General features: G+C 42.4%; 1 protein-coding gene and 1 long non-coding RNA gene across 3 annotated transcripts; one reads left to right on the forward strand and one right to left on the reverse strand.

Annotated features, from left to right (window-relative positions):
* Positions 1 to 4871: 4871 nt before the first annotated feature.
* Positions 4872 to 39495, reverse strand: LOC143840716 (uncharacterized). 2 transcript variants are annotated; one of them, XR_013232344.1, is made up of 7 exons: positions 39374 to 39495; positions 21400 to 21435; positions 14837 to 14992; positions 14381 to 14433; positions 14198 to 14255; positions 7840 to 8004; positions 4872 to 6144 (listed from the first exon to the last, which is right to left on the reverse strand). It is a non-coding gene; the product is annotated as an uncharacterized LOC143840716 (long non-coding RNA). The 2 variants fall into 2 exon arrangements; XR_013232345.1 differs by lacking the exon at positions 21400 to 21435 and having other exon boundaries at positions 39374 to 39474.
* A 148-nt stretch (positions 39496 to 39643) lies between these two features.
* On the forward strand, positions 39644 to 57315 carry LOC143840717 (uncharacterized). Its single transcript, XM_077344262.1, has 4 exons — positions 39644 to 39932; positions 50855 to 50918; positions 54262 to 54379; positions 57067 to 57315. Exons 1-3 carry the CDS (start codon positions 39746 to 39748, stop codon positions 54341 to 54343), a joined length of 333 nt encoding a protein of 110 aa, XP_077200377.1. The 5' UTR covers positions 39644 to 39745; the 3' UTR covers positions 54344 to 54379; positions 57067 to 57315.
* The last annotated feature ends 14774 nt before the right edge of the window (positions 57316 to 72089 follow it).

Raw genomic sequence — 72089 nt, forward strand, 5'->3', positions numbered from 1 at the left:
TGACACTTCTAATTCTAGCAACATTTTTGTCACCAAAAATTCCTGCTGCTGGAGACAGATAATATTCTTTGGAGAAAGCACTTGGTCCTCCCTTAATTGAAACAGTCTTTGAGAGAGAGAGAAAATGAAGAGGAAAGACTAAATTGTACGGTGCTGCATTACATCTGACTTCCTGGGATAATGCCGTATTACATTAATATACTACTAATGTAGCCGTATAGAGCTAATTCTTATTTATTCTCAAGGCCTGTGTTGCTAGGAAAGAGTCACCAATGGAAGCTTGCTGAGGTACTAGGCTTAATTTTCACTTTGAATTTGATCAATCTTAATATGATCTAAAGGTTGAGAGCTGATTAGATATGTTTCATTGCTATGACAAACATTTCTAATTTTAAAGAGGCATAGCTGTAAGAGGCATAGCTAAGAACAATGAAGCATTATAGAAAGGCAATCTTTGTGGTAAAGTGCTGAGAATACAGCTGTCAGTGCTGCAGCAAAGTAAGTTGTGTGTGTGTGTGTGTGTGTGTATGAGAGAGAGAGGTGGGACACCATAGCATTAAAACCATACCTTTGTCATGCCTGATGGTGCTTTCATACCATAAAAAATATCTGGCCAACCCCTGGGCTTATCTGCCCCACCCTGGTGACTGTAATGGCTGAAGAGACTCAAAGGACTAAAGCAGCTGTCCTAGGTTGGATCTAACCAACTTTTTGATTCATGAGGTAGAGAGGGAAAGGTTTCCTTCGGCCACCCAAAAAGGTTATACTGGGGATCATGTGAAGTGCATGGATCAAAAGCATATGCATTAGAGGCTAGAATAAGTAGAAACATTAGATATGAATAAAAAAGCTAGGATCTTCACTGGGGGGGGGGGACACACATGCCTTCTGAATGTATCAATCACGAAACTGATATAACAGTTACTGTTTTGTTTTGTTTTAAAGTCTTTATTTCTTGCTGCCTTGTAGCTGCAGCATTTTGTGCTTGGCGAGGCCTCCACTTGACTTCTTTGGAAGTTATAAAGATGCTGTCCAGCTGAGAACACACACTGGGTAGTTTAATGAGGACAGAACTCAGCAAGGGCACTTGAAAATCTCAGAAATGTTCTGTAGTGACAATATTTTACTGCAGACAGTTGCTTTCCAAGTGCATAATGAACTTTGTAGGCATTAGAATGCCAATATCCTATAGCATGCTAATGGAAATAGAGTTTGATGTTTGAGATTTAAGAAGAACACCACAAATAGGGCCAGCATTAGAAAGACATTTATGTAGGAACAGGATTTTGAACTCATCCAATTCCTTTCACTGCATTTCCCTCCCTAAGAATCAACCTTGTTTTATAATCCACATGGTGTCTAACCAAAGGAGCTTTGATTCTCCAAAGCTTATATACTGAAAAGATTGTTGGCAGGGTTAAAAGAATACAATTGATCTTAAGACAACAGGTATCAGTTTTTCTGGAGATAATGGCTGATTTGGTGGGTACACTGTGTAGTATTATATCCCATTGAGGTCCATCCCCTCCTGAAACCCATCCCCACAAAGTGTACTCCAAAATCTCCATGAATTTCCCAACCTGAAGCTTGCAGTCCTACATGTAGTTCTCTAAGACCGATTCCACATGGGCGGAAAAGGCTGAGAGGGCAATCATATGGAAGCTGGGCAAACCCCTGCTTCCACATGATGCAGCCACTGGGCGGGCCCCCTCTCGGGCCTGCCACAGATCAAGCCCCAGAAGCCCCGGGACAAGGGAACATGAAATTTTCTGAGTTTCCTTAGCCCATTGCAGGGGCCAACAGGGCCTTCCTGCCCTACGGTGGCCTAAAGGGGGCAAAGAATGCACTGGTTGGCTTCACAGTGTTTTGTTGCAGGGCAGGGCAGACCAGGGCAGAGTCTGCACTTACTTTGTTTATTCCATTGTCAATCCTGTTGAATTCAGATCGCTTTGAACTCGGGTCTTCCTCTCCCCCCCCCATTGAAACAGGAAAGTGTTCTGCACGTGGTTAGGGTAGTTCAGAAGGGAAGGGGGGAGCAAAACCTCTTTCTTTCTTTTCTTTAAGGGTGCTAGGGAGAGGAGCCAAGCAGGGAGCCTCTTTATTTTATCGGGGGGGGGGGGGGAGATGATCAAAAAAGGCAGAGAAGGGAGAAAAAATCCAGGACCGACAAAAGTTGAGAAAAAATAAGGGCTTCTCCTTTAAGGCAAGTTTGTCACATGACCACCTGTGGCCAATCATGGGTCTTCTACCACAGAGGAGAGCCCAGATTCAAAACAGCCTTTAAATATTGAGCATTAAAAGCACTCTAAGATATCGCACAATAAAGGTAGGGTCACACCGGATCAATCCTTCTTGCTGCAAAAGGAAATTTTAAATTGCCCCAAATCCAAACAGAAATCGCATTCTGTATAGAGGGCAGGGACTGAATCGATCTGGGGTTGGAATAAAAGCTCCATGCAGTTTACACCCAGGGCATTCATTTTTATTTTGCAGGAAGGTGGGATTGTGTTCCACCCTCCTACAAAATATCCACCCCCCCCCCCCATGCAGGTCTCCCTTGCATGGCAGAACTAATCCACCACTGTTTTGCTTTCAAGTTGATTACATCATATGAAGAAGAAGATAAGAAAAGCTGTACTCTTGCTGCTAAAACAACACTGGGATCTGATTGTAGTGCTGACCATAAACCGTCACATTGAAAACCAGCATAAAGCTCATGAAAAACACCCAGACGTTCATACCACCAAAATACAATCTAAACAACATTCCTGAAGAATGTAAAGACCATGAAAAACAGTTTTACATCTCAAAGTTCAAGTAAACAGGAACCAGAAAAACTATGGATTGAATATTCCATGACAATTCCTATTGTAATAACAAAACCAAAAGAAACCGTAATGGATGACTGATGAGACCCTAACATTGCTAAACAGAGATGAGAAACACTGTTTTTTTAACAGGTGTGGAATAGCTCTGAGAATCACCAGTTGCCATAGGCCAAAGGAACTAGTTTTGGAGGTGATAAACTTTAACAGCTTTGTCAGGTACCAACTGATGAGACACTAAGAATATTCATTTGAGAAAGAAGAATAGACAAGTATATATCCCTCAAAGCTTTCACAGTATAAGGAAAATAATCCTTGGGCTAACTTGAAAACCTTTGGTGAAGGGAAGACTGTGAACTACTGCAAGGTGAATCAGAATCTTTACTAAACCTAAAGCCATCCAGTAAGAGGCAAATAACTGCAAGCACAATTGTTTAATTGTTCATGTTTAAATATAGGCATGCATATTTTCAATTCCATGGGATTTACTCCTGAGCAAATATACAGTAGGCTGTGCCAGAAGGCCAAGTACATTTAAGCATTTTTGTACTTTTAAAAAGCAGGTTGTAAGACCCTACATTCATATTAGAACAAGGAAAAGGGTATTCATACCATCCCTTAAACCTATGCCATTTGCTCAACTGAAAATGGTCCTATGAAGCTGCTATTTGCCCTAATAGGACAATGTGTTTAAAATAATCTGGTAGCTAAACAGAAGCTGCTATTTCTGTATTATTGAACTAGTGTCTGAAAGTGGAAACTGTGGTCCAGAGGATGTGCATGAACAAATTGAAATACATACAATTTAAAAATGGAGGTGACAATGAGTGAGAAGTGTCAGTGTTTGGAATGGAGTTATTTGCTTGAAGCACTAGACTTGCCTTTATCCGAGTCCTGGGACTTGGGTTCTTCATCTCCTGGAAGGCATAGATAAAGATGCTTCTTTTTCTTATCTGCTGTTTTTTGGCTGACTTGTACATAAGATGCTGGAATCTGTGGTTAATTCTTATGAGTTGTCTTATGATGCTCCATTGTGCGTGTAATTTGTGTGTTGCTTTATCTCACTGTTTTGGAGAAGGAGCCATGACTCTATGATAGAGCACTGACTCAGCATACAGAAGGTCCAAGGATCAATTCATAGCACCTCTAAATTAGAAGAATCAGAGAGTAGGTGGTGTGAAAAGAATATTTGGTTTTTATATGCCACTTTTCTCGACCAGGAGTTTTAAAATGGTTTATAATCCCTTTCCCTTCCCCACAAATAGAAACCCTGTGAGGTAGGAGAGGCTGAGAGAGCCCTGATATATTTCTTGGTCAGAACAGCTCTATCAGTGCTATGATGTGCCCAAGGTCACCCAGTTTGTTGCATGTGGAGGAGGAGCAGAGAATCAAACTTGGCTTGCCAGATGATAAGCCACTGCTCTTAACCACTATACCAAGCTGGCTCTGAGATTTTGGAGAGCCGGTGCAGTGAGTTGACAATGCTGATGTTGCTGGACCAATGGTCCAGTTCAGTGTAAGGCTGCTTCATATGTACAAATGTATAGGTGCCATTATAAACCTTTCTATAATACAGACATCATATGTTGAACTGCAGTAACAGGTGCCAACCAGCAAAACAGGTAATGGGTATTCCTTCCTCCACCAGTCTTCAAAATACATCACATAGTAATTATGAGAATTAAATGTTTGGTGGAATCCTGTGCCCCTAAAAGAGGTCTGCCTCCAGTGATAGTAGCTTCACTTGATTGGAAAACATCAGACTCCTCCATCAGTAAAATGGAGTCATTTAATCAAATACAGTATATTTTACACTTCTGAAAGCCAAAATTCCAAATGAAGTCCCTAGGAGAGCTTGTTTTCGGTCCTGTATACCTGTACTGCAGATGGCAGGCAAAACAAAATCAATTTGGGCCATTCAACCATCACAGAAGATGCTCCAGGGCAATCATGCAAAAAGAAAATGTCACCTGTGTTGTAGAAGTACTCACTTTGGAATTTCCTACATACCAATATCAAACTAAGGGCGGAGCAAGTTGCCTCCAAATGAATATAGAGTCCCTTTGGGAACTAATCAGTGGCATGTATCAAGACAACATTCTTTGTATACTGGCATACCTGACCCTCTGTGGTAACATATAGCCCACTAAATAATGTGATTGTAACAACAGAGCCAGAAGCTCCACTAGGCAGTTTGCAAAAATGAAAACAGGGGGGCTAAAGTTACTCTCTTCCTGCCTGTTTTGGTCCCAGGCAGAAACAAGCCCGTGTATAAGGGGAAAGCAGAAAACTCCCATTGCACATTCTTCCCAATGAACCTAAGGATTTTGTAATATGTAGATAATCCCTTAATCATATACTTACTGAAAGTTATGGTCTTTGGACCATTAGGTTATCTTGATTAACATTGGAGGGAAAGGGCATTTCTTTTTTGGCCATGTTTCCCCCCATTGATGATTGCTTGCTTTCATGTTCAGAGCGGTCCTTTCATTCTTTCAAATGGAAAGAAATATCTCTTTCCCTGTGATCCTTAGCAAAAATTGCTATACTTCACAAGAATGATGTTGTAGGCAGCCAGCTCACATAATTCTACTAGTAGGACAGCCGTGCAGATGTCCGGGCAGAAATGGTAGGAGAACAGAAAAGGAAGGAATTGAGAATAGTGAAGAAATGTGGGAGGATCTGATTATCATTCATGAACATATGCTGGGAGCAGCTGTGGAAAGACTGTTGCCCTAGTAGTTGTTCCCTTTCTCAAAGACATTACCACCGATAGCAGATTGTGCCATGTCTACAATCACATGACTAACTTCTTAGGCTTATGAAGTATGTGTATTACATGTTTGATAACTGAATCCCTAATGTTATTAAGAAACAAATGCATGCACTACAAAAACATTATCCAAAATAACTCCATAGGTGGTTTCAGGAAGAAAAACTTCAATGAAAATAACATGGCTTTTTCATCTGCTTTGCTCCTATCCAAGTGTATTATTAATGCTCATGATATTTATGTGTTGACACCAGCACATATGGTAGGTGTTTGAAGTTTATTAAGACAGCTGCACAGCACTCTTTTTATTACTTCCAGCTCAAGGCCTAAGGATCACAAATCATTTATTTTTAATGTCATTTTAATTTATTACCAAGATGTCACCTGAACCTTTGAAACTGGAGTTAGAGTCCCATAAATCTCTCTGGGAAATGGCAAAGACCTGATGCCATCAGGGATGTGGAATCTTGTAAAATATTCAAAGTCCCAAAATCTGTCACTCCCCAGTTCCAGATGTGACAGGTGCGCCTTGAAACTAATAGCAATCTGGAAGAGAACAGCAAAAATTAACATGATGGCCATATGCTCTTTAACAATAAAACAATACAAATGAGGTTTCAGAAGAAGTATAGCCAAAGAATATGGCAATATAATGTTAAGGCCAGACCAAGAGACCAATGGAAAAATACGGGATAATGTGTTTGAGAATACCCTAACCAAGTTATTCTTACAATCTGCATATACTCTTAATAAGGGAAAATAGATTTCTTTCAAAGTTCTGATTCATTTTTTCAATATATAAAAAGTTGGAATGAAAAATGGATAGTTTCTACTAGGGAAAGTGCAACAAAAAGAAGTTTCCATTTTTTGCAGGAAACTTTGACGTTTTTAAAAATTCTTCCTTAAGTGCTCATAAGAAAATTGTGTTTAGCAGATATTGCTAAGAAGAGTATTGAAAAATAGCATGGGGAAAATGCTTTTATGCTAGAAAGTTTAGCTCTGAATGTTGCTAAAGTGAAACAAATAAAAACAAGAACAAATTAATGTAGGCCCAGTCTGTATAGCCTTCTTGTGTGAGACATGGAAATTTTAAGAAGAATCGTATGATTGTCTCCTATGAAAACTGCAATGTGCTAGATCAGTGGTTCTCAACCTGGGGGGTCGAACAATCCTTTCAGAGGGGTCAAGGCAGGGCAAGCAGCCTGGCTGGGGGGTGTCTTCTACACAACAGCCTTGCGGTGTAAATCGAGACAGAGCATTCATCTGTCTGGAGCAGCGAAAAGAGCGAGATCGACATGGTGGGACAAGAGGCAGAACTGAACTGAGAAGTGAGGAACCACTGTTCTAGATAGAAGTTATATTTATATAAGCCATTTTCAAATCACCTTTGTATTTTGTTTTAGTCACTGATTGTTAATTATCCCCCCCCCCCTCCATGATTTCAGGCAAACCTGTTTTACAACCAACTGCTAACAGAATTGATTTACCTGTTCATACAAACCTGCTTGCATTGGGTTAGCAAAGCATGGTTGAGCTGCTTTTTGAGATAAACTTGTTTCTTCTGTTTTCTGTCCCTCCATTGCTCTTATGAATCTCTGTGGTATGCAGTTTAAGATGCCCATAGCTCTTCTTACAATGTTGCTTTCCTCCACCTTTTTTTGCAGTATCATCTTCCATGGACTTAAAAATTATTCTGAGATGAGTGCTGTAGTGCTAAACCAATATAGCACTTCAGCACTATAGTGGCACCATTGAGATGCTCTGATTCTATGTAGTCAAGAATGTAAAAAAAAACAAAACCCGAAAACCTCTGAGGAAGATCACACAGAAAAAAAGGACAAGGTGAAAAGCAGCATGATTTCAAAAGAACATAGAGCTTCAGATATGATTCATTAACAGTAGTAAATGCCCTGCATAGAACCCCCAAACCCTGTATTCTCTGGTGTTAGAAGTGTAATATTTCATACAGCCAAATTCCCAAATTATTGATACACAAAGCTGTCAGTGTTTGGCTGTTTTTCTCCTTTCCCCTGTAGAATGTTTCAATCCTACTCTTCCTCCAAGGATGGTCAGGACAGTTGTCATAAATTTAGGAATCTTTTAGGTAAAAATGAGTAAGAGGACTGTGTGAATCTTAGTTTACTTCACCATACATAACATTTATTATGGAATAACATTATGGAATATTATGGAATAATAAATGAAAATGAAAACAACAGAAGGATGCACAACAATGCTCACCCACTGATGCTGGGTCTGGCCAGGTCTCCAAATAAGCCCTTTAAAGAAAGGCAGTCTGTTGTCTTATAATGTCTGAAGGAAGTATACAAGAGGTATACAAGAGGCAGGGTGAGATGAAGAAAATCTTGTAATCTGAAGATCATTTCCAAGCATAGTCATGTTGGTCTGCAAAAGAATGTTTTCACCAATAAACTTTTGAGAGTCAAAAGGCTCCTTCTGTCTGATAAAGGGAACTTTCACTCATGAAAGCTTATATCTTGTAATGAAGCAAGTCAACTTGAATAAACTCTTGTGAGTTATTCCATATAAAGTAGAAAAAAGGTCCTAAAGAAATAGACGATGGAAATTCAAATGGAGCAGAAGACATTGGAGAAAATTGGTGTGCCAGTTGTATCAGCCAATCAGGTAGACTCCTCCAACTTATTCTTGGTGTTCATTCTCAGCTCAGTCATCATCTTCCAAGAACTTTAGTCCATTTATTATCATATCATTTGTAATCTACCAGGATTTTCAGTCTTCGACTTTATCTTACTTTCTCACTTCCTACATACTTCCTTCTGTTCCAATACACACTTTGATGTGCATTTGATTTGCAAAACCCTTTTTAAAACCCCTGAATTGGCATTGATTCAAATTTTTGCTTTGAGTTTTTTATATGAAGCACAAAAACTTGAATAATTCAAAATGCAAATCACAAAAGTCAGATTATTGTGAGTTTTCGATTCCCATTAAAATCAATGGAAAATCTAGCCTGTTTATTTAGTACTCTTGTGTGGGCAGGGGTTGAGATAGATGCATGAGATTCACAGCATAGTTGCTGGAGCCATTCTTCAAAAGAACTCCCAAATTTCAAAAATATTGGACCAAGGAGTTGAATTTATGGACACCCAAAGTGTTCTCCAATGTTTCCTATGGTAGGGGGAAAGGGCAAATCAATATAATGTTCCAAAGAATCTCTGCAGTGAAGCTGAAGGAGGAGTTGTAAGGCCAGCCCAGTGTCAGGACCAGTGCAAGACTGCCCAGCAGAACCAGTGCCACTGTGGCAGTGCCAAAACCCAACAGGACTACATTCACATCAGAGAATCGTTGAAGTGCAAATGGAGGGAGAGGAGCAGAACCAGTGCAAGACTGCCCCCCGCCCTTTTAACCCAGCACTTTCAAACCATATAACAGCCTGGAATTCTTAGAGTGGGGTGAGGTACTGTTTTCAAGAGATCCTTTCCCATACATCACCCCCAACATTTCCAAATTGTACAACAGAGCCCAGGAATATCTTTTGTTTCCACAGTCCTTCAGCCTTGCCTAACTTACAAGTTTCTAGTTGTAAGAAGAGAGTGAAGTATATAAATAAAAAAGTAAGGAACTATATAAACATACATTACAACTCCTAGATCAATGCACGGCAGCAACATATAGTCAGTAAAAACTCTTTAACTTCCAGCCTTATCCCTGTGTACACTTGAAAAATGTGCACAAGGGGAAAGCACTGGACTTGTAGATATTTTTGAAATTGTGAAGCTGCTGGATCAGTGATTTGGGATTGCTCTCCAGCTCTTGCATTATGTATTCTGTTAACATGTACATTTTGTTAATTATGTGGAACTGCACTATTATTTTTGAAACTTAAAGTGAGGATCTTTTGTGTCTAGTTTTTAAAAATGGTAACAACATATTCTATGCAAACAGAAACCAGAAATCAAAGCTAATGCTACAAGCAAATCACACTCCCACTTATTCGACTGAAAGAAACAAAGCACTTGAAGAAATATTTTAAGCACCCATTTACCCAGCTTCTAAAAGCCTCTTTACAACCAAATGGAAACAAAAAATGGTACTTTGTACCAAATGTCTCTATTTTAGGGCTAATTTGATTCCATGTAGGCCTTTGACTTCCAAACATGATAATAAAGCAGGGGCTTCTCATTCATAAGCATAGCTTTCATATAGCAGATTCAAATGTTCAGAATCCCATACACATACATATACATGCAGATGAGAGGACATGCTGAACACTCAAAAGCTACGTTTAATCCCTTGTTAATTAGGTCTAGACTACTCTCAATGATTCCAGTGGAAGGCAGACCTGTCATTCCGGGGCCAGGCCTATTCTATTTTAGTAAATTATCATTAATATTAATCTTATTCTCAACAGCCTTTGCAACAACCCTGTAGGGCAGCACATTCATGTTAGCCATAGACGAGACCTCAGACTGTGAGGTTAGAGGACAGGTCCTGCAGGCAGAACGAAGGGAATACTTTAAGACGGGACTTTAAATAGAAGGGCCGATTCTTTCAGTAAAAGTGTACCAGCTGCTGGGATGTTTTCTTATGGGCCCCCGCTGAAAGGAATAGGAGCAGCTCGAGAACACAGCAATGCTCCACAAGTTTGTACACAAGTTCTCTCCAGAGTACTGCTGGCATAAAAGAAGATGTTATGAGCCTCCGCAAACACTGTCTCTGTCATTTTCACCCAAGAGGCAAAACCCAGATAGTTTTAGAACAGCTTTGGATTGCTTTTTAAAAATCTTTCAAAAAATAGTTTTCGAGTATATTTATGGCACCTTCCGTTCTGCCACAAAGCCTAATTCTGGCACATGTTATCTCTAATACTTGCTGACACCTGCACACATACTGCGGCAGGTCTGATGAATCTGTTTACACAGCTCAGCAGCACTCCTTTAATAACCAATTCGAGCTGGCTGACTTTTGGAGGCGAGAAATATACTGACTGTTTTTACAGAAATCTACTTCATATCGGAGATGAAGAGCAACTGCATGCGTATTTCCTCCCCCTCCCCTTTTAAAAACCTAGGAACAACCTGTGTTCAGGGCATGCAAATGATTGTACAGCAATGTTCTCATTTTAGAAAATCTCCAGCAATCAGCATGTACCTCCCAGTGCTGTCTTTACATCTGATTCCTTTGTCAGAACAGGAGTATCTTCAGCTATAAAAAGAAATTCCGAGTCCTTGTGACCTCCACTTAAATTGTTAGGCAAAGATGAATCAAAGTGAAGTATGCCCAGGAACACTGAGTTCTCTCAGGATGAAACCATTCCACTCAGAGAGCCTTTAGCAGTAATGTGAGAAGTATGAAGCCATTCAAGTAAGAAGGCCTTTTGAGTTTATGAAGAGTTGTTATTACTATAGTCTCAATTTACTGAATTTCAACAAGAGGCCTTAAAAAAAAAAGAAATACTATTCACTCTGCTTTCATTGCTATGAGCCCTTCCACCCAATTTCACAGAAAGTTAAATAAAATACTGATAGAGATAAGAAAAAGAGGCTGAAGATTCCGAGAGGGCAGAAGAGCAGATTGAAGGGTGCCAGATCCAGGTTGGAAAAATGCCTGCAGATCTGAGTAGGAAGCCTGTAGGGGACTTCTGAGGTGAAGGAATAAGCCTCTTGTGGTGCAGAGTGGTAAGGCAGCAGAAATGCTAGCTGAAGCTGTCTGTCCATGAGGCTGGGAGTTCAATCCCAGCAGCCGGCTCAAGGTTGACTCAGCCTTCTATACTTCCGAGGTCGGTAAAATGAGTACCCAGCTTGCTGGGGGGGTAAACGGTAATGACTGGGAAAGGCACTGGCAAACCACCCCGTATTGAGTCTGCCAAGAAAACGCTAGAGGGCGTCACCCCAAGGGTCAGACATGACTCAGTGCTTGCACAGGGGTTACCTTTACCTTTTTAGAGTGCTCAATGTGCCTAACTCAGCTCTGTCTACCTTCTTTTGTGTGCTGATGAGAAACAAAGTAACAGATGGGCCTCTTTATCTTTGCAAAACTAATATGAGTATATCATTGTAAGGAACTCCATTCTAGACAGGATAAAGTAGAGATAGTTTTCAAATTTATTTGTCACATTTATATGCTGCCTTCCCAGAAGGCTCAGAGTGGTGTACATGGGAGAACAGTAACACTACAGAGAAGTCATAAATCATTAAAGGTAAAGATAAAGGTATCCCCTGTGCAAGCACCGAGTCATGTCTGACCCTTGGGGTGACGCCCTCTAGCGTTTTCATGGCAGACTCAATACGGGGTGGTTTGCCAGTGCCTTCCCCAGTCATGACCGTTTACCCCCCAGCAAGCTGGGTACTCATTTTACCGACCTCGGAAGGATGGAAGGCTGAGTCAACCTTGAGCCGGCTGCTGGGATCGAACTCCCAGCCTCATGGGCAAAGCTTTCAGACGGCTGCCTTACCACTCTGCGCCACAAGAGGCTCTTTCATAAATCATTAAACATGGAAAAATGGAATAATGAAACAATGGAACAATAATGGGAGACAATAAATTAAAAACTGGAACTTGTTGGTGGGTCAGTGAGTGCTCGGAACAGGCATTAGCTTCAGTTTCATAGGAGGGAGTCTCTGGGTCCCAGTGGAAGAAGGTGGAGCTAGAGAACTTCAACCAAAATACTGGTGGAGGAGCTCCCTTCTGCAGGCTGTGTAGAACCTTTCTATATCTGTCAGGGCCCTGATCTCCTCATTCCACCAGGTGGGGGCCAGGACAGAGAAAACTCTGGCCCTGGTTGAGGTCAAGCAAACTTCCTTGCAGCCAGGGATCGCCAGGCAGTTGGAAGTGGTGGATCATATGGCTCTTTGAGGGGTATGGGCAGGAAAGCAGTCCCTTGGGTACCCTGAGCCCTCACCATGTATGGCCTTAAAGGTAATTACCAAAATCTTAAGTCTGATCTGGAATTCAGCTGGAAGCCAGGGCAGTTGTTGGACAATAGGCTGGATGTGGGACCTCCAAGGTATAGCTATGAGGACCCTGGATGCTGCATTCTGGATCAGCTGTAGTTTCTAGATCAAAGTTAAGGGCAAGCTTGCATAGAGTGAGTTACAGAAATCCAGTTTAGAAGTGACCGTTGTATGGATCACTGTGGCTCGGTGTTCCAGGTCCAAGTAGGGTGCTAGTAGTTTGGCTTGGCAAAGGTGATAGAATGCCAGCCACATGACTTTCATGACCTGAGCCTCCACTGAGAGGGAGGAATCAGGAATCACACCGAGGTTTCTGGTGGAGTGAGCCACTGCTAGTTGTACTCAGTGCAGGTTAGGGAGGTGGGCTTCCTCACCTGGACCCTTCTTACCTAGCCACAGGACCACCATATTTGAAGGGCTGAGCTTCATAGGACTCTGCTTGAGCCACCTTGTCATTTCTTCCAAGCAATTGGCTAATGTTTCTGGGGAAGAATCAGGGCAGTCATCCATCAGGAGGAGGACCTGGGTGTCATCCGCATATTGGTGACAACCCAGTCTGAACTTCTGTACCAGTTTGGCAAGAGGATGCATAGGACAGGAGAGGGAACCGCCCCCTGAGGGTCTCCACAAGCAAGCTTGATAAACTGCAACCCTCTGTCCATGGTCCCGGAGAAAGGTGATCAGCCACTAAAGTGCAGTCCCCCAAATACCATCACTGGCATGATGGTGAACTAGAAGATCATGATTGACTGTGTCAAACACTGCTGAGAGGTCTAGTAATACAAGCAGTGCCTCCCACTCTGGTCCAACTGGTGATGGAGGTCATTCGTCAGGGTGACTAGCACTGTTTCTACCCCATGGCCAGGCCAGAAACCCAACTGGGATGGGTCTAAGACTGAAGTTTTCTCCAAGAATGTTGATCTTTGATCTGCAAATCTAGTCTAACTAGCTAGGATGGAAAGAGATGCAGGAAGTATGTCCTGCCCTCATAGTTCTAATATGGAGAAGAGGAGGCACAGTTTGGAGAAAAGTTGGCAAGCCAGGAGGAAGTCTCCCTGAGAATAGCAATCTACTATCATCAGAGCAGTACAAAGGAAGGAAGTTCAGGGTCCTGGCCTCTCTCTCTGACTCTCTATAGTCTCCTTCTAAACTCTGAGGCTAAAGTTAGCTCAAAAGTTCTTCACTTCCAACAAGTGGGGTCTAATGCCCCACAGTTGCTGGAGGTCAGCAGCAAGGGAAAGTTTTGATTTCTGTGCATGTGCTGTAGGCCTTTCAGGGGATCTAGTTAGCAAATGCAAGGAAAAGGACATGGGACTAGATGGAACATTAGACTGAAGAAGCAAACCTCTTTACATGTTCTTATGATTACACAACAGTGTTTAAAAGTATCATTATGGCAATCTGTGTACTGAAGAGACTAGGTGATCAGAATGATATATTCAGAATGTATCACTCTGATCACACAGCCTCTGTAGTTCACTTGAATATGCTTATGAGATTTAAAAGGCTGAATAGATCCTTTGGTTTCAGAATAGACCACTAACTCCATCCAGTGGGAAAGAGACACGATCTATAAGTGTAAAAAATTGGAAGTAATTGACCCAGTTGAGTGAACCAAACAAATGTAGAGTTTTAGAACACAGTTTAGTCTCTGCCATACATACCTGTTCAGTCTCTCAAGATCCTGTTCCCCATGCCTTAAAGCCTGGCACAATGGATGAACTAAGATAAAAGAGACCATTCTTGGATTACTGTAAGGAAATGGCACGTATGGATTCATGGGTGTCTTCACCTCTTCCAAGAACATCACTTGTGTTTTTGTTATTCTTAATAGTACCCAGACTTACAATTTAGTGCATTCCTTTCCCCATGCTAATCTGTTGAAGTAGATCTCTACCACCTGGAAAGAGTTAAAATCCTGCTGTCAAAAAACTACAGTGTATTTTCCAGATATGATTGACAAGGACTTTTAAGAAAATTGTACTTGCAAATCATATTAACTACATTACAACTGGGGCAGCCTAAATCTGCAGGGGTAAAAATTGCAGACACATCTCTTTCAGTTTCTGCTAGGGAAAAAAATCCTACCATATTTTATCATTTGTAAAAGTCATTCATATTTAATGCAAGATGACAAACTGCATATTTATGGCATTGGTGCTGATATATTAGATTAGAAAAAAAGCAGGCACTGTGGGTTTCCTCTGCGTTCAATATTGTTTTGCTGGAATGGTGATGATTGCTAGGAAACTTTATAGAAGAGGAAGGAGAACCATGAATCAAGGCCAGAAATAGCTACTCACAAGCAGCAGGATCCTAGTGCTGGGTTGAAAGAAGATGTGATTTAGAACTCCTTTACTATATAGTAAAGGCAAAAACTTTGTAGGTTGGGAATTGGTAGCTTCTTGGCTGAACTACACTCCTGGAACCTAATTAGCTGGAACAACCATTCTTCTTTCCTGTTGGAAACAGTTTAAGGAGAAGATGGGTATCAGTGAATCCTGCTCCAACTTTCACTGTTCATACTTACCACATTCCATGATAATGATAGCGATTATTGACACACAACAAACCTTGTTAAAACCATTACCTTCCTGGAATGCAAGGGAAGGAAATGGTGGGTGAATTCTTTACTAGGTACTTGAAGATTATATGGGAACTAGAATAAGGTAAGGGCAGAAGTGAGAGCCAGCATGGTGTAGTGGTTAAGAGCAGCAGTTTATAATCTGGCAAACCAGCTTTGATTTCCCATTCCTCCGCATGCAGCCAGCTGGGCGAACTTGGCTAGATTATTTCATCGGTCTTGCTAGGTTAAAAAGCCCTGGTGAATTATGAACTGGCTGCCAGTTGGTTGCCTTGGCTGTCAGGTCTTTTCACTATAAGAAAATGTTTTGTTACGTGTTTAATTTTTCTTTATTTTTTGTTTGTTCACAGTTTGTAATCTTGGTTGCTGTTTGTCAATTATAAAGGTTCATTTTTATGTTATTTAGTTTGTATATTATCTTTGTATGAGTTTCAGTTATTTATTTCATATTTATATTTCTTTAGATATAATATAATTTCAATATTTTTGACTGGGTACCTCTTTTCTTTGTTTGGCTTGATTCTGCATTGAGGTTCCCTTTTCCCCTGGTTTTGTTTCTGTTTTCAACCTTGGGCTACTCACCGTCCTGATAGAGATATTCTTACAGAGTAGTAATGTGAGGGCTCTCTCAGACCCACTTATCTCACAGAGTGTCTGTTGTGGGAAGAGGAAGGGAAGCTGCTTTGAGACTTTTTTGGGCAGTCAAAATTTGGGTAATAAAAAATCTTCTAGATAGAGCATGCTTTGGTTGTCAGAGTCAGTTTTTACATAAACAACACTCTACTGTATAGGTCATTTGACCACATCTCTACTAAGCATCATTTGACAAGGGCGCACATCAGGCCTACATCACAGTTACATCACTAATTAGATGGTGCTAAAGCTTTTTTCATGATTAACAAAAACATTGTACAATTAATACAAACATCTTGGTTCTCACCAGATCCACAGTTTTCTCCAGTCTGAAGTCTCCAGTTTTGCCCTGGAGATTTGGGCTCTATTGGTTTCTTAAGTATCAGAATCTCAATGAAGCTTCACTGATAGGCAGACAACAGTATTGCAACTTTTGCAATTAGGGGTTTTGTGCATTTGCACAAAGATTTTAGGCCTAACAGTTGATTGGACCCTCCCCAGTCTGTTTGCAAATGGTAATGCCACTCTGACATAAGCAAGAAAATTTTTCACTCCATTTCATTTTCCTAATCTAAAATAGTTCAGAAGAACTGCTATTTACTGGGAAATGTAAGTCCAATAGAATAATTTCTGAGACATATCTCTTTGGATCTTGATTCTTGTGCTTAGAGATGTCGGGTAAGCTTTTGATATTTGATAGAATCAACGGTGCCTGTCTGCATAATCTTAGTCACATTAGAAGACTAGTTAGAACTAATCCTTATCTCATTTTTCATTATTCATCTTGTTACCTAGACTAGGATTAAAAGGTAAAGGTAAAGGTATCCCCTGTGCAAGCACCGAGTCATGTCTGACCCTTGGGGTGACGCCCTCTAGCGTTTTCTTGGCAGACTCAATACGGGGTGGTTTGCCAGTGCCTTCCCCAGTCATTACCGTTTACCCCCCAGCAAGCTGGGTACTCATTTTACCGACCTCGGAAGGATGGAAGGCTGAGTCAACCTTGAGCCGGCTGCTGGGATTGAACTCCCAGCCTTATGGGCAAAGCTGTCAGACAGCTGCCTTACCACTCTGCGCCACAAGAGACTAGGATTATATGAAGCTATATGAATAAAGGAAAGACTAGTGAATCTAGCTGGTCAACTATCTTTAGATGTGTACAGGAAAAAGCTGCTAGTTCCATAACAAGAATAAAGAAATGATTCCAATCTTCTTTTATATAGGAGGTCATGAAGGTAAAGATTAAGAGCATTTACTCTACATGATAGCATTTTTCCAATATATCGTATCACTAGGTGTTTTGCATGAGTGCTCCTAATGGTCATAGAACACATAACTGTTATCCTATTAGTGACTTTCAGATCACATTTTAAAAAACCAATAATTTGTTCAACAAGCTGCTTCTGTAAGATTTTTCAGATCTTGTTAGGCCCAGGATCATAAAGTAAGATTCCTAGCCAACATAGCCACTGGGTTTAAGGTTCTAAGAATTCCTTTCAGAGAAAATGTCTGTACTTGTTGGGTTACTTTCAGAATTGCTGTTTTAACTATGTCTAATGGAATCTGCAGAGGTCTGTCACAACAGCATATGTAAAACACTGGTGAAAACTGCTAGTTTAAAAATTGTTTGCATATTTAATGAAATTCTGGCCCTTTCTGCACCCTGAAAATAAAGTGTGACACTTACCCCCTGCAGATGCCATATTTTTGGCGTTTCAAATGATGTCATCTGCATCCAACGTTCCAGCAACAATCTGGCAGCCACATCCTCCATTTTAACTCACTAGTTGGGGAATCCACAAAACTGGATTCCCCCAGCTTTGTTGCATGTGCAGGAGGAGAGCAATCAGCAACCACCAGCAGGATAGCAACGCATAACAACATGGCCAGAAGTAGCATGATCTCTCACCCGCATGCCCGCCTCCCTTTCCCTTCACCCTGGAACGAGGCTTTTTTTTTTTTTTTTAGCAAGTTGCCTGTACCAATGAATATTCGTTGGTCCATAGAGGCAGAACAAAACAAATTCCCACCCATCAGTTGGCACACAAAGCATGATTTTCAATACCCCCCTCAAGTGTCAAACTTCCAAAATGGGCTGGCATTAAATTATGCACTGGGTATCTATGATTATATGCATAGGCATAGCAATGGAGAAATTTTACTTCAAAAAAAGATCGCTTTCCATTTAAAGCTAGGAGAAAGCTGATTGGCTGGCTGCCATGACTGACAGGCAGGGAGAAACTCACTGGTTTTGCGAGTCCCTCTCCCCAACCACTTTAATCAGCTGTGCAGAGTGCCAGGAAGAGTAAGAAAACAGGAGAAGAAACCGAGAGGGCAAGGAGGTGAGAAATGGTGGGGGGGCACATTTTTTAATAGCGTTAAGCAATTATGGTTGCTTAATGTTATGATTTTAAAAGTGCAGAATGGCCCCCTGTTTTTCACAGCCGTAACTATGAACTGGTGTGTGTGGGGAGGGGGTAGTGATCATTTCTCCACAACCCAAGCAGTGGCTTAAACTGCCAAGAAAAGCAGAGAAAGGATGTTTATATCTTCTCCATTTTTGCAATGGGGCAATGGAGGGGGGGGTCTGAATCATTGCTTTGGTACTGTCCCCAGTAAGGAGGCAAGGGAAGAAAAACAATCTGCTATTCCTTCCCTTTTGAAATGGGACATGAGAAATTGATCACCCCTCATTCAAATTCTGATTTTCCAAAAAGCTTTTCTGTAATCCACCACAAAGATATTAGGATACAGAGAAATGTTGGGAGATCAGAACCTGACTCAATCCAATATGGAACATTTTAAATTTCATTATATAAATGACTTTGTTGAAGGATCTGACAGTGTTTTTACCATCCCTATACCTTTGCATGTTTAAAAGATAATATTTTTGCATGTTTAAAAGATAACATATTTGCATATTTAAGAGATAATTTTCTATGAATTTTAAAGACAAGTACTATAGAAGAAACAACATCCAGCATATCATTAAGGTACTCAGAGATATATCTACCCTCTCCTGAATTATATAGTGATTTCTAGTTCTGTGGACATTACAGGGAAATGCACATGTGCAAACTTTTTGTTTCTGCCTCTCAGGTGAACCTGGAAAATGTGGCCCAACAAAATAATCCCTGAAATATTTTTATATATAATATTGATAAAGGATTATGATGTGAAATTGAGGAGATCTTTTGCAAAACCAATATCAGCCAGCCTAATTTGTCCATTATTTATTTCAAAGGGATATACTTGACAGCAGAGCTAGGACGGCATCAGATTACTACAGGGAGCAGGTGATCTCTACTGACCGAGGAGCTATTTTCCATCATGCATTTTACTGAAATTCACATCAGAGCCATCGCATTGGTAATCCATAACACACAATGCATGGTTGGTGCTACCAATACCACCAGAGCTGCATCAATAGCTTGTTACATTTGCCTTCAATGCTCACTCAAGTCAGCTAGTGTGGAAATGAGGACTGCAGGGTGAATACTAACAGCTTCTGTCAGCCCTTTCAGGACAAGTGTTTGTCCAACTGTATTGGCTCCTCATTTATTTTTCGCTATCACCGCCTATTCATCTCATTCTTTGCTCTGAAGGTGAAAGCCTTGATTCCCCTTCATCAGAGCAGACAGCAGCACCAAAGCTTACACACGGCAGTGCAAAACCCTCTTTTCTGAAGCATTCAAAGGTTGTCTCTTCAGAAAATAAAAGAGAAATCAGCCTCACATGAGCGTATTAACTCTTTTCCCTGTAATTTTATTAGCTAATGAGCAGGATCCTTTAAAGGGGACATGAACAGAATTTTCTTTTCCTTCACTCCCCATGTTGTCTGATATGCAAACCGACCAGGAGCCATTGCCAAAATGAGTAAGAGCTTATCATGGTGTTCACTTTTTAGAAAGAAAATATCTGAAAAAGACCTAGGTTATGATAAATACTCACATGTTGTCTGATCTGTTACCATCATTAGCAAATAGAGGCTGTGAACATATTCCATTCTGAAATCATGCCAGCCTTATTGAAACCCTGCTTTCTAAACAATTAATTATTTAATTCTTATATATACATGTGGTACAGTTGTGCACCTTTTGTGGGGTGGTGGTGAAAGGAGCAGTGGCATAGTTTTTCTGCCCATGTCAAGTATCTTCTCAAAAAGAATGTGAGTTTGTATTCTGTTCTGCCTTTCTGCCTGCCTTCTAAGGTTGCTAGTTACTGTCCTGCATCCATTCTTCAAGTGTGAAGGTTATTTGCATGTAAAATGGTGAGCCTTTCTCCAAGCTGTTTGAAATCTGGTAAGAAAGATGCTATCCTCTATATATGAACAATTCATATAATCCCTGGCAATTTTATACCGTGTGCTGGATATCGTATATTGGAGTTGGAAATGGAATCAAATGAAAACATGCATTTTTTAAAAAACCTGGGAAAACATATATGGATAACATTTTGGTGCACTTTATACAATACATTTGGAAGGCACAACTGATATGGTATAGAATTTGGTTATTGATCCTATTCATATTTGCTCAGAACCAAGTTACAAATGGCAACAGAACTTGATCCCCAGTTAATTCAGCTGAAGCATAAAGCAAAGACACATTTTTTATTTTTTTAGTTGAGCCCCTTCAGATATATATCATATGTTTAAATTGCAATTATTTTCATTCATTAAAGATGTCTTACGTAGATGCTGGATAAATGTAAACACTGGGATTTTTTGGTTGACAATATTTGGTATGGTAGTCTTTCATTCCATTGTTTGCTGTTCTTCAATATCTGCTAGTTCAGGGTAGTCAACCTGTGGTCCTCCAGATGTCCATGGACTACTATTTCCATGGACCCCTGCCAGCAAACGCTGGCAGGGGCTCAAGGGAATTGCAGTCCATGGACATCTGGAGGACCACAGGTTAACTATCCCTGTACTAGTTGGCCTCATTCCTGAATAATGGCTACAGCTAGGGAGCAGATTTGCAGAACAATCTGAATGTATCTGCATTGGATGCATCAGTTGTATCTATTTATATTAGAAGGTTTCCTTATGATTAAACTTCTTACAACTGCTACCTCCACCAGTCTGCCACATCCATTTATTTAAGGCACTTAGTTGAAAGGAGATACCTAAGATTTTTGTAGTGAAATTTAGTGCTTGGCTGTCTCTATATGACTTTCATGTCAGCCAGCCCAAGAACCTGGTGGAACCTTACAGCCAATTCATGAATACGTACTTCTGACATCATAGGTGCAAAAACATGGTGGCAATATAGTGTAGTAGGTAAGTCATCTAAAAAGTGCATTCAGTTTTACAGGTAGGGAAACATGGACACCCATAAATACATAAACACTTGGTGTTGGCATGGCACAGGAGGTGACCTGCTGCCATAATCAGCTGACCATGCCCCCTTTTCCTCCTAACAGCCCCCAAGGGAATCCTCCCCATTTCCTCGTCAGAAACCTGTGTGCCCCTTGCTGCTAGGATCCCCAGGGAAGTGCCACCTGACGTACCACAGGGACATACACCTCCATTGGTATTATGGGAGATATGGCATCTCCTATAATAGAGAATGATGACATCACTATACTCAGTGACAAGCATATCTGAATTACAAGTTTACTAATAGTAAAATGATTATGAAAATGTATTACCCAGATTCCAAAGCAGTAACCTTGTTGGAGTAGCAGCTGTAAAAAACCAAATATGAAACATTGAAACAAACATATCTTTAATGAAATTTAGAGATGCAGACAATTAAACAACCCACAGTTATTTAAAGTTAGATTAATTGGATTAGGAAATGATTTGACAATTAATGTCCTAATTCTAGCTTTGAGATGAAGGGGTAAAATGCAATTGTGTGGAACCACCACACACACTTATTGCTCATAGAATGGTCTTCGAAAAAGTAAATTAAACTATGATCATATCATAAAATAAATATAGCAGACCTGAAAAACAAATTTTAGATTAATAATGTTCCCTTTGCTAAACTAATCCTCAATTTTGATTAGCATTGGGGAAGGGTTTTTTTTGTAAACTTAATAATCTTTGCTTATAAAGTTTTGCTGATATCAACTATTCTAATTTTTGAAAGGTTCTTAATTTACTTTGAGTAATCTTCAATGTTCTTTATCACAAAATGACATTTTGCCACATCCATAATTTCGTTTGTGTTGACCTTAAACCATTTGCAGGTTTTGTATCAAGGCCAATCTTTCAGTTTTGGAAGTTAGCTTTTGGAAAATAATGAAACTAAAATGAATTATATATTCCATACAAACTTGGTTTATACTGATTCATGCCACTAGTGTATTAGTATTATCTGCTCTGACTGACAGTGGTAGTCCAGGGTCTCAGCCAGAGGTCTTTCACTTTACCTATCATCTAATATATTTTAGCAGAGATATCAGGACTAACCAGGGACCTTATTTATGTGAGAAATAGGTTCTACCATTGAGCCATGGACCTTCCTATGCTTACACATATATGCTGGAATTCAAAGAGCTCAAGGATCTTAAGATATGCAGTTCCCCCCCCCCCAAGCACATGCACACACAAAAATCCAAAACACAGTGTCAAACTGACAAACCACATTTGAGAATGGAAACTTTCAAAAGGAGATTGTGCTGTTCTAATGAGAGGATGGTTCTGCTATTCAAGGGGGGGGGGCATGAAAATCACTTTGGATATGTATAAAACATTATACATGTTCTTGAATTCCAGGCCATATTGTATATGTATTTTTTCCAGGATTAGACCATGACTCTGCCCAACACCCCCAGTGCCCTTTCCAGAAAGAGCTTCAAGACAGAACTCAATTCCTGTTGGCTTTCTCCAGTTTGGAGCAGCTGGAAGGATCACAACATGTAATCTAATGACATCTTGTTGCTTGTACAGTAAACATGCAAAATATCTTTTGATCACTATAGAATAATTTTTAATTTAATTAATTTTAATTGTTTTTTTTGTGGGATAGGCAGTATTATCTACTTCCATTAATTGAATCACTTCTTTGCCTGTTAAACCCTTCCCTCCCCAAAAAAAAACCCTCCAAGAATCTAGTGTTACTGTAAAGAACCAAGAAAATGTTACCTCAGCAAAATATCTCCTACATTAGGATCCCATGTATGAAAATTTCTGCTGTGGGAAAGAGTTTATTGTCTTTAAAGTATCATGAGACTCCTGTTTATTCTAATTGTATCAGAGAGGGAGAGAGAGGCACAAGTGCCCTTGGCACCACTTCCTGCCTCCATGTGGTCACCAACTAATGAGTATGGCACTTATATGTAACGGTCATGCTCATGTGCAATTCCCCTCTGTATCATTGGGGATGCTGTTTCAATCACATTGTTCAAATACTTAAAAACAGAAGTATCTTAAAACGAACACAGAGGTACACTAAAGGTGTTCTTTGTTTTAACATTGCTACTACAGAACACCACAGGAGATCAAAACAGTCATCATTTTATTTGGGATGTATGTTAGTATAACTCCTGATGGGATGAAAGCAATGAAAGAGCATTTCATAAGGAAACATGAAATTGCTGTAAAGCCTAAGTCAGCCTGGAGACAACAATTCACCTGCTGGATTTAGAGAGGTACGTTCTTCAGCAAACATCATCAGGTTTTTGGCTCTCAGTTTCATTACTCAAGCTTTATCCGAATAATATTTTAGACATATTGGAAGAATACCAGGATGTTGCTTATAGTCCTGGCAGAAGTGAAGAAGACTCTCAGTGTCAGGATCATGAAGTCTTTTGTATAAAGTTGGTGAACAAACAAAGGAAAATGGAAAATTTTGAATGGCTAGGCCTTATGACAAAGGACCTTCATAAAAAATAAAGTCATATTGTCTCAAACAGGACTCTGCCTATATATGAGCAAGAAGGACTGCTAATCATGAGGATCATTCTCAAAGTAATGCATATTGAATGACAAAACTTCCTTAAAATGTAACAATACTGATAATACTCATCATCTGGATGCATTTTACAAAGTAATGTTTTAGGACAGTGGTCCCCAACCTTTTTATAACTGGGGACTGGTCAACGCTTGACAATTTTACTGAGGCCGGGGGGGGGGCAGTCTTTTGCTGAGGAATGTCACCGCTGCCGCCTGGGCCCCTGCTCCACTTGCTTTCCACCAGTGCCCCTGACTTCCCGCCGCCCACTGGGGGGCTTGGCCAGCAGCAGCTGTGCAATGCCACGCTGAGGGGGAACCCCAGCCATGGTGGCCGCCAGAGAGCGCCAAAGGTGAACCAGCAGCAGAGTGGCATGGCAGCCCCCGAGGCTGGGGAGGAGGAGGAGCCACGGCCCGCTACCGACTGATCTACAGACTGATACTGGTCTCTGGACCGGGGGTTGGGGACCGCTGTTTTAGGATACAAATTCAGCCCGGGGTTACATGGTAAATGTAATCAGGATAAAAAGCAGGATACTGGAGCCATATAACAAGAAGGATATCACCTTCCAATGACTATCAAAAAGATGAAACAATCGTAAGGAACACCAGTTTGGATATTACAAAACTAGGTCATTAAATGCCATTGTTAGAATGTTGTGCAAAATAGGAACTATATCAGAGACTGCTGCCCAAATGTTATTTCATTTGCCATATTCTAAGGATTTCTTCTTCTTCTGAAACCTGAAATGCTCTCCAAGATGTTGCTCCTGAGGAAGAGGAGACCTCTAGAAACATCATGAGTCAGAGAACTACAATGGGAAAGGTAAGCATCAGAAAGCACTCTCCTTCTGCTCACAGCAATTAACTATGGAATCTAAACCATTGAGACTGAGAGTCACTTCAGACATGCCCAAGTTTAGATGTTTCCAACAGAACTTTTATCATTTTTTTCTTTGGAAAGCCATTTTTGAAGCCGTAACATAATTTTCTTTTGGACTTTCAAAATGCTATTTTATCATAGGAGATGGTCCTCTCTCCAATTTTATTTAACATGTTATTCTCCCCTCTCAGACAGCTGGCACAGAGGTTCATATTTGGGTGCCATCAATATGCAGAAGATACCCCGCTCTTCCTCCTGATGGATGACCACCCTGATTCTCCCCCAGAAGCTTTAGCCAGACATCTGGAAGCTGTGATGGGATAGCTCAAGCAGAGCCATTTGAAGCTCAACCCATCAAAGATGGAGGTCCCATGGCTAGGTAGAAAGTGTCCAAGCAAGGAACGCAACTACCCAACCTAAATGAATTGCGTATATCAGTAACCCACTCCACCAGGAACCTGGCCGTGATCCTAGATGTCTTACTTCCTATGGAAGAACCGGTCACAAGAGTAGCACGGGTGGCATTTTTTCACCTGCGCCAAGCCAAACTACTAGTACCCTATTTGGCCACAGAATACCTAGCCGCAGTGATCCATGTGATGGTCATCTCTAGATTGGACTTCTGCAACTCCCTCTATGCAAGCCTATCCTTAAGTTCACCCCGACTGCTTCAGTGACTCCATCCAGCCACCTCATTCTCTGACATCCCCTTCTTCTTTTGCCCTCAATCACTCTCAGCATTAAACTCTTCTCCAGGGAGTTCTTCCTTCTCATGAGGTGGCCAAAGTATTTCAGTTTCATCTTCAGGATCTGGCCTTCTAACGAGCAAACTATACCAAACTATATTGTACTGTATTATGCAATCCATGTTCCTTGTAAACTGCCCTGAGCCATAAGAGAAGGCAGCATATAAAAATAACTAAATACAACATAAATAAATAAAACACCACACTTGGGGTCGCTGCATTAGAGCGGTTGAAAATGGCTGTCTTATACAATGAGCCTAAGTGTGGGATAGTCATAAAAGTGTACTAGGATCCAGGGAAATCAAGTTCAAATCCCTACTCTGCCATGAACCTTTAGCATGTGGGAGGCAAGGCAAACTGGGGAAAAGGCATTTTAATGGGCCTCAAGTCTACATCTGCATTAGACAAAGCCGATCCTCAGCTGTTTGTTGGCTCTGAGCTGAGAGGGAAGACATTTAAATGAACCTAGGTCAGTTTGTAGGAACCTTTCCCATATTCTGCTGGAACTAGCTGGGATTGGGGGGGGGGGGAGTTGGGCACAGAGTTGTCCTGTCAGCTCTACACTCAGTCCCCTGACTTGCTGGGGCCAGCTCAACACACCCCAAGCCTGTCTGTTGCCCTCCCTGCACAAACTGGGCTGTTTGGGAAGGGCAACTGGAGGCATTTAAAGGGATCTAGGTCCCTTTAAATACCTCCAGAGCAACCAAACAACTGATCCCTGGAAGAAATTATCTCTGGGAATCAGCTGTTTGTCATTCTGTGGTGCCAGCAGTTTTTACCTCTACAGACTACCAAACAGCTGATTTCCAGAGAGGCTTCTGTTCTAGCAGTATTAGTTGTCTGGTATCTAATTTGGCTGAATCAGTTCAAGTTTCCTGAATTGGCCAAACTCAAATCAATATATTGAAGTCATTTGGTAGATCTGTGGTGTACTAAGTCAGGAAAACTTGAATCCAAAAAGCAAAATCTATTTTTCCTCGTGCAGATTCCTAGCATGGTGCTTAGGAACATTTGGCTAATTAGTATCCTAGCTTAATCTGCATAACAGGAATGTAGCTGTGAGGATAAAATGGAGGAAAAGGCAATGATGAACCCTGACCTGAGGTCCTTAGAGGAAGGACAGGTTAAAAATGTAATAAGAAATTATACAACTGTTTGGATCCTAGGCAAACTGTATGTACTCTGTGTGTGTTAAATATGCATGCTGTGTGTGTATATTTACCCTTTACCCTCTTTAAAATGTATATGTAGTTGAGGTTCTAATAGCTGTTTGTGTGCGTTTGATATGGAATGGAGCTAAAACAGAATGTGTGTATCTATTACTCTATAGCTCAATACCAAATGCCTGTTCCCCCAAAAGATATTTGGTTGTTCAGTGTTATTGCCTCAGTTAAATTCAAAACTGGCACAGTAAAAGTATCCTTTACTCAAGAAAGTAAACGCTAAAATTGCTGTGCAAGTCTTCAAGTAAAAGTGTTCTACTTCTGTCTTTGTTTACAACTATTATTGAAGGCATCCATGTTATGTTGCAATTAATATTAAATTTAAACATTTAAGGAGTGTAGCATAGCATTTCAACAGTTCAAATCCAATGATGACAGCAATTATGCAAGTCAATCTACATGGCAGCATCAAGCAATGTATTTGGAAGATTAATATACCTGTTAGGCTTTTGATCACAGAGACCCTTTTTTATTAGATCTCAAGTTCTGTCATTCAGACGTTATCCACTGTGATAGGTTTATATCACTCAGAGCATATACTACTTCATTCTCTTTATTGAAAGAAAGTGGAAGACAGATAAAAGGCATTATAGCTATTACATCTCAGGGGTTTGGCAGAAATGAAGCAACATTGTGAGAATACTAAAAGCCCTGTACAAATAACACTTCAAGATAATTCCAGCCAGAGCCATGGAGTTGTCAGGTATAGAAAACTGTAATTAGTACAGCTAATGTGAATGATTAACTGATGGGATCTCAGTTGTTGATAGGTGCGAAGTCATGTCCGACCCATCGCGACCCCATGGACAATGATCCTCCAGGCCTTCCTGTCCTCCACCATTCTCCGGAGTCCATTTAAGTTTGCACCGACTGCTTCAGTGACTCCATCCAGCCACCTCATTCTCTGTCGTCCCCTTCTTCTTTTGCCCTCAATCGCTCCCAGCATTAGGCTCTTCTCCAGGGAGTCCTTCCTTCTCATGAGGTGGCCAAAGTATTTGATCTCAGTAGTTGGCTGCATATAAAGTTGTTAATGGTCAGAAATAAAGAAAAAATAAAGGGGAGGTATCTCATATATTTATGTTCCCACTACTCAGTCCTAATATTTTCCCCAAATAGTAAGACTTGACAGGAGCTGGGACTGGTAGAAAATGTGAAACTATAAGAAGTGTGGCAAATTCCACAGATTTCCTTATTTATTTTGAGTAAGAACATTCAAATCCCACCATGATCTTGATCAAGGAGCAGCATTACTGGAGTTCGGGATCTCAGGTAAGATTTGTCTAGTACAATATAGTGAGCAGAGCCCTAACAGCACAGATTAGCTAAATATTGCTAGAGCTTGGAATCTAAGCAAGGTCGCTTCCTGGGTTGCTATGCGGAGAAACACAATGGCAGATTGCTCATTTCTTGCCTTGAAATCCCCAAGAGATGGAAATTCTTGGGGTCACCATGAGTTGGCTGTGAGTTGATAGCCCACTTTACCATCTAGAGAGACTACCGATTCTTTGGAAAGCATCAACAAAGACTAATGTGATGGCCTTCAAGTCCTTGTTATTTTACAGGAATTGTTCATCTTATTGCCGAGCATGTCATCTGTATTTTCAACATGGTACTCCTTTATTCCAATATCTATAAGAATAATGTCCTTGCCTTTTTTATGATACAAGCTTTTTGAACATCCTTGACATAGAATCCTAGCTTTAGGACTGCCATTGAAGTAATTTGTAATGGTTTATAATAGGAATAGGATTAGAATCTTTTGGTCCTTTAAAGAACTCTATTGTGAATTGTGTTTCCTGCTCAGGGCTAGCTTTGAAAGCAAGGGAAGAGTTTTTGGCTTCATCTATTCTCTTCCTGTGAACTGCAGCACACACCACCATCATCATTTTCCATAAATCTTTCTGCACCATTAACTATACATATTTATAAATGAAAAAAGCCTCAAGCCCAGCTGACCTGCTACCAAGGTACAAAGCAGGCAGCATGTTTTGCATGAAATTATTACATGATTTTCATTGTGTGTGTGTGTGCGAGAGAGGGGACACTATTTCTCCTAGCATATTCCTATGTACCAGCTGCATTCTTCAGGCAGCCTTCTTTTGATCAGACCAATATTCTCTCTTGGGGTTGTCCATAAGGTAGCAGGTCACAGGAGTTCATTGCCGTTGACTAGCCAGAGGACATCTTTTTCCTGGAAGTGGATGAACGGTATTAATGTTGGCTTAAACAAGGCCACAGTTTTGTTACCTGCCACAAGAGGGTTGGCACAGCATGAGAAGGGGAGCGTGACTTAGCAGTCAGTCAACTGCAAGAACCTGGACTCCAGAGGGACCTTGGGGAGACTGCACAGGTTCCCAGCCAGGAACGCAGATCCCCTTAACAACTAGAATCCTCATATTAAGGGAAGCTACCTATTGGGAGGGCCAAAGGGTGCCAGTCTCTTGACTGACACCAGGCTGCCTGACAAAACGAGCCCCTTGCCTTCCCATCCGAATCAGCCCCACTCATTTATGTGCCACCTCTTATAGAGGCCCTGAACCCCAGGCAGTTCGAAACACATACCGGACCCTCCAACTTTTCAACTGTGAAACTTTCAACTCAGACACCATAACAAAACTATTTCTAACCGACATAACAGGGTAGGTGGGAGGGAAGTTGTTCTCATAGCATCCCAGGGCACATTCCACCTTTTATAAACTCTTTGGGTCCTGCCACACCCCTGTTTGCATGTGCCCTGGTGGCATGCAAAACACACCATGATGGGCCACTGGGATGGTTGCATCTGCTTTCAAGGCAGTCCTCTGCATTGTCAACTAGCAGCCCAGGTGAGTATCAGCCATGCATTGGTCAAATCTGGAGGAATGGCCTACCGAAGTGCAGAGAGCACCTTCACTTCCTACATTCAGAAAGGTGAAATGGTTTTCTATAAGTAATGGTTTTCTATATTTGCTGGATGATAAATTGTTTTGGCAGACACAGCTATATTTTTACCTTATTTTTATCCTGTGTTTTTATAACCTGCGTGTGCATTTAATTTTGTCGATGGACTGCCATGTTGTTTCCTCTGCATGTGCAACTTGTTTTGCTGGCTATCTTGGTTCTAATGAGATAAGGAAGGATATATGTATGTTAACTAAATAGATAAATGCTAGATGTTGACTAGAGGGGATCAGTGAAGGACTTTATGCTTTCTTAGCCTCAGACTTCAGTTGAGGACTTCATGGAATCAGACAGCTAGTGAGGCCAGGACATTGAGCAGCCATGCTTTCTCCTCCTCTGCTGCTATCACTTTGATGTGTAGATAGACTCTTAGGGAAACTTCCTTCTGGCTCTGACACACTCACTCTCTGCCAGACTTCTCCATCTTTGCCACAATGCACTATGGCAACAGGGCATGCTTTCCTGCATCTCTATCTTATCTGCATCTCTATCTATCTCTAATCTGTCCTGTGTAGTTTTGAGTTCCCTATAACAGCAACAACAAGCCTTTAATAGCATATAAATGTACAATATAAGAAGGGAAAGTGCAAAAGGATCCACTGCTAGAGAAAACAAAGGCAAAGATCATGCTTTAGAGTAAGACATAATACATTCACGATTTCTCATGGTAAGATATAAAAACTTTGCAACTGGTTCAATTATATCAGGGTTCCAGGATGTCAAAAGAAACTGAATCTTACGTTCATCCAAATACAGTTCTCTTTTACACAGTAGTGAGTTAAGGAATTTAGCTCGGATCGAGGAATAAAATGGACAATGGAAGAAAATGTGTGTAATTGATTCTATACAGCATTGTCCACAGGGGAACAACCTAGCTGAATACGGGATCTGTAGAAATCTTCCATATAAAATCTACCATTCATGTTAGCTAGAGTTCCCTATAATAAGGAACGCCAATTAGTTTGAAAAGTTAGTCTGTTAGTTTGATTCTTGCCTGCCCACACATATCAGATAAGTTCTGCTGCATTATAAACCTTGGACACTCTGCTAACTCATTGGAATAGTAATAATTGCAACAGAAGGGCCTTGACTTGTCTTGGACAATCTAAACAGGCTTCCTGGGTTCAAAGTGATCTTGACCATCAATGCCCTATATGTTTTGGGATCAAGAAATCTGAAGGACTGCATAATCTCTTATGAACCTGCTTGAATGTTATTGTCCTCTTCAGATGCCCTGCTTCAGGTGCCCTAGCCTTCTGACATTTGGCAGGTGGCAGCCCAGGAGAGGGCCTTATTGCTCATGAACTTCACTCTCTCTCCAAACAGAGAGTGCTTTGTCTGCTTCCTTCTCTAGTCATCTTCCATCAATGGGAAAAGACTGTTTTGTTCAACATTCTCTCAATGATCCCTCCCTGCTTCCTAACTATTGTTTAAAACATGACTAGCATACCTGGTATATGCCACCTATTTGAATGTAGGCTTTTACCTCCTTTCCACAAAGCTCTGGTCATTTTGCTGAACTCATAGACTTCTTATCCATGTCCTGATGGTAATAATTGCTTCCCTTCTTCCCAAAACTATTCCCATTTAACCCTGCTTTTCCTTAGATAATTTCTCTGTGTGGGGGGTTATGTACATTTTGTGTGCTTGTACTGCTTTAAGTTTCCCTTTAATAAAAATAGCATTCCAGTTGACTTCTAACTGGTTTATTTAAGAGTTTCTTAAACAATACATAGGTGGAGATCCTGTTGTTACCCATCTCTTGCTAATTTCCCCCACTAAGTCCATATACTTCCAATTTGGTTAACAGGTTGTATATTTTTAACTCTGTCCTTAACTCTTTTAAAGTTGTTTTTAAGAGGTATATTTGGTGGAGGGCTTATTTTAATAGTTCCACAATGTATGTTTTAAACTGTTAGTGGCCTTGGTAGCCCTTGCAAGGGCAGAAAGGAGGGCTATATGTTTTTTTTTTTAATAAATCAGTAAACTAGTTTGGAAGAAACCTCTTGCAGGAGCTGTGGTGGATCTGACTTCCTGTAAAAAGAGGTGAAAAGTAAATATTGTTAGGAACAGCGCTTGTACCCATCCTGCACAATATATAACTTGGACTTGCTTGCTGGGATAGTTAAATTCTAGGTGGGGATGAAAGTAAAGTTTCTTTTTAAGACTTCCCCAATGTCATAAATATGGATGATGGATCTCCTACCACTTTGGCTCATGCTTTGATTGCTGGTCACAAGCAGGGAGCTGATTTTTATTGAACATCTGGCTGTTCAAGAACACCTTCAGCCTATTTAGTGTGTTTCTTTCCATATCTTCAGATAGCATAGGAAAGTGCACTGGACAGCAATACCATGCAGGTGTATTCTCACACAGCTCAGTATGAGTCCTGGTTCCCATGTTATGTGGGCTGTCACCCCTCCATCAAAGGCTGGCACACCCATGTCAACCCTTCCTGACACTCCTGAGAAGACCCTGGCACCAGAGAGAGAAAAGCCAGGTCAAGCCTTGCAAAGCATAATGGGAGAGCAACTAGAACCCACTTCTGGCTCTGAAGCAGGACTTGGAGTTAGGCTTCGCCCAACCTACTTGCTTGCAAACAAAAGAGGAGTTTGTCAGCACACCTGGCAAGTACAGAGAGACAAAGGCACCCCACCCAAGACTCTCCTCCAGCCAGCCAAGCACATTGTCTTGTAAAGGGAACTGGCCACTCTTTTTCAACACCAAATCTAATCCAATATTTGGTCTTTGTCTTTTCCCTTACCACTATCCCCAGGCACAAGCAATCACCCAGGATTTGCCAGAAATGGGCCATCAGCCCTTCTAGACAGGAAATATTTCTTCATATTCCCAGCAGCTAGTTTCTTTGTCTCAGCAACCCGTTTTTTTGTTGGGACCCGGCTCCAGCCATCAAACTCTTTGTCCAAGCCCTGGACAAGGTAGGATCAGCCCCCTGTAACCTCAGGCCACAAATTTCCTTTAAATATTGGGCTCCCACAGCCACAAAGTGCAGTCAGTTTCCAGGCTACAGAAACTCTGTCCGACGTTCGTCTTGGTCCCTCGTCCGTCGCCCCAAATTGCTTCCCTGGACCTCCGGAACTCTGCTCCACCCAGAAGACAGGTAGATATCACATCCAATCAACACTTAGTATAGGTTCTTCCCCTATAAGTCTTTTCCTTGTGTGCTAGTGGCTAGGAATGTACATTTCTTTGCTAGAGTATGCATGTGTTGTCTTTTGTCTAATTAGTGTTTGTTAATAAAGTTCTTCCATGTTTAGATCATTGTCTGCCTTGGTTCTATCTCAGTGACATAATTACCCAGTAAACTGTGCAATACAAGGTCCCACGTTACGCCACGCTGCCTCTTGCTGGCTCTACTAGCTGATTCCCCACAACTAAATTTAGACACGTGTCCTTACAGACACGCATTTGGCGTAACACCCATCCCTCTACAGACCTTTGCTGCTCAGCAGCCAATTGTTTCAATACACAGGGAACAGACCAGGCTCTTGGCCACTGGTTGTAAATATGCTCTTTTAAAAGTTGCAACTGTTTGTGTAAGTCCATGTCCTGTTATTTCATGCATGCATGTTTTTGCACAGCTTTAAGGAAACTGTTCTTCTCCTGCTGAGACAAATCAATGTCCCTGGGAAGAGTCAATTTCACCTGTTGGGGAAATGCAGGTGGCAGGAATCCTGAAATCTTAGCTGCCCACCATAATCCGAGCTGTTCCACAGCTGCTTATGTTGGTAAGGAGATCTGGTGAGCCATTCACATAGAAGTGTCAACATCAAAGTTGTAGATCAGCCTGATCAGTATGTTTCCCAGGTAGTTCATGGCACCTTTACCTTTAGCTGATGCAGCAGAGGAAACGGCCAAAGAGGCAGTCCCAGTGACTAGAAATTGGTAAACAATTACAACAGAGTCAAGGATAGCAAGGTAGTTTTTTCTGCAATGCATAACAATAACTCCCTCTTATTATTCATTTTCAATCACATTTCTGCAGGTTTTGGAGGCATAATTCAAACTTCAAAACTTGTACACAGTGATAACAGTGGAATTGCCCACTGTATAAGCAGCAATGATTCTTTTGCATCACTCTTCATCTCTGGCCAAAAAAACTCATCTCCTTGGCCAGAATGGTTTTAGAGTCTTGGCTGAGCTTTAACAAATGGGATGCAGGATCTCTCCAAGCCTGCCAAAGCTGCTTAGAGAATTCCAAGCTCAGCTGCACTAGCTAACACTGCCAGTAATTCTGTTCAGTTCAGTGTTCAGATCACAGGCCAAGCCTGGTTTCCTCTGTCATTCTTCTGCCCTCCTCTCTCCTCCTCCTTGAAATTCTACTTCTCCCAATCAAGATTAGTTAGTGAATAGCTTCTAGCTTTACTAGTTGGTCTCAACAATAATGTAGTGTCTTCATCATTTCTTTTTTTTTTCTTGCTCAACTTGTATATAACTAAACAATTGTGGCATTTTACAAAACAAAAATTCTGAAGTATTAGAATTATTTTCCATGTCAAATCAGTATCCTTTCATCACCTATCTCACAGCAAGAAACTAACATAACTTGGTATGCTAAATTATAAAGGGGCACACACCTAGAAGAGAGGGAAGGTGGCATGGTGTATAGCCCAGATTTCTGTGAAACCCTGGGGCTTCTTGGTGGCCCTGGAAGGTTTCTCAAATAGGTGGGAGTTAATTATTATTAAAATTTAAAAAAATATTAAACATGTATTGGGTGATATGAAATTTATGACCTACCCCCTCCCCCAAATGGTCATTTATGTAGTGGTTAGGAGTGTGGTCTTCTAATCTGGCAAGCTGGGTTTGACTCTATGCTCTCCCATATGTAACCAAGCTGGGTGACCTTAGGCTTGCCACAGCATTGATAAAGCTGTTCTGACTGAGCAGTAATATCAGGGCTCTCTCTGCCTCACCCACCTCACAGGGTGTCTGTTGTGGGAGGAAAGGTGGATGTAAGCCACTTGAAACTCCTTTTGGTAGAGAAAAGTGGCATATAAGAACCAACTCTTCTTCTTCTTACAGCCTGTTCTCCTCAGATCTCAACAGCTAACCAGGGTTAGTACTTAGATGGCAGAGAAAGGCAGAGGCAAATCATGTCTGCTTCTCACTTACCTTGAAAGCCCCTTGCTAGGGTTGCCATAAATTGGCTGCAACTTACTAGCACTTACATATGTACTAGAAATATAGATTAGTAATCAGCATTTTCTCAATACATGTTCCGCCTTATAATACAACAGCACATCCTTTATCAAGTCAAGGATTGATTATTGGTATGGGCCCTACATGGGGTTTTTTTAAAGAATTCAAAACTTTGCATGGCCCTAAACTGCTTAGCAGGCAGGGCAACAAAGTCTTATCTGATGAAGACTTCAGTTGATAGCTAGTTTGTTTCTGACTACGACATGCTGTTTTAAATCTTGGCAGAGCAATCCTGTGATGGATGACGGCCACAGCAGACAGCTGTAGAGCTACTATGGCACCTCTGCCTACCTCCCTAAGGAGAAGTAATACAGTGGACAAGACGGGAAAAGAGATGTCCAGGCACTGTGATGTGACCAAGGCCGATCCCAGCATGGTTACCATGTAAGAGCTGCATGACAGACAAGTTCAGAAGGACCAAAGAGAGTAGCAAGTGCAGGGGGGCAAGTCAACTTTATAACAATGGCAGGGGGAGGAGACAGATAATCCAGGAAAGCAGACCACATCCTTAAGACATACCTCTTGTTAAAGGGACCTCCCCCTCTCCAGGGCTCATGCCACCTGTCAGTGGTCAGGGTAACATGCCATGAATACCTGACAGGCACTCTGGCCTTTGCAGCATCCTTAGCTCAAGGGGCCGCAGTGGCCGCATTGCTGAGAGCATCCCTGTCACCCCCAGTGTCACCCCAATGGGGGAGGAGCAGCAAACAGGACTGGCTTCTCCATTTCCCTCCCTACAGTGTTCTGTGGGGAAGGGCATTCCCTGCCATAATGTCTGCTTTTGACAACACTGCATTCCCCTCTAATAGGAAAGGGATGACAGTGACTGCAGCATTTAGAGAAGTCACCAGGGAGTGGGTGGGGCAGAGTGCCTAACAGGTGTTCAGCTGGCTGACCACCCTCTAATTCCTATAGGCTATATGGAGTAAGGGTAATGGGGGGGGATCTGAAAATCCTCACACACTGTCAGTGCTCCCACAGTGCAGAACCCTTACATCCTCCCTCAGCAGGTGGATGCTTCTGGTTTTCCAGGCTCTGGGCCCTGAAATACTAAGCTGTGTTTGTGGTGGTTTGGCCATGTGTGCCAAATGAACACCAGCAGACTCCTCTGGAGAGAACAACCAACTGAATGGAAGATCCAGCAACTGGTGCCATAGAAAACATGGCTTAAACAGATCGAGAAAGACCTTAGAAACCAGTATTTGACTATCCATATGGCCAAAACTGCTTCCACCAATCGCCAAGAGTGGAAACATTATAAACGAAGCAAAAAATCCAGCAGCACCTACAACAGTCATTGGCTGAGAGGACAACCTACTCCACCAACCGCCTGCTAAAGGACGAAAGAAGAATAAAAAGAAGAAGTGGTGGTGGCACTGCTGCTGCAGTGATGACATTAGCAATCATGGCTGTTGACATGGCTGCCACTCGCAAGACACCATCTGCCCACTGCCAGACACTCTGGATGGCCAGGACAGTGATCCCTTGGGCACACAGCCTTCTTAAGCAGTGGTCATGAGTGCAGCCTCTTCACTTTGAGTCATAATTAACATAACCAAATTATTCCAAGGCTTCTGGGGTCTGAGGGGTGCTTCCCTGGTTCCTTTGGGACTAACTACTTCATATGCACTAGCTCAGCTCAGGAGTGCAATGCTCTCATCTTCACTGGCCCTTGGGGACATCTGTGGGGCACAGCAGGAGTGGCAGGGCCCCAATCATGTCAAAGGGTATCAGGCACCTTACCAGCCTATCTGCATTTGCATCAATGTGCCTTGGGGGTTGCTTGTGGCCCGAATATCAAGACAGCCTACTTGAGGTAGCATGTCCCCATAAACATGTGACCATTCACCAGCAAATGGGATGTGGTTGGCCTATCAATGGACAGAGCTGGTTTCCTGAGCTGCTTGGGTTCCTGTGGGTATGCTGGCTGGGATGGGGGCTAACATCTGTTCATTTGAAACATGATCCAATAGACTATGCTGTCATTTTCACTGGCATAACTTTAAGCAAGTTTTAGGGGGTGTTCCTACCCTTTGAGAACTGCTTTAGGAGCTGATTAATTAGGCCCATCCCCTGTGGGATACCCCTGAGCATACAGATGCACAGAATTTGACTGCCACCACACTAGCATCTGGCACCAAAGAAACTGTGCAGTACAGCAGTTGCTGTGCACTGCACTGGGTTCTGCTCTCAGAATTCTTGGATAACTCCCAGTTATGTTGGCATTAGGATAAGATGGCCCTCTTTGCCTTTTGCACTTTCTCTATAGAATTGTGCTTTCAAAGTACTATATAGTTTGGGCCCATGATACCTGAGGGATGGTCTCCTCTTGCATGAAACAACCATCCTTTGAAATCTTTTAGAAAAGCCCTTTTCTGATACCTCTCACCTTCTGAATTAAATAAAGGCAGTGTTGGATCTGATAATTTCCTCTTTGCAAAGGAAACCAGACTCTCATATTTTCTAAAAAGGTAATACAAAAGTTGTTCACATTAAGAAAAGGAGGGGGAAAGCTTGACTGCAGATGGAAACACTTCATGTTCATCTTGTTATAAGTCATCAAACATTAAAAATGATAAGTTCCTTCTCTCCTTACTCTCATCCCCTGCACATAGTACACTCAGAAGAATTCAAAAGTTCCTTCTGCCACAAATACTGCTGCCTGGAATCTGATTCTTCACCCATCAGTATGCCAACTGCCTTCGTGTTTGCTTTATCTGGTGGCCATCGGTGTATAACCAAAGGGATCGAAGGTAAAGTAAAATAAGGAAATTTATGAATTAGTCTTTCATATTCATGCTTGGGGGGAGGAAATACTGTGTATATCTTTGCAGGTCTCTTAACATATCATTTTAACAATCAGTAGTGAGTTTCCCAAAAATAATGCTACTGGTTTAGCTACTTCCAAGGGCAGATAATCAGATTCTTCTGCCCAGAAGAAAAAGCCTGAGGCATCCCCAAATCAGGCTGAAAGAGGTTGTGACAAGTGTGTAATCTGTCTCGTCCAGTTCAAACACTAGACCCACAGTGCATCCAACTGTGTCACTTGAGCCCAAAAGCATCTGCTGGCACAATGGCCATGAAACTGGGAAGCTGTCCAGTAGACTTGTCATTTTCATTAATGTTGATGTCAGCAGGAACAATCACATATTCACCAAGGGAAATTTGTACCCTATTAAATTTTCTTAATTATTGTGGTGAGAAAGACTCAAGTGCGCTGATAATTAGCCAGTTTCATTTGGATGCAAGCTTCAGACATTTCTTCATTTTATTAACCTCAACCCTGACCTCCTTTCTTGATGTGCCTGCTTGATTTACATTCACCCACTTGTTTAATTTGTGTCAGTTATACAGCAGCTGCTATGATAGTACTTATCACACACCAAATAGGACAGTGATGTTCCTAAAAAAAGAGTCAATGTTAAAAGCTTAATCTCACATATTCCCTACCTTTATGAATTTTTTAAAAACTTGTTATTTGAGAATGATCTTTTTTATGGGAAAGGTTTTAACTAGGGAATCAAAGCATGTTTATATGGATTTCTTGGCTATTTCCACCCAAAGGGCCAAGTCACGTGATATCTCCTACCTGCAATAACAAGATAGTAAATTGCACTATTTCTCCCCTCCACACTTTAAAGCTTTCCTGCTGCCACATCTCGACTTTTCCCCTCTTCACTAGCAGTGAAAAAAGCACAAGAGAGAGCAATGTGATCTTTTACTCACCACTCCTTGGCCTGTCAATCAATGGAGGCAACCAATCGGAGGTTTTTGGGTCTAGCACTTAAAAAAAATTGAAACCTATACATGGCAATTTGTACACTTGGCAATTCATATTCATTGCAATGGATACACATTGCCAGATAAGGTAAAGCACAACCCCGCCTACTCCCCCCCCAAAAAAAACACAGCCAGCCAGTGGAGAGCAGAGTGAGGGAATCAGATTTCCACCCCTGCATCAGATCAAACTTCATTAGGATTCTCTCTAGTGGTTTTTCAGTAAGTGTCTCCTTCCCTTTCTCCTATCATTTGTCATGCCCCAATCCCTTCTACTCCTTTCTTCCCCACACCCCATTGGTCCATCTGCCTGCCACTCAGCCATTCTCTTCCCCAATTGCCTAGTACTCCTGCCCTCCCTCTCCAAGCACTTCTTAAGTGGGTGTGCTGTCACCATGCCACCTGAGCCCCATTAACTCTTCTGTCTAATTAAAAGTGGACAATAAGTTGTCCAAGCTTCTTTTTATGTTGGGGGGAGAGATCATAACTTCAAGGCTGTTTTAAAGAAGGGAGAGGACACCCAAATCTTTGCAGGGAAACCAGTTTGGAGCCCCCCCCCCATTAACTCAGAAATTGGCACAGGGCAGCCCCTGGCACAGGGTTTCCATGCACCCACCACCTCCCTCCAAACTGGCCTCCCCCCTTCCTCCACAGTATGTTTAAAATGTCATTTTCCCTTATGAAACCCAAGCAGAAAATCTTCCATAAAATTTTGGTTATTGTGCTGCTCTAACTAGGCACATGCAAGGGCAGTCCAGATGAATACACTCTTGGCCAGTAAGCATACCAAATAGCAGAGTCAAAGTCCAGTCTGGTTCTTAGCACTAGCTGTGGCAGACAAATTCCAAGAGAGAGCCAAATGGGAAATCAAGAAACAAGCCGGGGTCAACAACCGGAGGGGCAGAGTCAAAGCTAAATCAAGTCCAAATACCTAAATCTCAGTCCAAGAAGCTGTATCAGTGGTCATAAATCCAGGAAGCAGTTGGGCAGAGCTTTGCTGAAGCAAAGGCAGGCCAGGAGGTGACAGGTGGGCATGTGCGCAGGTTGCATCATGCTGAGAGCCATCTCTGTCTTGCTTAAGTGCAGCCTGAGCTAAGGAATTAAGTGGCTGCACCTGGGAGTTCAATCATCTGTTAAGTCAGCCCCAGCTGGGCCCCAGCTGGCTTGATAACGTGCTCTGAGCCAGGCATTCTGGAGTCAAGCTGTCAAGTCACCCCTTCTACACTCTATCTTGCACTCTGGTGAGGTGTCTGGGCTGGGAAGAGGCGTTGTCTCTGGCTGAGGTGATGCTGGCGCAGAGGGCATGGTGTCTACCTGGCTGGGACCTGGCTGTGCATCCCTATCAGGGCTTTTCTCATCCAGCAGTATCTTGCTGCTTTGCCCCAGGTCCTCCTCATCCTCGTGCTCTGAGAGGTATGGCAGCAAAGCTTCTGGTGCAGGTGCAGATGCAGCCTCTGGTGATGGGGGCATAACAGTTATTTTATCAAGAGGTGAGCAATTTTTCTGGCAGCAATAAATCACCTATCTTCCTTCCCCCCCTTTACCCTTTCTTCAATTTTCAGCTGTTCATTTGGGTGGCTGAAGCAGAGGGAAGAAGACTTTGGAAAGTGTGTGTGTGGGGGGGGGGAGAGATGAGGGAGAAAAAGAGGCAAAAGGCGGCTTGTGTATGATGGATGTGCCATTTGAATGGCAGGGAGAATTACCGCACATACACTCATGTACTGATTTACTTAAGCAGTTTAGAAGGTTCCCACCCCTTCTTCCCATGGCAGTGACCCCACTTAAGAAGTGCTCAGGGAGGGAGAGGGAGGGCAGGAGTCCTAGGCAATTGGGAAAAGGAATGGCTGAGATGCAGCTGGACAGACCAGTTGGGGGGGGAGCAGAAGGGATGAGGGTCTGACAAATGAAAAGAGTAAAGGAAGGAGTCACTTACTAAAAAAACCACTAGCGAGAACCTTAATGAATTGACGCAGGGGTGGAAATTTGCCTCCCTCACCGGGCAGGAAATGCAGAGGTGAGGGTGGGAGTGAGAATGGGAGAAAGCTGCTGAGACTATCGCACATTTTCCCCTCCATACATTCTTTTCGCTGGTTGCTTACTGGTTGCTTGTGCATTTTACCGCAATCCACTTTTACCGCATCACGATACAAAAATGGTGAAATCGTGAGCCGACTACTGGGCAGGCCCAGGATGTCGGTGACATCATGTGCAGGGGCTTGAATATGCCACCAACATTCAGAGGCTGTCTGGCTACATTTTGCATGTGCGGAAATATTCCTTATGCTCCTGGTCATACTTCCTATCCTCACCTTAATTTACAAGGAGTTTCCTTAGCACAGATCAGACACAGTCTTCCATAGGAATCAAAGTTAATAATAGTTTATTTTCACATTCACAATGATCAACAAACAAGCACTTTTTAAGATGAGTTGCTCCACTGTATGTATGACTGCATCTTCTTGGGCAGTAGGGATGGGTGTGAACCAGAAAATTCAGAGTGTTCCCACTTCCAAGTAAGAGTGGATGAAATGGGTCACTAAAATGGCTGTCAGCTGTTTAAACCTCACAGCTTGATGGGTCCATCAGCTATGAGGTTTAAAAGGTTGGCAGCCTTTTAAAACCCTCCAATTCATCCCCCCCCCCCCCCTATTCCAAACAGACGGAATAGAAAGGGAGGGTTTTAAATGGCTGGCAGCCATTCAGACTCACAGCAAATGGATGTGTTCACTCTGTTGTAAAGTTGAAATGTTTGCAAACCATTTCAGGGATCGAACTTGCTCCCTCCTGCTTCCAAGCAGGACAACTGAGGGAAAAGTTGTACAATGGTGTATCACACCCATCTAAGAAATATATGGTGCTGTTTGGTATGGTATGGCGCAAAAAGAAATCATTGTAGAAGTGCCTGTATAGAACTCTCTTCTAATATTTATTCAGAGATCTTTGTTCTATCACCTACAGTTGCTCATTTAATGATCTGCTCCAAAAGCTTGAAATATTGTTTGTGCTGCTTAAAGTATGGCTGTTGATCTTACGCCAATTCCATGGGTACCATGTAATTTACTTCAAACAGCCTCAGCAAAAGACATTGGACTGCATGAAATTTCTACTACATTGATTCTATTATAGTGTCAAAAAATGGTATGTAAAAGTAGCTCCCATTGAGATATAAATATTCCTCTGCTTGAGTCACAGTATGATAATAAATTATAAACCAAACTCTTGAACACTCAAAAATGTTTGCATTTTCTATCAGACACCAGAAATAGTTACAAAGTGTATTGCAAATGTTTAGGGCATGCGTAGCCTTGTACAACTTTTCCACAGCTGTCCCTATGCCTCTCCTCTAGCCATTGCCTTCCAAGTCACTGGTCTGATGTTTAGCTTGGTTTTCAACAATGAAAATAGTCAATGATGATCAATTCTTAATTCATGTGGACTCAATCAAAACTATCCAATTGACTCTATGCAATCCTATACCATAACTTTCAGTTGAAATCAGTGTTTCAGAGAAGGAACACAAATGCTTAGTTTTGTTTTTCATGATGGAATAAGAGTTGGATTTTATGCACTGCTTTTCACTACCCAAAGGAGTCTCAAAGCAGCTCACAACTGCCTTCCCTTCCTCTCCCCACAACAGACTCCCTGTGAGGTGGGTGGGGCTAAGAGAACTCTGAGAGAACTGTGACTGACCTAAGGTCACCCAGCTAGCTTCATGTGGAAGAGAGGGGAATCAAACCCAGTTCTCCAAATTAGAGTCTACTGCTCTTTATCCACTACACCAAACTGGCTCCCAGGTTTGGTTCACAGTTCACATAGCCATGTTTATCAAAAGATAAATACAGTTGTCAAATGACATTTTAGTTGTCTGAGCAATTACCATAGATCATCTTTAATGCCTTGAACTGTAGTAGTAATAGCAGCAGCAGCAGTAAATTCACTTATACCCCACCTTTCTCCCCAATGGGAACCCCAAGCAGCTTTCTTTAGAATTTCACTGTATACTTTGCTATCATTGCCTGGTAGTGTTCTTGGCTCTATTTGGATGTTAAAACCATACCACAAAATCCCTTGGCAGTGGCCTCAGGTCAGGGTGCCTGTGAAATATGCAGGACTACCTTCCCAGGTTCCTCCTCGGCCACTCTAGTACAGGTATAACATTTTTTATGATGGCCAGCTGAAATGGTAAACTGGTCTGTTGTTAAATATCTAAAGCAAAAATCCACTCCGTTTTTAATGTATCTCTGGTGGAAAGAGAGTTGGAAACAAGGTATACTGAATCATAACAAGAACAGAATATTATTTGTTGGTATATGAGGATCTATGTGGTCAGCTTTGCAGACAATGGGAATGTAGTATAAAGGAAAAACAAAATAATATTGTATCAACCACTTCCATTTTGGAGAATGTAATGGTGTCACACCTGTACCAGATTCCCAACAGATTATCTCTAGTGGAATACAAGAAATCTCGTTTAGTGGAATGAGTTGCATATTTTCTACTTCTGAAACATATTATAGTTTTTAAAGTCAGTCTTCCCAAAAGCAGAGAAAGTGCAATGGAAACATGTTATTTTCTCTTCTGTACTCTGGGTTTTACAACATCAACATAGGGCCATCTAAAGTTTCAATTATTATTGCCTATAAAGCTGCCTGCTAGGACTGTAAGAATTACAAATGACATCTCATCCTTCACCTACTAAATCAAATCCTTCTTCACGAGATTACATTTGGAAAGAAAATGCAATCTGTAGGCCAATGAAATCTATGCTGGTCTGCTCCTAAATTTAGTTTGGTTAAGAAAAAGTAACCCAAGAACCATGTTAAGGAATCTTTTCTTTTAAAAAAATCTGATTAGTCCAATTACTTCAGCAAACCTTTATTTCTCAGATGAGGCAAAGTTCCCCAAGAAAATAGTGTATGATGCTATTAAAATACTTTTGATAATAATTCTAAAATTATATGCAAATTTAGAATGAATTCCCATTATTTTCCCCCAGAAAATTTAATTACGTATTATTTATAAATGATCAGATAAAAAATCTTGAGACCCAATGTGGTACAGACAGAGAACTGAACTAGGACCTGAGAAGCCCAGTTTGAATCCCTATGCTGCCATGGAAGCTCATTGGGTAATTTGGAGCACATTCTCTGTCTATCAGCACATTCTACCTCACAGAGTTGTTGTGAAGATAAAATGGAGGAGAGATGAATGATCTAAACTAATTTTGCGTCCCCATTGGAGAGAAAAGTATATGAAATAAGACATAACAAAATACATACAATCAAAGTGATTGGGAACATTTAACTTGGATGCTCTGTAGAGCCAACATGGTGTAGTGATTAAAAGCAGTGAACGCTGATCTGGAGAACGAGGTTTGATTCCCCATTCCTCCTCATGAAGCCTGTTGGGTGATCTTGGGCAAGTCCCACTTCTCTCAGAACTCTCTCAGCCCCACCTACCTCACAGGGTGTCTCTTGTGGGGAGAGGAAGGGAAGGATATTGTAAGCTAGCTTGAGACTCCTTGGAGTAGAGAAAAGTGGGGTATAAAAACAAGTATACTATTCCTCTTCAGATGTCAACTGAATGAATTTGTGTTCAAGGATTTTCTTGGCTTTTCTTTTTCATAATCTAGGTTAGTGGTCCCCAACCCCCGGTCCGGGGACCGGTACCGGGCCGCCACTCCTCCTCGACATCCTCCCTGGCTGCTGCTTCAGGGGCTGTCCTGCCACTCTGCCACCGGCTCACCTTTGGTGCTCTCCAGCAGCCATCATGGCTGTGGATCCCCCTTGGCATGGCACTGTGCAGCTGCTGCTGGCAGCACCCCCCAGCGGGCGGCGGGAAGTCAGGGGCGCTGGCAGGAAAGCAAGTGGAGCAGGGGCTTAGGTGGTGGCAGCGACATCCCTCGGCAAAAGACTACTCCCCACAGGCCTCAGTAAAATTGTCAAGCATTGACCGGTCCCCGGTGATAAAAATGTTGGGGACCACTGCTCTAGGTGACACTGAACAAAGTGCCACAGGGCTCAAGAGGTTGTAGGGAGAAGGGTAAGAGGGCAAAATTGTACCAGCTTGGTATAGTGGTTAAGAATGGTAGCTTCTAATCTGGTGAGCTGGGTTTGAATTCCCCTCCTCCACATGCAGCCAGCTGGGTGACCTTGGGCTCGTTACAGTTCTGTTGGAGCTGTCTTAACAGAGCAGTCCTGTCAGAGGTCTCTCAGCCTTACCTACCTTACAGAGTGTCTGTTATGGGAAGAGGAAGGGAAGGCAATTGTAAATTCCTTGCGTTGTTTTCTACAATTTATGTAAACCACCCTGAGCCTCCAGGGAGGGTGGTATATAAATATAATAAATAAATAATCTGCTTTGAGTAGTGAAAATCAGTATATAAAAACCAAGTCCAATTCTTCCCAAGCCAAAAATCTACCTAAAAATACCTTACCAGTAGATTTCAGCATCCCAAATATATCTGGATTTTCTCTAGAAAAACAGGAGGGAAAGATCCTGGAATTACTGAGTAGAGCTGAAAAGAGCAGAGAGGCAGGGGCAGATTGCTCTCATTTCTAAGCTGTTTGATTTGCAGGCTTGCAGTTGGGGGCTAAATGACAATGCTCACCATTGTTTCTTGAAACATTTGGCAAAAAGGCAACAGCTTTTATTGTAACTTTTTAACAACCAAGTGTTGGCATGCAAAGGAATTAGGAGCATGAATCCATTTCTTGGGTCATCTGACCCACCGGTTACTCAAACAGTGCCCTGAGCTTTCCCGCCCAGACCCCCGCTGGGCCACGGGAACCCTTGCTGTTGAGTACCCCAATCTGGCATCCTGAAGTGCCTTGGAAGGCATGGACCTTCCTCAGCCCACTCCAGTCTACCTGTTTGCTTCTTCTGGCCTCCCAATCCGGGTGGGCCTTACTCCTTTTGTTGCCTCATTCTGAGGCTCCTGCCAAACCAGGGGAGACCTATTTTTACCTGTTGTCTCTCCTTCATCCAATTCAGGCTCCTTTTCCTTGCCTCCCGCCACCAGAACTGGACCCTTCAGTCCAGGTCCCGCCAACACTGCCAACCCCTTCAACCATTCAAGAAGCGTGGCCCTGACACCATGCAGCCACAAATCTAGGCCCCATTTGGAAAGGTGAACCCCATCCTTCTGATATAAAGCAGCAATAGACTTATCAATGTCATTATGCCGGACCACCAGCCCCCATTAAAATGCACCCATTTGCTAACGGCTGCATTGATCTTCCTGGCTGACCTGTTAACACTGTTAACTGCCAATGTGCCTCTCCAGGCCCGCTGTTCAACTATATGTGACCAAATCAATGTCGTCTCCAGAAGCCTGCATTGCAAGGCCCCCAAATCTGATAATATTGCCTCCTTCAGGCGACCCCTCTTAACCACCGGCAAGTCATTGCCCCCCAAGTGCAAAAGAAGAGCTGCTGGATGCCCATCATGTCGCAAATCCTCTTCCAACTTCTCCAAGAGGGAGTGCCACTGCATACCCCTGTGGCCAGACCACGAAATCGAGACGTGATGTCCCAGGCCCAGGTCGGACCCCCATCCAGAGCTGCTGGCATAAACGCTTGCCCAGTGGATGTAACTGTGCCTGAAAATGCAAACTGGGAATCTTTCCAAGTCTGTCACAAAACAAATCAACAATTAATATCCAGCTACGGCCTCTCATAGGTCCTGTATGCCTTGGACCTCCAGCGACCCATGTGCATGATTCCTTTTGCGGACACCCATTCTGCATAGGCCTGCGTAGCTGCCCCTATCCAAAAGAAATGTACCCCATAGCTGGCGTCCGGCAGCCCCAACCTTCTTAGGCAAGCACACAGTATGGCCACAAACTGGAAATGTGAAAGGCATGTCCCATCCTTGTGGATAAACAAGGCACCTGGCAACTCCGGATGCCTGGCTAAAAATGCCCGCATGTGCTTGGCTGGGCATGGATCTCCAGGCTCCTGTTTCTGGAGCTGAAGTGCAATACCTTTTCCCTTCTGATCTGTCTTGGAATGGCAGACATCCACTGTTAATCCCTCTTCCTCCAAAGCCAAATCCCACAGTTCTAAAGGGAAGCCCGTTCTGGCTGACCGTGACTGAGCCAGGAATTCTCCGCACCGCAGAGCGGTGAAAGCTGCCTCGGAGATTATTTTTTTCATAGTCATCAAAACAAATTGGCCCCAACTGTCCCAGCAAATGCTTCAATAAATGCTTCGTTATGGGCCACCATAATCCCTCCGTGGAGGGCCTCCCCTCTTCCAAACTTCGATTGCCCTTTTGGCCAGGAAAGATGTGCCAGGGTCCCTGCCCCCTTTTAATTTGCTGGTAAATGACAAGACAGCCAGTTGCACCCTCATTGTCTCAGGCGATATGCCCTTCCCCTTCAAATGAGCCAGGTAGCACAGCACTAACTGTTCGGACATTGACCAATGTGTCTGGAGCCCTATCTTGTGAACAAACCCCCGATATTCCCGGGCTGCCCTCTCGTATGTCCTGCACGTGGATGGAGCCAGGGATTCCATCACTCCCCATAGTATCACTCCTTCCCAAGCATCCAGAGCTCTTCTGGGAAGTCCTCTGGCTCCTTGTTCGCCCACGGGGCAAGCCGCCAAAAATTTTCGTTCTGTGAACGAGATAAAGCATCCGCTAACTCGCTATCTGCCCCCGCCACATGTTTTGCCCTGAAACGAATGTTGGCCGACAGGCAGTTGAGAAGCAGCCGCCTCACCAGCCTCATGACCCGTTCAGACCTGGACATCTGCTTGTTAACCACCTGCACCACCGCCTGGCTGTCACACCAGAATAAAACTCTGTGGTTGCTGAATTTGGCCTGCCATATCTACATGGCTACGACAAGTGGGAACAGCTCTAAGAAAGTGAGGTCCTTCCAGATACCCTCAGCCCAGGCCTCTGGCCACTGCCTGGCGCACCACTTCCCCCTGTAAAAGACTCCAAAGCCCATGCTGCCCGCTGCATCCAAGTGTACCTGTAGAGTGTCTTGCAAGCAGAGGGCTGTTGACCAGATAGAAACCCCATTGTAATGTTGTAAAAAACTCAACCACACCTGGAGGTCCTCCTTGAGGGAACTTGTGATCCTGATGATGGCTGGCTGCCTTGGCCCTGGCTGTAGCCCTGGCCAGCATAGTGCTGAAGGTCCTGCCAGGGGGCACCACCCTGCAGGCAAAGTTCAGTTGCCCCAGGAGTGACTTCAACTCCTTCAATGCGCATTTTTGCCATTGCAGCAGGCTCCCCAATAGCTGACGGAGGGACTGTAGTTTGTCCTCCAGGAGCCTGGACGTGCCCTGCACAGAGTCAATCTGTATGCCTAAATATGTTAGCTGGGTGGCTGGCCCCTCAGTTTTTTCCCCCACCAGGGGAACCCCTAATTCTGCAGCCAGAGCTTGAAAGGCCCGGAGGCGATTAGTGCATTCACTCGTCCCACCAGGGCCTGCAAAAATAAAATCATCCAAAAAATGTGTGGCCACCATAAAGCCGTGCCTATCCTTCACCGCCCACTCTAAAAATGTGCTGAATGCCTCAAAGGCTGCATACGCCACTGAGCAGCCCATGGGCATTGCTTTGTCCATGTACCAAGAAACTTGCCATTTTATTCCCAGGAGAAAGAAATCCTTGGGATGTACTGGCAAGAGGCGGAAGGCGGACTGCACATCGCACTTAGCCATTAAGGCCCCAGGACCGCAGCCCCTCACCATGGCCACTGCCTGGTCAAAAGAGGCATACCTTACCGTGCACAGTTTGGCAGGAATGAACCCTGACCTCCTCATATGGGATAGGAAAGCCGCGGGCTTCAAGCTCCCCCCAGCCTGGGGCTCTCCCTCCAGGTCCCTGTTCCACTGGGATGGCTGCCGCCCAAGCCTCCCGCGAGCGGATCACGCTGGCCCGCCACCCATGAGAGGCCCGAGCCTCCGCACCTCGGGTTGCTGTGGCTCCCAACCTCCCCATGCCCCTGGAGCGCAGAGCAGCTCCATGATGCGCCCTCTTCACTGGCTGCATCCTGGCCCCATCCTTCCCTTCGCCCTCTTTCCCTTTTCGTTTTTTTTCTTTTTGATGACTAGGCACATGCGCCCCCGCGGGCATCTTCACACCTTGCTCTGCTCCCTCCCCCACTATGCTGATGCCACACCCTTGGCCCTGCCTGCTCCAGTCTGGAGGAGCAGCTTGCTGTTGCTGCTCCCGGGGCCGTCCAGGGAAAGAGGCCACAAGCGTGCATGTGGCACCTTTATAGCGCCACGCACCACCCCCTCTTTCCCTCGACATGGCGTGGTAGCGCCACGCATGCCCAGCCCTGCGCCAAGCACTCTAGCACGAGCGCCGTCTCTTCCCGCCCCGCCTCACCGCTTCATCAACAGCAGCCCCAGTGAGTCAGGGCTGCTATTTGTTGGATTTCTACTGCAGTCTCTTTAAAGCAGGGGCAGTCAACCTCTGATCCTCCAGATGTTCATGGACTACAATTCCCATGACCCCCTGCCAGCAAATGCCAGAGCCCGTTTGGTGTAGTGGTTAGGAGTGCGGACTTCTAATCTGGCATGCCAGGTTCGATTCTGCGCTCCCCCACATGCAACCAGCTGGGTGACCTTGGGCTCGCCACGGCACTGATAAAGCTGTTCTGACCGGGCAGGGACATCAGGGCTCTCTCAGCCTCACCCACCCCACAGGGTGTCTGTTGTGAGGAGAGGAATGGGAAGGTGACTGTAAGCCGCTTTGAGCCTCCTTCGGGTAGGGGAAAGCGGCATATAAGAACCAACTCTTCTTCTTCTTCTTTAAAGTTTAAAGTGACTGCAAGAGACAGCCTGAGGATTCAGCTGCACCAGTAGTGAGTAGATTGTACCCACTGGCTCAGTGAGACTGGTTTATCTTGCTCCCTGGTTTAAGCTGGGTGCAGAAAAAGCTAGCTTCAGAATCTGCTGTGCCTCTGGAGGAGACTGCTCCCTGCAGGCTGGGCTTTGTCTGACTTCTGCTGCTCAGTTTATGCTGGACTAAGAGAAGCAAATCCAGCCAGAATTGGCTATGCCATGTGGATCAGCAAGAAATCTGGCAGTATTAGAAAATACTCTCTTCCACATACAAACAAAATTATGTTTCCATTTCCCAGTCATGTGCAGTATCGTATCTGTTTGGTGCCTAGAAAATGTAATGTTAGTAATGACAGATTTTCTATAAATGTAAGTAATACCTTACATTTACATCATCAAGATTCTGCACTATAGAGGACTGAGGCAAACTGATTTGACTTAAAGTGTTCCAAACCAAACATAAGAATATATGAATCTTCCCCTCTCTTAGTCCACATGCTGGTTCACAAGTGAGATTCCTTGCCACAAATTCCTTTCCTTTGACACCATGGAACATGTGTGTATGTGTCCACAGTCTCGTGCCTTCCAATGTTTGGGTAATGGATTGGATTGCCCCCTTACTTGAGAGAGATGTTTACCATCATCTTATACTTGAGTTGCAAATTATTTTGACTTCTTTGCATGTTTTCTTAAGGATGGAATAATATATATATATATATAACTACTCGGTAAGAGTAGTTTTCTCAGTACTGAGGTGAGCCCAAGGTCACCCAGCTGGTTCCATGTGGGGGAGCACAGATTTAAACCTGGCTCACCAGATTAGAAGTCTGTGCTCCTAACCACTACACCAAGCTGGCTCTCTTAAGCCTGGAGATTTGTATTTTAGCCAAATTACCTTGAGGGTTGAAACATATTAGTTCAATAATGAAATTATTTTGCATATATTTTTCATGTTACAGTGATGACTTACCCAACACAATCCAATGCTTTGATGATGTAACATACTTCCAAATAAGTATGACTTTGCGTTATTCTCTCAAAGGTGATGATGCACCAAAATAATTGTGATTGTTGGCTTTGGTGCTCAAGGGCATAACTTTATTCGCTTGACTCATAATGACCCCAGCAGATAGACGAATACTTTCAAAGAATGAAACAAAAGGATGACAGTGTTTGATCATCACATGGTTCTCTAGAGATAAGAAAAGAACAGATGAAAAGGTGCTATTATCTTCAGCGTGTGAGCATAACAGATATGGCTGTTCATACACTTTGAGTACAGCAAAACAAGATTGTGCCTTATCCTTGTTTACTGAGATACTGCAGTTATTTTCTTATTCTCTGTAAAAAATATATATATAAGTGAAGTCTTGTTAATTTTCCCCCCAAGAAAAATAACTATATCTTCAAAGTCAGAAATAAGAAGGATGGTGAAAATGAAGATCATAGAAGATTGATGTGGATATTAATAACATTAACACACACATAAAGAAAATTCTTAAATTAAAAAGACAGAAATTTCTTTGAAAGCCATGTTTTCTGCACTCAGTATATCACTGTAATCATTCTGTTACATAAATGTTCATATTGATTTCCTGTAGATCGTATGCACATGCAAGCAGTATTGTCCTCAGGTGGCACCAGTGTCCTCAACAGATTGCAGAGGTAAATCAGGTTCCCGATGTTAATGAGACCCACACTTTTAATCATCCCTACTTGCTGAAGAGTATTATTTGGAGTACATGTGCACATGACTCTTCATGTAAAAACAATGCAGAAACACATAAACTGATCTCCCATTTGGGGAGAGTCAACTTGATTGTCACCTTTATTGCTTAGATTAAGATTAGCTTTATTATTTAACCCGCACATAATAGTTATTAGAAAAGGGCATACAGAAAATTCTTTAGGGTCTGTGTTCTCATCCATGAATGTTTTCTGGAACACCTTATTTTAGTTAGGTTTGGGCAATAAAATACTATAATGTAGTTTACTATTGATTTTAGAAATGGTAATACGGTGCTAAAGTATAGTCAGCACTTCTCTTTACTTTGTTAATAGTTTCACAGCTGCATATGCGAGTGGTACAAAATCTGATGATTATGCAATAGGGTTGGTAGCTACTCATGACAGATTAGTGTTCAGTGATTTGACATGAAATCTTTTATTTTGATCATGTCATGCTTTAGTGATCAATTAGAAAAGAAGCCCCAAGAGTGCAATATGTCTTCAGAAAAAAATCAATAACTCTACCATCCTCAGTTTTAGAAACTAAGTCGAAAACTTGGAAATGTCAAGAGAAATTACCTTTACTAGCATATAGCAAAGGGAAACAAAAAGTCCTGGTTACTACGTTGGTCAGAAGAGGGTGGCTAAAACTGGAGACCCACCAATTCCAAATCACCATTTCATTTACAATAGTCATTGCTGTCAAATGGCATTGTTTTTATGGTACCTGTGCATATATTTTGTTTTCAGTAACTTTCATCTATTGTAAGTCTAAACTGCTAATTAGAAGCACAAACCATGATGACTACTGAGTGGCCAGGTTATTACCATGAATGTTATGAAGTAATCCTATACTACCTTCAACTGAAAGTAGGATTGTTTTACTGTCTATTTTAACACTGATACTGTGTCCCAACTATATTACATCAATGTTATATTAGCATCAGTGACCACCGGCATCATCATCACTATCACTAAACACTACAAAGTTGAACTTATGTGAGGCCACAGGGACATGTGGAAGGAGGGAGACGCTGTTTCCCAGTAGTACCTTCCCAGTAGCACCTTCCCAATGGAAGAAGAGTTGGTTTTTATACCCTGCTTTTCCCTGCCCAAAGGAGTCTCAGAGTGGCTTATAATAGTCTTCCCTTTCTCTTCCCGCAACAGACACTCTGTGAGGTAGGTGAGACTAAGGCCCATTATGCACGGCCGCCGAAACGGCGATTTCGGGTCACGTGGAAAACGCGGAGGGGGAAGACGCGACGCATACCGGTTATGCACGGGGCGGGGCGCGACGGCGGCAAAACCCAGAGTAACCGATTATGCACGCGCCGATCCGGGCGCCGCTTCTGGTTGCGCCCCGCTCACCCGGAAGCTGCGCTTTCTTCCGCGTTTCACTGACGCGGCTTTTTCGGCGGCATGCACCGAAGCTGCAGCCGGTTGCAGCCGGCTCCGTGCGTTATCCGTGATTTTAGTCGCCGCCATTCCACCCCGAATGTGCGCTAAAACCCCCGTGCATAATGGGTCTAAGTGAGCTCTAAGAGAAACTGGTCTGTAGAACAGTTTCTAACCAGACTGTATCTAGCCCAAGGTCACCCAGCACATGGAGGAGCAGGGAATCAAATCCAGCTCACCACATTAGAAGCCGCTGCTCTTAACCACTCCACCAAGCTGCACACATTGCTGCTGCCTGAAAGAGATGTAGCTAGAGCACAGGCAGAAGAAGCTGTTGCCTGAGGATGGTGTAAGTCTGATTTGACTTGCTCAGTCACTGTTATGGGATTCTTTACCCTCAAATTTGGACCTTCTGGCTCTCTCTGCTTCTCAGAGCAATCCAAGGAGGAAGACACTCGGGTATTTCCTACATGGAGAGGTGATCGTGTGGTTAATAAGGTTTATAATTTCAGAAGAAAGGAATACTTTTGGCTTCTGTATTCTCTCTCTCTCTAAGACCTAATTATACGTTAGGGGAGGAGAGTATACAAATATAATAACTAAATAAAAATAAAATTATATTTTTCATACCATCCTCTCTGGAATCACACAGTCACGTGTGCATTGAGCATTTTTTTTCCCCTAGGGACCTGATTGCCAGGTATGTGTGGGTAGATTTGAGCTAGGACCACAGTGCTTGGGGAGAGAGGACTTAAACCCAACCTCTATGTTTTTTCTTGAGCTGAAATTACCTTGAGGATATTATTTGCTCACTGAGGAAATCATGTGTTCATGGACTACAATTTTCTCCAAAGTGTCAAGGAGTGGTAGGCTATAGTTCAAAGGCCTTAACCTTGATTTAAATGTTTGAAGTGAAATCTGAATTTGTTGGCTTCAAAGTCATTTCCTCATATGTATGTTTTCTACTCATATGTGACAGAACATAAAGTTTGTACCGTCCACCTCACCTATCTTCCGCTTCATTCTGCTGCCTTTGTAGAAGTCAGTAAGGGGTAAACCAAAGATTACTTATAATCTCTAGTGATTATAGAGGCTGGTTATAAGCATCAGTCCTTTCTGAAGTACCTTGTTTTAAAATACATATTATACAGACAGCACAAAAGCACCTGAGGATCATAAAGGGGCTGTATAAGAATTTCCAGCCCATATAAGAATTTGTTTTCTTTTAACATTTACTTACCTTGAGTTATTTTCTTTTTCTGAGTGCATGTTACTATTTTATCTGATCATAGGACAGAATTCTCTTCACAGTATTATTGAAAAGTTGCAGTGACCTTCACAGGCAATTATGTTGCATTGTATCTTTTACAACAATACGGAAATGCTGACATTTTAAAAATAGACATAAAATCCTAGCAGTAGAAGAAGGACCAAAATAACTTATATGCTGTAGATATTGTGAACATGTATATTGTCTCCACTGTTACTGTGCAAAGAGAGGAAATGCCACATCCGTTTCACTGTTTGATCCATCCTTATCCCAGCAGTATCCTAATTCTTAATTTTCAGAAGCTTCTGATGATAAATGTAATGGAAATCTCTGGAGGTAATTATTTAATTCTCAACAAAAGTGTTTTTCACTCAGATATCAGGGGGGAAAAACACGGAACCAAACCTGGTGGCATTAAAAATCAGACCAGTGCAAGTCATTTAAATCTGATGTGTAAGAAAATCCCATAATAACGAAAATAATATTGATCATCATGATTATTCCTGTAGTTATAAAGACTTCATGATTGTATTTGTTTTATTATGACAGGAATCCATTAGTTTATTTGAATTATTTATCCACTGAACTGAAATTATAATTTTGTTTCTTTTGTAGTGTAACCACATCTAATTTATGCATGGAAAAGCCAACTAAGAACATAAGAGAATATAAAAGAAGCCACGTTGGATCAGGCTAATGGTCCATACAGTCCAACACTCTGGCCAAAACCCAGGTACAATTAGAAGGCCCATCAGCAAGGCCAGAACTCCAGAAACCCTCCCACTGTTTCCACCAAAGCACCAAGAATACAGATCACAAAAGACCCAGACATAGCATTCCACGTGTTTACCTTGTGTTTAATAGGTACTGATGAACCTCTGCTCCATAAGCTTATACATGCCCTTCTTGAATCCCTGTATTTGCAGTCACCATTACTTCCTGCCGCAGTGAATTCTACATGTTAACCGCTCTTTAGATGAATTACTTCCTTTTATCTGTCTTAAGCCTACTTCTTATCCTGCTCCTCCACCCCTTCCACTTGCGGCCCTGGGTGAGTCAGGAGCCTTATTTGCTGTGAAAAAACCTCTTTCATTCACTTACCTTCAGTGTAATCGCATCTTACTGATTTCACATTTTTACTGTTTTAGGGAGTCATGTTTCTCATTCTCGCTTCTGGATAGTGACCTTAAAATGCCAGATTAAGAAACATGATTTTCAAGTTGTCTTAAATACACAACAGGTATCAATGAGGCAACACTTTGATAATTTTATTTTAATATTTTGCTGTGCATTTGAGCTTGTGATCATTTTTGGGCTGTAAACCAAACTGAATTTAAATACAACATGTAATCATACTAGTATTCACAAGACATTTGTACCAAATCCCTCCCCCCCCCTCGGTAATCTAAAAAGAGAGAGATACTATGAGAGATCTCTAAACACCTAAGATCATCTTAAGACACCTAAGAAGATCATAGTCTGATGAAGGGTGTTTGCACTCGAAAGCTCATGCCTTGAATAAATCTTTGTTGGTCTTAAAAGTGCTACTGGACTCTGATTTTATTGCTCTAGACAACTGCAATTTTTTAATGTCTCACAGTAAAATGGTACTATTTCATTCTGCCTGCCAATTTAAGTACATACACCATGAAACTGTATTGCAGATGCTGTATCATTCTCTTTCGTGCAAGGAAAGAACAGAACATGCAGGTCCTGAAATCAAGCATTTATGCATACCAAGTTAATGCTTTAACCAAAGGATTGCATATTAATCTTTCACAACAAATAGAATAAAGAGCCCACATAGCACTAACAACTAGCAAATGTATTGTTGCATGAGCTTTCATAAGCAAGACCCTACTAAGAAAATCATTATGAAGATCAAGGAAACAGAATTTAAAAGTTCTTATATGTTGCTCCCCTGTTTTGATCATGTTGTCTCCAAAATACATAAAAATAATTGTTTGGGGAGGAAATTGCCAATGTTCTTATAAGAATTGTTTCACAGGAAGAATGTCTAAGTTATAATGCACAAATGTATATGCTTATGCCTCTTTGAATGTCAAATCACTTTATTTATTCTGTATGACCATTTATGCACTGGAGGTTTCATGCCAGGCTGCAGGCTGGAGTTTTAGTCATGGCAGGTGGCCCCACCTCTTCCTGCACCCACATGGGGGAGCATTTGGCCCAGTACACCTCATCTGCCCCCGATTTGTGCTCCTGCATGAGAGCTGCGGCAGTGAAGTTCCCAGTGCATAAATGGTCTATGTGGGGACAGTTCTCTTTTCTGGTTAACAGTGATATTGTCTTGAAAGCTGTGTCCTTTCCTAGGTAGAAATGATCTGGCCACTGTAGTGTATGACCAAACTGGATCTAGACTGGATTACCGCAATCCCATCTATGTGGGGCTGTCTTTGAAAAGCGTCCAGAAACTTCAGTTGGTTCAGAATACCGCAGCCAGGGTGCTGACTGGGGTGTGATAGAGGAATCACATCACTACAGTCTTGGCCTATCACCACTGGCTTCCAATCTGTTTCTGGGCACAATTCAAGGTGCTGGTGTTAACTTTTAAATGGCTACATGGCTTGGGACTATGCAAGGAAAGGTTTAGAGGAGTCCACTTCAAACCTCCATGGGTCTTCCCGATTGCAAAGAGCCAGTAAATACACAGAGACCAGATGGTTGAAAAAAGGGAAAGGATCTTATTAAAAAGGGTTCCAGAGTAACATAAAGTCAGAGAATCAATACAGAGACGCTGTGTGACAGAAAGCAAAGAAAGATCCTGTCTAATCCCATCACCCCCTAAAGCTGAGAGACAGGTGAGATTCAGGTTAATTGTAATTCTTTTTGAAGGTGCCTTTTGCACCAGCAGAATTCTTCCCGATGGAAATTAGGGTCTGCAAGAATGAGGCTGTTTGTCTAAGAAACCATTTCCATTTATGCCCAGCAAGGCATAAATTGAAGTATCTCAGCCAGGCAACAGAAAAGATGTGCAGACCTGACCATTTGGCCCAGAGTTGCTTTGGTGTGACCCAGGTAAGAAGAAACTAGGCAATTTGATGTTATTACAGATCCATCCGGGGAAGGCTTGGCAATTTATGGTAGGGCTTGACATCCTGCTGTTTGTGTTAGCCTTGTGGTGTGTTTGTGTTGGGGAATTAAATAGGAGCTAGCCTGTCCTCACAGTCTAGAATACCTGAACTATTGCTTAATTCCTTATGAAACTATCCAAATGTTATGATCCAAGGCCCTGTTTTGGGTGCCTCTGCCTTTTGAGATTAGGGAGGTGGCAACTGGGAGATGGACTTCTTTGGCTACAGCATCAAACTCTGGAACTCTCATAAGTATTTTTTTATCTGGTCTTCACTTATTGAGCCCTCCTTCCTGTCCTACATGTCTCATATGTTCCTGTTGCAGGGAAAAGCTGTCCTGACTGTCCGATCAAAGAAGCTAATTTGGTGAGTCTACAAGAAAAGGGCCTTTTCTGCGGTAGCATCACCATATTGGAACAATCTCCTCAGGCTCTCTCACTTTGGATCTTCAGTAGGCAGCTGAAGATAGAATTACCTAGGACTGCATTTGATTAAAGCAGATCTAAACTATGGTTTAAAATTTTCCTTTTTTATGTAATCTATTTTATGCATTTTATTAACATTGTAAGCCACCTTGAGCTGCATGAGGGAGAAAGAAAGACAACTAATAAATATTGTACGTTAAAAATGTGTATTGTTTCCTGCTTCCAAGTTGCAGCCCACTTATTGTAACCTCATAAGTTTTCAAAACGAGATATTCAGAGATGGTTTGCCATTGCCTGCCTCTGGAGAGTAACCCTGGACTTTCTTGGTGGTCCATTCAAATACTAACAAGAATTGGCCCTGCTTAGCCTTTGATGAGAACAGGCTAGGATGTCAGATGAGTGGCCAAAGGAACTACAGCTGCGGCCACTGCAGGAGGGAGAATCTGACTGCAAGCAGGAAGAGGGGCTGCTGTTGCAGTGGGTGGGGGAAAGCTGCTGGGTAGGTGGCAGACAGAGGGTTAGGGAGAAGAAAGAGACAAAAAGGATGATGGGGTAGGGGCAAAAGGAAAAAGAGACAGGCATGGGGGAGGGAGGGTAAGAAAAGGGCTGGCAGAAGGTGGAAGAGTAAGAGACTGACAGAAGTAGCTTCTCTGTGTTTTTCATCAAGCATCTCTTTTTATCTTACGTCTCTCTCCTTGTTGCTCCCAACCTGGCCCAGTGATCTTGTAGTACTGGTTATTATTATAATTCACTAGGTCCCCTTGCACTTCCTTTAACGGATCCATTTCAAGCCACCTTCACCTCTCCTCCTACTTATTTGACGATCATTTTGGCTTATGCATCTGTTACTGGACAGCAACAGCAGTCGTCATCTTGCATTTCTGAATGCCTGCATGCAGAAACTAGTCTGTGGGAAGAGGGTGGGGGGAGCTAGAGAAAAACGTTTTGTATGAACATCCTATTTCTCTTTATATGTGCACAGGGTTTGGTCTTCACCCACAGACTGATGTGATACATAGCAGATAAATCACATTGTGATGCTGATTGGGTATTTTCTCCTTCCTGAAGTGTCAGTGTCCTGGGATGGATCTCATAGAACTCTCATTCATACTCTTGTTTGTCATCTGAAGCTGGTCCCTTGTTAAGTTTTTGCCATTCTTCTCTGGGCTAGACTTCCCCATAACCTTGGTGGAGGGGGAGCTGTGTCCGTGTAGAACAGGAGATTACAAAATAAAGGACCGTATTTTAACCTCGTCTGGTGTATTCGGCTTCCCAGAGGCAAAAAATAAAGCCAGGATAACACTCTGATGCCTGTGCAGCTCCAGGTACACTATTGATTGTAAATGGTTATCATTACAGTGTTAAATAGGAGGGCTGCCATTTCAGCCCCTGCTGGCTTCTCTTTTGTTTTGATCAAGAGCTGGCTTAGTCCCAGTGCTTCTTGTTCTTCATTCTCATTGTGAGTACAATTTGCATCAGCTAATCCTGTGTAACAGGCTCTTTGTGACTTCCAAAATAATGAGTATCTTTTTATGCTGACTTTAAAAAAAATTCAGCTCTATAAACAACTAAAAACAGTACACAAGTCTGACTAATGAAAAACAATTAAGGCTTGTCTCTTCAGTCACCAATTTCCTCTGCCTTTAATTTGTTCCTGGGTGAGTCAGCAGCCAAGCAGTCAACTCTAGCCATTTCTTCAGACTTAAATTGTCAAATATTTGCTGTATGTTATCCTGTTCATTCAAGCAATATGGCTAGCAATGGCTGGGAAATGTCTGGTATTTAACCCCTTGCCTCTCAAGCACAAGCATACTTTAACTCTTCCTGCAAGTTTAGGGGAATGATTTGGCTGGGCTCATAGGTGCTCTTTAAATAACACAGAAGGATCTAATCTGGGGTCTTTTTAGACTTATGCCCAAATAAAATGGTTTCACCAAGGCTGAGAAATTTATTAATGTTTTGTTCATTTTTTAGTATATGGTATTCATTAAAATGGTTCACCTAGATAAAGGTGCCGCCATAGACAAGGCCCTGCTGATACTGAGGGTGCATTCCCCCCCCCCACACACACACACACACATACACAGTGATGTGCCAAACCAGATTTTTAAAATATCTCTTTTATATATATATATATAATGTGAAATCCACAAACTGATCTCCTATCCCCCATGATGATATTTAAGGTATGCAAGGCCTGGCAGAGCTATACTCTGAATCCAGTGGCTATGCCCAGTCCTCCCCAAAAAATTTTTTCAGAACAGTGAGATTAACTCCCAACTAGAAAATATTCTGTGCATTTTCTGGAGGCAGTGGAAACTGCTTCAAAGGGTTAAACTGTCTATAGATGCAGTCCTAAATACCCTTTCCTGGAAGTAATGTGTGTATGTGTTCATGTGTGTGTCTGCACATGCGTTCATGCACCAGGAGGGAAACATCAATACAGCTTGTCGTTTGTGGATCATATTCATATTTCCTATTGTAATGGCATGTTAGTCATTAATTAATTTTCTGGCCTGCAAAGGTATCTGCAAAGAATGCTAATGATCCTGAGCATTCTAATGCTGGACCTTAACACTTAAATATCCTGGCTGCTACTTTTCCCACCCACCCCCAATCATCTTTATGTACTTTTTAATACTTATTTCATTTTTATTTGATGTTTATGTTGCCCAACAAAATGTTCTCAACACAGAATCACAATAAAAACACCAAAAAGATCATCATGGATCACATCAATACAATGAGAAAGGTCATTAAAATATATGAGAGAGAGCAATAAAACCAACAGTTCAGCAAAATTATCACAAGTGTAAATCAGCAAATCCAAACATCAATGGGGGGGGGAATATGTATAATATAAAAATCCCCTGAATCAGAAACTTCCATATATAACATTTAAAATGCCACATACCCCAGGAGAACTGGGAGTGATGTCACTGCATAGCATGACTCCCTGTCCCCTGCCCATTTGTCCCCTGCTGGTCCATTGAGCAGTGGCAGGAAAAAGACAGAAAGCTGCCATCTATCAGCAGATGAGTAGCAATCCTCAGGCTGCCAGAGTATGATAGATACTATGAGTATCAGCCACCCACCTAACCTCAGAACCCGGAGACACAATGCTGGGAGACCGTGGGCAGCTTCATGAGAGACTAGGTTGCCCTTCCAGTGCTTGGTGCACAGCATTTAGGATGTTTAAACACACGCCCCAAAAAGCATGATAAGCAGTCTCAGCTTTCTAACCCAGCCACTTCACTAGACTTAAAAGGATCAGTTAAGGATGACACGGTAAAGGTAAGACTAGTGAAGACATCTCAAAATTGATAGGACATGTCCCCAATAACTTTGATGCAGCACTCAGGCCGAACTGGCAAACTCCAAAGATAAGAATTCTTTTCTTTCTTTTTTTTGCTAACCTCTCACTTTTACATTCTAAGGCTCATCCCTCTGCAGTGTTGCACCTTCTGCTTTTATGTCTGCATTTCCTGTAACAATCCTAATCTCAGAAATGATTAAAAGGCACAAAACCAAAACCATTTTATTCCCAAGCCAGTTTAAAACTGTTGTTATATGTGTTATTAGTTAGAGCCCAATAAATAAATGTCTGTCAAAACTGGGGCTGGGAGAAAAGGAAGGCATGGAGAAGGTAAAACAAAAGACATATTACTAGTAGTGCCAGATGTAAATAAATAGATATTGTCCTTTTGCTGGAAGTTTACTGCTATATAAAACTGTGAGCTGGTGGTTTTAATTAAGATCTCCCAGCTGATGTTGAAGAGTTTGACTCCATTATGGATTAACATGAGCAATGCTGAGAACAAGAAAGTCTCTAGTGAATTACTTAAGACTTTGAAGGTATGCAAACAAAAATGCTAATTTCTTTCTGCTTTCTCTGCCAGCAGGCTTTTGAAAAGTACCTTTTGCCTGCTTGATATGCAAACTGTTTATGCACCACTGCTGGCTTCAAACTCATGCCCAACATGGGAGAAAGGACACACGTTTATGAATATGGGCCCTTCTTCATTCCTTTGGAATTCTGTATGGCAGGCTTTGGCAGCCAAATTTTATTTGATACACAGCAGCACCACTCACTGTTCAAAGTGTTAAATAACTCCAGAAAAAGCTGTTTGTTTTCCTTAATTTGTTTTTCTTTTTGCAGTGCCACATTCAACCTGAATACCAGACACAAATTATGAAAAAAACACTTTTTATCAAATTCATTTAGCCTTTTGTTAAGCTGTAACTATAAATCTGTGTCAAAACAGTCAAGCTATAACACATAAAAAATAACAGTATACAATATGCACATATAAAATTAAAAGCATGAGGGGTCTGTATATCAGACTGTATATGCCTGATGAATGAATGTGTCCTATCAACCAATGTGGTTTCATAGCTTTCTCATTGGTTACAATTGCATTAAATATACATAACACACATTTAAAGAGTATTACATATTTTTCAGAACCAGGTATTGTTCTCTCCTATGCTGTGTGGTTGGGCAAAAAAAAAAAAAATCTTATATATAAGACCATGGGTTAGGGTGCCTGTACTCAAACAGCTTCAATCTGGTATGGAATTTCCAATAGTTCTGTATCCAATATATTCAAGATCAAGCTAGTGAATATAAAATGTGGATTTTTTTTAAGCTGGAAAGGGAGTAGCAGAGCTTACATCTAAACACTGGTCATAGCTATTGACTCTAAGAATGCCCTTTCCTCTGTTAAATCTCTATCAATTTACTGACAGTATCTTATTTTAACTACTGAAATTACCATTTCATTAGCTGTTCTTATTATGGATTAAAATCAAGATCAAAGAAGAATGAGCGTGAGGAGGATTTGAGGAATCTGTCTCCATATAATTTAACAGCTTTCTAATTAATACTTAGAATAAAATTTGATTACTACTAGTTGTTGCTGTTAGGCAGGACATGGGGACATAGTTGTTGCTGTTAGGCAGGACATGGGGAGCTGCAAACCATAGAGTTACATCACATCCTAGAGTTCCTGGAGTTTCATTGCATCTAGGTTTTTCTTGGAAGTGAGATATTACTGCATGTGATGTTATATTTTTTTTCTCCCACTGGGTAACAAGAGCTGGGGATGGCAGATACCCCACACCCACAAGAGGAATGGGAAACCCAGTAATAGTATTATTAGTAATAGTAGACTAGTTGAGGCACAAGGCACCTGATTGGCTTGAACAATTAGTTACCCAGTCTATGAGGCATGACACAAAGGGTGCTATAAAAGGGAGCTCTTCTTCTTACCCATGAGGGCTTTTGCCCAAGGGAAGCATGGGATTTGGAGTCAAACAGGAATTTGGTGGATCTCTTTGGAATTTTTTTCTCCTGCTTCATGTTGCCATGGGGAGATGTAGGCCTGGTTACATGACTAGTTAGGACACAAGTAGGTTCGCTGGAAGGAGGATGGCTTCCTTGGTGAGAGCCAACTTGGTGCAGTGGTTAACAGTGGCAGCCTCTAATCTGGCGAGCCAGATGTGATTCTGCGCTCCTCCACCTACAGTCAGTTCAATGACTAGTCACAGTTGTTGGGCTAGTCACAGTTGTTCTCACATAACAGTTTTATCAGAGCTCTGTCAGACCCACCTACCTCACAGGGAGGAAGGGAAGGTGTTTGTAAGCCACTTTGAGATTCTTTTGGATAGTGAAAAGCAGGGTATAAAAACCAACTCTTCATCAAGGGAGTGACAGGTTTCAGCGGATTAACGATAGGGTTGTGAGTGTCCTGCATAGTGCAGGGGGTTGGACTAGATGACTTAGGAGATCCGTTCCAATTCAATGATTCTATGATTCTGATTGCTTATGACAGGTAGGCTATCGAGGTAAGCACTCTGAGGGGCCACTGCTGAACTGCCCTTCATTCATTTCAGGGCAGAATGGATTTAGAAAGGCACACTCTGGGCTCTGAGCAGCATCATTCTAGTCCCAGAGCATTTATGCTACTTGCAGGGCCCATCATTCCAATCTCAGGGCTGCCATTTCAATCTCAGAGCAGGTCCCAACCTGAAATCTCCCCTGCCCCCTCCCCCTGTAGGAGTCCAGCAGTGTGAGGCCATTGATCTCTCAGTGCCAAGGGGAGGAAGAGAAAGGAAGCCAGCAGGGCTGCAGTATGGTAGCAGGTAGGGGACAATACAAACAGACAGACTGTGCCGCCTGTCTGCCTTCAGCTTCTGATTGGATGCACACTCTTCTCCTCCCTTCTTAACCCACAGCAGCCCCTGCCTGCTTGGAGACAGCCACCCGCAAGCCAGATGCCTTCCTTGCTGCCAGAAGCCTCTGTTCTGGCTTGGGAAACAAGCAGTCCAGAGGTCTCCTCATGAGCAAGCATGTTCCTCTGGGTGCTGCTGTCTCATCTTGCTTCTCATAGGGCTCTGCTCTCTATTCCAACAAGTACTAATGGCCACACTGCATCTAGGGTGTGAACAAAAGTGGTACGCTCAAGTGGGTGGGCAGGATAAATCCCCCCACAAAGCACTTGTTTGGATGATCTGCTGCTTCTGATTAATACAGCTACAGAACAGATAATGCTCTTACAAACGTGCAGAGTTGATCTGATGCTGGCGGTAGGTAGTGCTTAGTGTTTTGCAGAGCAACAGACAAGGATAGATTTTAGTCAGGAAACACTGAAATCACTTGGAAGTGATTTGGTAATTTGCATTCTTGCTTGCTGGTTCTATCAGATGCTTTTCTTTAGCTGTATAAGAACAGTGTTTAGGTGTGTATGTGGAGGTGGATAATTTCCACCAATTATCCCTTCCTTTTGAATTCAAACTGTGAAACATTTTTTTTAAAAAATGCATAACTCTGCCTTGCATATTGGGTTATTTGGCAACAGTTCAATACATTCTATATTTTCTTCTTAGAAAGTGGCCAGGTTCATAACTCGAGGTGGACACCAACAATCACTCAATGTCAAGTGCAGGACAATGGAAATACAAGCATGCTGATTCTGTACAGAGACGTAATGGGCTACTGTCCACTTTGCTCTACTGCCCCCTCACCAAAAAATTCGCCCCTCTAACAAAATATTTCTGGCTATGGCCCTGCCAAAGGCCTTCATTGTAAATCCATCCTGCATATTCATTGTAATTTTTGTGTGCTATGTTGTATTTCAATGGAGCCCAAGGAATTGACATTTTTGGCCCAATTCACTTGAAATTGGGAGGTTATTTAAAAGACAGGCACCAGCGACTCTGCTGCAATTCCAGGTTGATGGAAAGGTTCCCCATCTGAAAACTCTGGGAGCGGTATTCATAATTGGTTAAGGCCTAAGTGGGTGGAGAAGTGTGCGGGGCCCGTCCAAGTGACGGGCCAATTGGAAGGCACGATTGTCACCTGGAATGACACGAATTCCAGCCATTTAGGTGAGGGGCCCATTACTTGACTGGCTGGAGTTTGGTGGGGAGCAGCCCAGGTGGCAGAGGCTTCCCTGCGGGCCTATGAGCAGGCCTGATCTGAGGCCCGCAGGGAAGCCGTGGACTCAGCGGGCAGGGGGCCACCACTGCAGGGCCCTCCCTTTCTGAAGTCTAGTAAAGAATAACAGAGCAAAATAATACCGGAATCCTGAAATAGACATTGGATTCAAATATTATACTCATATTTGGAACCTGGAAAACTGGAAAAACTGATATTTTTCAGTTCCTTGATACCTGGATCTGAAAATACTGATTTGCTTTTGTGATGCACATCCTTCCTTAAGATAACAGGTAATAGAATAATGTGTGTGAGAAAGCGAAGATGAAGAAGAAGAAGAAGAATAGAAGGAATTGAGAATATGTGTGTATGGAGGGATAGAAGGAATCAGAGGTGGGGGACATGAGAGGTACCATTGGCTACTGCATGATGTCAGTTATGTTCAAGCCATACAGTTTCCAGAGATGGAGCAATGTGACATCCTTTTGGGTTTTTCTATAAAGTGATGTCACACTGTCACTCAACAGCAATTTTTATTTTTAATTTCCTCCCGCCAGCTGCTGGAGTATTAGCAGGCTCTAGGAACTGGAGATGGGAAATTTCCTGACCCCTGCCTGGAAATGGTCATCCTAGTAATACCCATGCATGGTGTACTGGTCTAGAGCCAGCATGATGTGATGGTTAGGTGTGGTTGGCTTTAATCTGAGAAACTGTATTTGAACCCCCACTCCTCCACATGCAGCCTGCTGGGTTAACTTGGGCTAGTCAGTTCTCTTAGGGCAGTTCAGAATCAGAATCACATAGATTTGGAAGAGACCACAAAATTCAATCTGGTTGAGCCCTCCCCTTTCTCGTGGACTTAAAAATCATGCACTGCTGACAGGTTCTCATCCAATCTCCTCCTAAAAACTTCCAGTGAAGGAGATTCCACTGGCCTGAGGCAGCATATTTCATCTACAAACAGCCCACCCATCAGAAAATGCTTTCTAAGGTTTAAGGGGAATTTCCTGTTTTATAATTTGAATCCATTATTCCTAATCCTTGTCTCTAAAGCTGCAGTAAACAAGTTGGCCTCTTCAACATAAGTTCACAGAGCAGTTCCATTTGAGCTCTCTCAACCCCACTGACCTCACAGGGTGTCTGTTGTGGAAATGCAACGGTGTTTGTAAGTTGCTTTGGGATTCCTTGAGACAGTGAAAAGTGGGTTATTAAAAATAGCTTCAGTGGAATTTCTGCTCTAGTCTGCTGGCCCTGTGCTAACGAATCAGTTACCATTTCCTATGTATGACTGGGACCTCGCTCTATAGACTGGCACTACTGTCCCCAACAACCAATGGCACCCCTCAACAGTCTAAGTTTATGCAAAGCCAGACCCTGTGTTCACAGTCTGCCAAGACCCAGTTGGACCAGACTCCATCTTCTCTTCAGCTCGTTCTAAGCCACAGATTCAACATGACAGCTGCAGTCTGAGACACATCTCGCCTTCCTCTCCCCCTCCCCCTCCCCCCACATTGTATTGCTGATAGAGTGGTCCACAGAGTCAAGTTTGTCTGGAGGCTTCTAGGCAATCCCGTTTGTCTCTCACCTCTGGCTTACTCTAAGCCAATCTGCCAAGAGAAATTGCTCCCCCACCCCAACAGGTAGACCTTTTGAGACATGATGCTTCACTTAGAGCTCATAAGCACCCGTCTCCACACCCAGCCCAGCCATTTCCGAACTTCTCACTCCTGGAAAATTTCATCATGTGCTCACCATGCCCCTATTACGTCCCCACTATGAGCCAAGCATGACCCCTCCTCTCAAAAAGATATAAAAACTCTGCCAAGCCAAAATGTGCTTCTGATCCAGGACCCATTCAGATCACCCTTCTTGCTGCTGGCTGTCGTGTTGCCTTTCTGCCTTCCTGCTCTTCAGGACTGGTAAATATACCTACTGCAACCCTTTTCCCTCTTTGAATTCCTATACGATTGACTGTTAGTGTGACTGATATATGTTTTGTCTATTTCTTTTTATTATTTTCTTACAAATAAATATTGCTTGTTATTTTACTATAACTACCTGTTGTCTGCCTTGAGTTCTAAAGGGTTCAATTACCTCTTAAACACTGGCAAACGATCCATTCACTATATTACGAACCTCTCGCAAGCCATTCCCCACTCTATAAACATTCACAACACATGTGCGTTTTTGGTACCACATTGTGCTCTGAGGTCTTACTCCTGGTGTGTGATATAACCAGACAGTATTGGATTAGTTACCAGGATATATGTATATAAAGTACATTTATATAAAGTACATATAAAGTACATATTTGAATAGCATGTCAATACATTATTTTTCATATCCTAAGTCATGACAGCTCAATGGCAAAATGGTGTAATCACATGTCCTGCAACCTACTCAGCTAAGCCTGAAACTTTCCTCCATCCAAAAGAGCCTTTCTTCAACTCAAGCAGCTCTTTTATTTCTTTTTTTTTGGGGGGGGGGAGTGTTTTGTTTTGTTTTTGCTGAATGGACTGGTGGGCCAATAAGCATATAAGATGACATCTCAGCGTATCCTATAGAACAAATTCTATATTCTGCTGTTTATCTTTATAATACATTTTGTGCATAGAGCACTCACTGATAATATCCCACTGTCTTTAGGCTTAAAGCATCATTTTTGAGGTAGACATGATATAACTTCACAAAGATCAAGGAGGCAAGCAAATACAATCTGGTATGCATATAAATGAAGGTTTTTATTTCTCATTCACTTAGGGCTTGTTGACTTTGCTTTTGCTCATATTTGACATCATAAGGCTTGTGCAGGTGAATTAAGCCATAGGTTTTGTGGTACTGCTTGGCATTAAGATGAAGCCATGTTTGCTTTGCAATGGCAAACCAAATGCACTAGGCCAAATTTCCTATCAGTGAATGACATGTGCAGAAAGAAATGTTGGTGAATGTATGCCGACACCACTTGAGAAAACACATTTAAATCCTTTGTGCCAGGGGGAGGGGGGGCGGAGAACACCTGCTTCTGTGCTACCTTCTAAACCAAGTACTATGTTTCCATGTTGTTCTTCTCGATGGGGAATAAAATTACAGAGCATTCTGATCCTAATCTCATGATAGCCATGTAAACATGACTCTCTGAGTGTTGACTGAATGCACAGAGAGGGAAAGTGGGCAAGACCATGCTGGCCCCACCAGGGTTCAATATGCACTCATTGGAGAATGCACTTTAGAAGTAGGTTTTCTTGTTCCACACAGGAAAATCCAGCTGCAAGAGCACACAGAAAGTGCATTATCCAATGTGTATATAATGTGTGCAGGTCTCTCCATAGGGACACTCTGGTATTTGGGCAAAAACTCTGATAGAAAATGGTTCTTGCCATATAATTTTTGCCTCAATGGCAAAGCATCCTGCCAACAGTGAAATTATGACACTTCCAGTGTATTTTGGAAGTGATCCTGATGCATTACCAGTGACATCACCTTGATGTTGGCCTAGGCCTCCCTTTACTACAGGAAAGTCCCACTAGTTAACAAAAGGTGGTGGGGCCTGGGGGCACAACAGCCCTATACTCCCACCGACACAGAATCACTCGCTTGTCAGCATTAATGTTTGGAAAGCGTGTTACCCCAATCATGGGGAGGGAGAGAACATTTGGACGCTTCCTCTCTGTGCTTCCACCATGCAATTACACAGTGGGATAGATGGGATGGATCCCATGGGATGGATCCAGTATACTGATGCCCACATTCCCTCCCTGCACATTCAGTCAACATTCAGAGGAGATAAGTGTAGATGGCTTCTGAAAGCTGCTTATTGAATCAGATTATGACAAGCTGAAGAGCAGCTTCCTTTATGTAGCAGCTATGTTGTGTATACTGATTCAGTCAATCAGGGACAAGACTTCATAATGGTTAGATAGCTTGCATCCATTCTACGTTATTTGGTATTTTAGTCAATTTTCCAGCGCTCATGAACACCATGTAGGGTCACTCTGGTCACTCTACATTCTCTAAGAATGCCATAACAGCCTGCAGTTTGAACAATATTTGCAGTTAAGAAAGAATAGATGGATATTTCAGAGAATATTAATGCATGTATTGTGAAGTTATCAAGATAATAACAAGCACTGCATTGTTGACCTGTATTGAAAACAAGGTGACAAGTTGATGTATTATGAGTTCTGATTGCAATTCATAAATTGTTTATTTATTTACTTGTTTTATGATGCAACAACATTTTGCATTAGATTACTTTGTTTACATTGTTTTTATTGATGTAATATAAAATAAAAGGTCAGTAATCTAATTTGCAGTATTTTTGATTTAGATTTATAATATATCGCTGAATATTTAATTTCACTTTACTCAGATTCATCAACAGTGTTCTGAAAGTCTTGTAATGGGAGGCTTTTATCTAGAAAAAAAATCCTCAGCAAACCTCAACATCATATATTAAATTTATCCAACAATATAATTAAAAACTATAAGGATATTAATTGAAGAAATAGCAAGGGTATGGAATGAAACATGATTCCATTCTGTTAAATATCCATTTGTTGAACAGTTGTGTCATACATCTGTAATTATAAAAATTCTCCAAATCAGAAAAAAACTGAAGATGATACTTTTAAAAGTTGACTTGAGTAGTCCTGCAGTGGTCTCTAATAATTAATTAGTGTGTGTTTGTGTGTTTCCCAAACACCCACAATTACTGCTGAATGAAGGGTAATTACCATTGCCAAGGAGAATGAGCTAACACAAGGACTTGTTCATAAATCCTTTTCAGCATGCAAAACAGGACTTAGACTGGATTCAGATGTAAGACTTCAGAATATTTGATAAACTAATAGGTTGCACAGAAATTGTAGTGGGAAGTTTCATTGCAGCAGAATGATCTAATGCCAAACTGACAGTGTAGTTAATTTTGCTTGGCTTATTATTTGTTTTTCTTTTATAAAGTTTAAACTCCCTATTGCTTCTACATAGAAGTAAAACACTCAGTAAAACAGTGCAAACAGTGTTTAGTGATATGATCTGTTAGCAAGGACCTGTTCTGGAAAGGGAATCCTGGCTGCATTGCTTAACTGACTAAAACTGAACAAATTGAGGTAATGCTGGTTGGGAAGGCAGAGATGCTCTCTCCATGTTTGATGGTATTCCATTGACTCTTTAGTGACTCAGTTAAAAACCTTGGGGTCATACTGAATCCCACTTTATAACTGGAGAAACAAGTTAATGCAGCTGGGCGGGGAAGGTTTTCTACCAATTCAGCCCAGCCCACAAGGTGGCCCCTTACCTTAATTCAGCTGCCCTGACCACCTGGATCCATTCACAGTAATGGATCCAGATTACTGTTGTGCACTTGTACCTTGATCTCCCCCAAAACTCAACTCAGAAAATCCAAATCCAAAATTCCATAGCTCAGCTGTTAGTGAGTGCTAGACATAGTATGGATATCAGTCCCTTTCTGCAGATACTCCATTGGCTGCCCATTTGTTACTGAGTTCAGTTTCTGATACTGGCTATCACATGGCCTTCATGGTCTTGTCTCCTCTTATTTACCAGACTGCCTCTCTCCCTATGTTTGACTGTGACAACTTTGCCTCAACAGGTGCCTCTGCAGGTACCAACCTGCAAATGGGTGAAATCAACACACTTGCTTTCTCTGTTGTGACTCCTGCCATGTGGAATGGCCTGCCTGAAAAGGTCAGGAAGGTTTCCACTCTCCTGGCTTTCTATGAACTATGCAAGACTGAGCTATTCTAGAGGCGTTTATGTGAAGGTAACAAGGTTGTATTGTACAAAATGGTTCATAAACTTTCCTGGATAAGTAAATGGGATTGTGACCTATATGAAGGAAGCGTACCAAAACCATTTTGGTATATTTTAGGTTGGGATCCACCCAACCTGAAACAATTTGGAAAACTCAAACCACCTGAATCGCAGTATTAGTACAGATATTTGGGTTTGTACAGATAGTTTCCTGAATCGATTCCATTCAAAGTAACTTAAAGGGACCTGGATGTCCATTTAAATGTCCTAGAGCCTGCCAGACAGCTGATCCTACAGAGAGAAGTCTCTTTGTGAGTCTGTTCATTGATTTATGGGGCAGGGGGCATTCAAACCAGTCCTTCTTGCACAGCCCAACAGCCAGCTGATCTGGAGAGGCTATTTTTCTCAGGATCAGCTTGGCCCGTGGGGAGTGGGTGGTTTGAACCACCCACCCCTGCATAATCTGACAGCCAGTGCATGCTCTGCTGTAAGGCTGGAACGGTTGCAAGCCGTTCCAGCACTCCTTTTTGCTTTCCTCCCCTTGGAAGGCGGGGAAGCTAAAGTGAGGGTTTAAATGGCTGATGGTTGATCAGCAGACTGGATCCCCTTCAGTGCTCCCTTTTTCTTCCCCTGCCTTCTAAAGGAATCAAAAAAAGATCATTGGAATGCCATCCCAGGGCTACTTTGGGGCTGGAATGCTTGCAAACTGTTACAGAAGTCTATTTTGTCTCCCTCCCCTTGGAAGAGGGGAAGTAAAAGGGAACGTTTAAATGGCTGATGGCTAATTGGGCAGATAATGAGGTTGTTCAGTTTAAATGTCCACCAGCCATTTCAGGGCTCCTTTTGACTTCCCCCACCTTCCAAATGAGAGAAATGAGAGGGAAACCACTGTATCACCCAAATCTAAACCTGAATCATTTCAGGATGCTGTGTTTCAAGGGAAATTGTGATTTGTCTTACTGGAGCCCCCCAAAAAACCCTGAATCTGCATTTTTAGATTTTTCCAGGACAACTAAACTGAACCACACATCCCTAGGGTATATTGTCGGGGGTGAGTAGCTTATTGTAGTGGGATGTATTATGTGATCTCTGAACTGTGTAATTGTTATGTTAATATTCATGCTATACTTCTTTCTGGTGATTCCAGACTTCTACAATCGTAATGCATTGGTTATTGAATATCCCATTTTACCGAGTGTACTGATCTTGATTGTATCCCCCCTGAGTACCTGTGCAATAAGCAGAGTATAAATAACATAAAAGGTAACATGTCTGACTCTTGGGGTGATGCCCTCCAGTGTTTTCTTGGCAGACTCAGTACAGGGTGGTTTTGCCAGTGCCTTCCCCAGTCGTTACTGTTTACCCCCCAGCAAGCTGGATACTCATTTTACCAACCTCGGAAGGATGGAAGGCTGAGTCAACCTTGAGCCGGCTTTTGGGATTGAACTCCCAGCCTCATGGGCAGAGCTTTCAGACAGCATTTCTGCTGCCTTATCACCCTGCACCACAAGAGGCTCATATAAATAACATAAATAAAAGCAATTCCAGATTTCACTCTTTTTCTCTCAATTCTCACCACACCCTCACTTTACAAAAGAGGATCAACTAGAGGGGCTTCTCTCTCTCTCTCTCTCTCTCTCTCTCTCTCTCTCTCTCTCTCTCTCTCTCTCTCTCTCTCTCTCTCTCCTCTCTGAATCTTACTTCTAACCTATA

This window comes from Paroedura picta, chromosome 6 (assembly GCF_049243985.1).
Source record: "Paroedura picta isolate Pp20150507F chromosome 6, Ppicta_v3.0, whole genome shotgun sequence".
Taxonomy (NCBI): Eukaryota; Metazoa; Chordata; class Lepidosauria; order Squamata; family Gekkonidae; genus Paroedura; species Paroedura picta.

What these genes read in the sequence shown, in the direction of transcription:
- LOC143840717 (XM_077344262.1), top strand. Translation starts at nt 39,746, where the DNA reads ATGGTGTCTACCTGGCTGGGACCTGGCTGTGCATCCCTATCAGGGCTT. An exon ending in AACAGTTATTTTATCAAGAG is followed by an intron (nt 39,933 to 50,854) that starts GTGAGCAATTTT and finishes GATTTCCTGTAG; the next exon opens with ATCGTATGCACATGCAAGCA. An exon ending in GTCCTCAACAGATTGCAGAG is followed by an intron (nt 50,919 to 54,261) that starts GTAAATCAGGTT and finishes TTTCTTTTGTAG; the next exon opens with TGTAACCACATCTAATTTAT.